Source organism: Diospyros lotus, chromosome 14, assembly GCF_014633365.1.
Source record: "Diospyros lotus cultivar Yz01 chromosome 14, ASM1463336v1, whole genome shotgun sequence".
In the NCBI taxonomy this organism is placed as follows: domain Eukaryota; kingdom Viridiplantae; phylum Streptophyta; class Magnoliopsida; order Ericales; family Ebenaceae; genus Diospyros; species Diospyros lotus.
In genome coordinates, this window is record NC_068351.1 from 2,831,668 (window position 1) to 2,902,278 (window position 70,611).

General features: G+C 35.8%; 8 protein-coding genes across 18 annotated transcripts in view; 3 read left to right on the forward strand and 5 right to left on the reverse strand.

The window, feature by feature from the left end:
- LOC127791151 (uncharacterized) overlaps positions 1-965 on the forward strand; it is a 1,859-nt gene extending 894 nt beyond the window's left edge. Inside the window, exons 2-4 of the mRNA XM_052320961.1 lie at positions 321-399; positions 480-567; positions 680-965. Of these exons, the coding sequence (XP_052176921.1) occupies positions 321-399; positions 480-567; positions 680-773 (261 nt within the window). The 3' untranslated portion in view covers positions 774-965. The remainder of the gene's footprint in view (positions 1-320; positions 400-479; positions 568-679) is intronic.
- A 287-nt stretch (positions 966-1,252) lies between these two features.
- Positions 1,253-5,167, reverse strand: LOC127791150 (uncharacterized). The gene is made up of 4 exons (XM_052320960.1): positions 4,845-5,167; positions 2,887-3,062; positions 2,096-2,294; positions 1,253-1,739 (listed from the first exon to the last, which is right to left on the reverse strand). The coding sequence occupies exons 1-4, from the start codon at positions 4,921-4,923 to the stop codon at positions 1,507-1,509; spliced, it is 687 nt and encodes a 228-aa protein (XP_052176920.1). The 5' UTR covers positions 4,924-5,167; the 3' UTR covers positions 1,253-1,506.
- Positions 5,168-7,800: 2,633 nt separating this feature from the next.
- LOC127789673 (protein ALUMINUM SENSITIVE 3) lies at positions 7,801-10,568 on the reverse strand. Of its 2 annotated transcripts, XM_052318618.1 has the most exons (4): positions 10,096-10,566; positions 9,404-9,649; positions 8,461-8,776; positions 7,801-8,088 (listed from the first exon to the last, which is right to left on the reverse strand). In XM_052318618.1, the coding sequence occupies exons 1-3, from the start codon at positions 10,327-10,329 to the stop codon at positions 8,462-8,464; spliced, it is 795 nt and encodes a 264-aa protein (XP_052174578.1). In that variant the 5' UTR covers positions 10,330-10,566; the 3' UTR covers positions 7,801-8,088; position 8,461. The 2 variants fall into 2 exon arrangements, with proteins under 2 accessions (XP_052174578.1, XP_052174579.1); XM_052318619.1 differs by having other exon boundaries at positions 7,801-8,776; positions 10,096-10,568.
- Positions 10,569-11,924: 1,356 nt separating this feature from the next.
- LOC127789568 (uncharacterized) lies at positions 11,925-15,798 on the forward strand. 2 transcript variants are annotated; one of them, XM_052318490.1, is made up of 6 exons: positions 11,925-12,180; positions 13,612-13,747; positions 14,087-14,171; positions 14,255-14,302; positions 15,163-15,293; positions 15,371-15,798. In XM_052318490.1, the coding sequence occupies exons 1-6, from the start codon at positions 12,012-12,014 to the stop codon at positions 15,501-15,503; spliced, it is 702 nt and encodes a 233-aa protein (XP_052174450.1). In that variant the 5' UTR covers positions 11,925-12,011; the 3' UTR covers positions 15,504-15,798. The 2 variants fall into 2 exon arrangements, with proteins under 2 accessions (XP_052174450.1, XP_052174451.1); XM_052318491.1 differs by having other exon boundaries at positions 11,927-12,180; positions 15,163-15,263.
- Positions 15,799-16,737: 939 nt separating this feature from the next.
- On the forward strand, positions 16,738-19,695 carry LOC127789545 (pentatricopeptide repeat-containing protein At2g37310). Its single transcript, XM_052318451.1, is given in 2 exon segments — positions 16,738-18,647; positions 18,649-19,695. Coding segments are annotated over 2 exon segments (1,980 nt in total). The 5' UTR covers positions 16,738-16,740; the 3' UTR covers positions 18,722-19,695.
- Positions 19,696-25,917: 6,222 nt separating this feature from the next.
- Positions 25,918-32,438, reverse strand: LOC127789976 (probable serine/threonine-protein kinase PBL7). Its single transcript, XM_052319132.1, has 5 exons — positions 32,179-32,438; positions 30,172-30,359; positions 29,756-29,945; positions 28,858-29,249; positions 25,918-26,722 (listed from the first exon to the last, which is right to left on the reverse strand). Exons 1-5 carry the CDS (start codon positions 32,273-32,275, stop codon positions 26,399-26,401), a joined length of 1,191 nt encoding a protein of 396 aa, XP_052175092.1. The 5' UTR covers positions 32,276-32,438; the 3' UTR covers positions 25,918-26,398.
- Positions 32,439-35,216: 2,778 nt separating this feature from the next.
- LOC127789974 (WRKY transcription factor 44) lies at positions 35,217-39,625 on the reverse strand. Of its 8 annotated transcripts, none has more exons than XM_052319130.1 (7): positions 39,235-39,625; positions 39,073-39,136; positions 37,714-37,992; positions 37,477-37,617; positions 36,555-37,294; positions 36,089-36,238; positions 35,217-35,672 (listed from the first exon to the last, which is right to left on the reverse strand). In XM_052319130.1, exons 3-7 carry the CDS (start codon positions 37,942-37,944, stop codon positions 35,489-35,491), a joined length of 1,446 nt encoding a protein of 481 aa, XP_052175090.1. In that variant the 5' UTR covers positions 37,945-37,992; positions 39,073-39,136; positions 39,235-39,625; the 3' UTR covers positions 35,217-35,488. The 8 variants fall into 8 exon arrangements, with proteins under 8 accessions (XP_052175090.1, XP_052175083.1, XP_052175086.1 ...); XM_052319123.1 differs by having other exon boundaries at positions 37,714-38,032; XM_052319126.1 differs by having other exon boundaries at positions 37,714-38,036.
- Positions 39,626-46,479: 6,854 nt separating this feature from the next.
- Positions 46,480-70,611, reverse strand: part of LOC127789908 (two-component response regulator-like APRR3) — a 31,289-nt gene continuing 7,157 nt past the window's right edge. For both annotated transcript variants that reach the window (XM_052318997.1, XM_052318998.1), the window contains exons 4-10: positions 51,285-51,446; positions 51,022-51,155; positions 50,455-50,616; positions 50,097-50,280; positions 49,398-49,806; positions 48,499-49,285; positions 46,480-47,076 (exon numbers count right to left, since the gene is read on the reverse strand). In XM_052318997.1, the coding sequence (XP_052174957.1) occupies positions 46,969-47,076; positions 48,499-49,285; positions 49,398-49,806; positions 50,097-50,280; positions 50,455-50,616; positions 51,022-51,155; positions 51,285-51,446 (1,946 nt within the window). In that variant the 3' untranslated portion in view covers positions 46,480-46,968. The remainder of the gene's footprint in view (positions 47,077-48,498; positions 49,286-49,397; positions 49,807-50,096; positions 50,281-50,454; positions 50,617-51,021; positions 51,156-51,284; positions 51,447-70,611) is intronic.

Here is a 70,611-nt window from a genome sequence, read left to right on the forward strand (position 1 = left end):
CAGTTGTAGCCCAATTGGCCCAGGCCTTAAAGGGTAAGGACAGGCTCATGTTTTTAAGGCCAAACAGAGATCAGATCTTGTAGCTTAGTTCTTGACATGGTGAGACGATTAACAAACTTTGAAATGTGTTTTCAGCTTGGATTACCATTACCTACACATGGATATGGTCTCTAATGAGTTGTTGCACAAGAACACATGATTTCATTTCATGTCAAGTGATCTATTTCATTTATGGTTAGGTGATCACCATAGTATCTCTTGCCAAATAGGCCCAGAAAGTAAAGGAAATACATATTATTTGTGTGGTATTACAATTTCAGCTATACAGAAGCCTGATAGGTCCGGATGGATGGTGTATTCACTACGATAAAACTTCGCGAACATGCTCCATTTACTCTGGTGAGCATTTTGCTCTATTATGAAGCTAATGTTCATTCCCACCCTTGAACAACTGATAGATCGTGGGATGTTTGTGTTAGATCGTCCATATTTTTGTCGTGTGGAGCCAGAGATATTCCAGAGATTGTATGGAATTGACAAGAAACGGTTCAACAAGGAAGCCTGCAGGTGCTGCACTATATTCTCATCTCCCATTCTCTTGTTGTCACTTGGGTAGTTGTTTTTGAGTTAAAGAGGCATTAGCTCTGAACTGTGGTTTGTTATCTTCTATTCTTTCCAGTTGCTGCAGGGATATGATCAAATCGGTATATGGTTCACGATCAGAAGAGCTGGAGAGCTTTGACCGTGCGATAAAGAGTGCAAGTTCTAGTTGATTATCTGGGTTACCTCTGCCATGGATGCTGTAAGTGTCCTTCCCCCAGTGAAGCAAGTTTTTAAGCAGAGAATTGTAAGATTTGTGTATTGTTCTAGAACACTTTTGTAGAGATGTTGCTGGAGTGGTTTCTAAAATTTGTATATAGAATGGATTTTCTCTCTTTTGGCATGGAGGATGGTATCTTTCCTTATTTTCCTTGTTCCTGTTCCCAGGGAGTTTGGTTTTTGTTAAGATCATAGAGGGTGAGGTTGGTAGCAACATAAAGCTGCCAGTCACAGGCTTGAGTTATGGAAATGGCCTCCTTGCAAAAAGGTGGACAAAAGTCTGCCTACAAATATGACCATCTCCAACCCAGGCAAAAGCGAAAGACTTGTGCACTAAGAACACCCTTTATAAATATAAATAGCAGCCAAAGGCACAACACAATAAACCAACTTCTCTTAGCAAGAGTTCAGTCCATGCGTCTAAAGAGTAGTCTTATTTGCAATCATCCCACTATTTACACATGCAATCAATTTCTGTACAATCAACTAGTTATTTTCCCTGGTTCCGAGAGATCCATTCATCTACATGAACTAGGACTGGATAAATCTCAGAAACAAGAAGAAGCCTGTGTCAACTTAAGGTGTAATCCTTCATATTTGTAAACGCTGAAGCTGTTTGCTATTTCTCTATTCTGCAACCTACTTAGTTATACTACAAAAAGATTTTGGGTACTGAGATTCTATTCGTCAAATTACACCGCTGAGAGGCCCAAGACCTAACTCATCCTCCATTTCATCGCCTTCTTCAAAGAGTTTTAGGAACTGTGCATGCTCTTGTTCCCTCTTCCTCTTCTGCCAATACTTGTAGGCAACCAACAGTCCAATTATAAAGAGACTTGAAATCACGGCACTGATTGTTATCACTAGAGCCACATGCATTCCCTTCTCTCCATTGTGTGAAACAGTGGTGTGATTAGAAACTACAAAAACAAGAACCGAACAAATATTAATAACTAAGCAAGTCCTCGAATCCATGCAAGTTGGCTAGTAGATGACACATAAAACAACGTATCAAGCCTTTATCCCTCCATATAGAGTTCTACATGCTAGCTTGCTAGCCATTTCGATCTATGACCTTATTCTGCATGAGACCTAACATGCGAGCACATACAAATACAAAATGCAAGATTAAGTAAAATAATTCTTAACGATGGGGTTGGATTTATAGTTTTGAATGGAACCCCATACCATGCAGTCTTCACTAACTATATAAAAATGACAGAAGAAATGAGGGAGTTAAGATAATTATAATAAGAATAACAATAGAAACCCTCACCATCACTTCCAAGAGGCACACAGTCGGGGCACAAAAATGTGACATTGAGTTCCTTATCTTTGAAATGCTTATATCTTCCATCAGGGTCACTAAAATCGGAAGGGCAAAACTCCCACTCATCAAATTCATCTGATTTTATGATGTCTTCCTCATAAAATCCACATCGCTTGCATTTCTTATTTGAGAATTCTGTCAAAGGCTAAAACATACAATTAAAATTTCACCATTAGCCTCTTCAGAGGAATTCTCTGTACTGAACTTCTAAGGCAAGAGATTACACAAAGGCAACCCTAATCCAACAAAACTGAAACAGCAGAGACAAGGTTTAAGCAATTAGCAAGCAATATAGATGCATGAAAAGATGAGTAGACTTCAACCAGACACTGAACGTAGACAAGTACACATACTTGTCTATTTTCATTTCCAAATTAGAAGCGTAAATAAATCATATCCATCTGCTGATGAAGCCTGTGGGTGCATAATTGGAATGCTTCATGCTACCAACACTGCTTATTTTATTTCTAGACAAGCAATTTGTAATCCAGACCGTATAGCAAACCCAGCTTCCTCTCTCTAACAATGCAGGCATATTAAAATTTATAAAATTTTGACACCATCTCACATCTATCTTGGCTGTGAGCATCCATTAGAACCCAAAGAATGCATAGACGGCCAGTAGCACAAACACAAACAAGAATTGATAAACAGATGTTATATTTGCAATATGAGGCAATTAAAAAATAGAAAGAAAAGAAGAATAGCATAAATCTAAACATGCACTCATCACAAACCTGCCAAGATTCTTCACCCTTAAAAGCATAAGAGACGTGAGTTTCCTTCACGTCTGGCAAAGAAGTCTTGTTCTCTCCTTTACACTGAAAGTAAACTGTTGGTTTGGATGGAAGCCAGTCGTGTGTTTTAAAAATCTCAATGGAATCAAGAGTAACAACTGCAGATAGTATGGATCCTACAAAAAAGTAAAAATAAGTAAGCACATATAAAAGTGAAAACATGTTTGACACCAACCAGTCTTGTAATTTATACCACAAAACCCGCGGCTGTGTCATGGAACTACTGAAAACTCTGTCTAAAATTATCTCAAAGAACACTGATGCACAAATAAGGTTAAAAATGTTTAACACAGTGAATTATATTGAGTTAAATGTTCACCCTTGTATGTAGTAATTATGGTAGTGTCCACCAGATACAAGGGTAGGCATGCAGAATATGTGTCCAACCACCATAGTTGGCAAAGGTGCATCTAGGTTCAAAGCTCAGTTGAGCGTGCCTCACAATGTGGCGTGCACCTAGACGCTAAGGCGCGCCCCACCTTGAGGTGCAAGGAGCACAACTTTTGCTCCTATGTAATTTTCTTTTTGTTTTTTGATGAACTTATTAAAATCTAACCAGCAATAACCAGAAAAAATTAAAAGAAATTTACAATAAAACACCCCATTATTTAGTTAAACTAGTGTTGGTTATTTGTTATATATGATTTTATAAGTTTACATTTACCTCTTTATAGGCATACAACAATGAGAACTTGAGACTTATTTGGCTGTGGTGTGTGTGCTTTCATTTTATTTGTTGTTCTTTTCTGAACCTAAAACTCAGGAAGCACCTTTGGCCCTAGCTTTCATATAGTTTTTATTTTCATGAACTAATGATCTTTGAAACTTGTGAAAATATCTTTTTATTGTTTCTTAAAATTAACTCTGCCTGTGAATTGAACAATTCCTTCAATATTTCTAGTGTCGAAAGTGTCCCTCCTACTCACAGCCGGTTTCAAACCTGAAAAAAGAAAGAGGTTTCTTAGAAAGCCAATAGTCAACATAAAAATCGTCGGATCTCATATCCTGAATTTAGACCAAAATAAGCACATGGCCATGGATAGAGATGGCTAGCTATAGAACCCATGTAACTTCCCCCACCGGATAAGATTAAAATTTATGATTGTTGATATTGTTTCTTAAAATTTTGGTATTTTGATATCAATTCTCCTAAAATAATTTTTCTAACAAGTTCACAAAATGCTTTCCAAGAAGCATAAGATAATTTTGGAACCATGATAAACTGAACCCTCAATGCCAAGGAGGGGAACTCATTTTTTCGCCATGGACTCTACATCTTCACCAACGAGTATGAAAACATATGGAAAGTAAAAATAACAAAAAATTGATTCCTTCCTTATGCAAATGTTAGCATCATTTTTTTTCTTTTTCTTTTTCTTTTTCTTTTTTTATAGATACTAATTGCATCATTGATCCTGATAATTTTGGTTTCACCACGCTTCAATTCATGTCATCTTTTGCCAATCGAATGCAACCAACTACATTCCGACAGCCAAGAAATGTGAACCACCAGTCTCAACCCAATCCAGTCCTTCCACCACTGGATTAGGCCCCTCTTTAGCAACTAGACTATCCAAATAATTTTCTTTTTTTTTTTCTTGGTTGAAAGTTGATCCAAATAATTTTCAAAGTGGAGAAAAATTATCAAAAAGAATATCGTTAAAGACATCATAATAATATTCAATTTAGAAATTAAGAACCTAGAGATCGATCCAATTGATCCGATAATCTTATATTCCGTATCTCCGCACAAAGCATAATTAGCAACAAGCTATATCTGGATCCTTATATACTGGAAAACGTGCAAGCTAGTAGAAAAATTGAATCAATATGCACGGTTGACCAACAAACTTTCCTAACAATCAAGAAAACAACTGCAGCTTTGGAATAAAAACTACCTGGAAACCAGCTCAGAAGGACTGAACACAGCGTAAACATACGAAAAGCCCTAGAACGTTGCCGAGGCGGCAATGACATAGCGATTTAATGGCCTTTCTTCCCAATCAATCGGTCGTGCGATTCTCCTTGAAGGCGACGGCCGTGTTACGGCTGAGACCTTGAGTCTGCGAGAAGAAAGGAACAGAGAGAGAGAGAGAGAGAGTCGTCTCGCAGAAACAGAGAAAGTCGTTGATCGGTTCGCGCGCTCTTCCAACGGTGATGGCGTCTATCGTACGCACGATGCGTAGTTCGCACACAGGAGGATGCGATATAGGTTATACCCATTGACTGCGTAACCGATGATTTCTTAAGAACTGTTTGGGGGCAATATTACTGTTATCTAGAAAAAGAAAGACATTATGATCGAATTTTTTTAAATAATAAAAAAAATATTTTTATTAAATAAATTTTGGATTAGACTTTGTTATTGTTTGAACACAATAATAAATTTATTTATTAAAAATATCATCATAAAGTTATTTAAATTTTATAAGAAAGAGAACGATCAGAGAATACAATATAAACTTCATAGAAATACTTTGACGCTTAAGCTAGACACTATTTTCACCGAAGATTTAAATGTAATATTAAAATTAGATGAGTACCCTTTTTTGAATGAGAGCTCATTTATTTATAGAAGAGCATAAGCATAAATATTATAACAAGTATCTTAGCATTTTGAGATTCACTAAAATTATGATTTTTATATGTAATATTTACCTTTTTTCGCAAAACTTTTAAAGGGATTTTTAGATATTGGAGTTGTATTGTTTGCACTTTCCTTGAGATCCCCCAATCAAGAGAGAATTTACAAAACAAACATTATAGTTTCTCGAAACTTGTTAGAGTCTCCAAGAGACTGTAAGAGCCTCTCGAAACGGTTTTTGGGAGACTTGGCCATCACCTAGTTGTTTAAATCATGTCTCTCGGAGACATTTTGGTTGTCTCCTAGAGACCGTTTTGATTATTATTTTTAATTTAAAAAGTTATTTTAAATTTTTGAAAGTTTTTTATATTTTTAATAAATTTTTGCTTATGACAGATTATAGTTAGCAATTACTTTTATATATGGTAATATTATGGAAAAATAAATTGGTTTTGTTCTATCTTTCGTGGACCATGTTTGGTTACCTACAAAATGAAAATTCTTTTGCGGGAGGCATGATTGCACAGTCAATATAGAGTTAATTTATTTCATTAATCAAGGGACTAAATTGTAAATTTAACTTCTCTAGTGATAAAATTGGTTGATTTTTCTTGTGAAAAAGGCTACTTGTATAAATAAGTGGGTTATCAAGAGAATGACCGAAAATGTCAAATCATAAAAATGCCTTCACCCAATTTATTGATTCACCATCATTGTTCTTAGTTGTCTTCTCTCTTCTCAACCATGGTTGCCTCACCTCGCCTCATCGCTGCTTCGTGTCGTCTCACGACACGCCTTGCCACCTTCACGTCACCTCGCGACGTGCCTCGTCGCCTTTACCTCGCCCCGCGTTGCCTCACGACGCGCCTCACCGATCGTCGGTGCATCCTGTCATCACCCCGTTGCAGCGCCTTACGCGATCATCGCTGCATAGAATTATTTTTATAAATATAATTTTTAATATAAAAAATTATAAAAAATAATTATTTAATCTAAAAATAATATAAATTTTATAATACATTCAAACAAATTTTGAAAAAATTAAAAATTTTAAGTTAGAGATAGAAAAAAATTCCGTCTCTAATCTAACTTCTTTGTGAACTGAAACACTTCTAAATTGAAAACGTATTTTTAATATTACAAAATAGTTATAAAATATTTTTAAAATTATAAAAAATGTCCAAAGACATTTATTTGTTATTTCATGACGCTTTGATATAAGAAACATTTTGAACATGTCAAAATGACATCCTTAAAAGTGTTTGCGTGCATCATAGGTTGCTATACTATACATCTCATCATTGATTAAGAAGAAAAATCATTATATTATTAATAATATAAGAAGGCAGCTACTATAATATTTGAAGTTGTCATTAATTAAAAGCAAGAGTTTATGTATTATTATTTTTTTTTTATACAAAATACTCTTTGAGTTATATAAAATACTTTTAAAATACCAACGATCTTAAATATTATAATATTTTTCACATTTGAGTTAAGGGTAATAGAACGAGAAATGCTATACTCATATATAAGTTTGACAAATAACTCTTGTAAATTAACGTGGCGCATGCAAATTCATAATAATTTTACTAAAATTCATAATAATTCTACTCAAAATTAGCAATAGTTCATAGTAATAAGTAAATTTATTACTAATTTAAAAACAATTATTATAAATATATATATTGCTTTAATTTATAAAAAAATATTTATTAGATTTATCTAAAATATAACATTTTTCTAATGAAATATACTTGGCCAAATTTATATTTTTTTCCCTTATACTTTAACTTCTTTTTTTTTTTTTGTGTGTGTAACCCCTAAAATTTTTTGTTATTTCGATTATACTTCTATATATGTATTTTCAAGTCAATTTAACTGTTGTACTTTGATATTTTTTTTCATGTGGCAATATGAATTTTTTGTCGTTTTAATTATACCGCTGCAGGTATATTTTTAAATTAATTTAATTTTTATATTTTGATGTGAAAAAAATAGATTAAATTGACTCATTTTATTTTATTTTTTTCAATATCAAAATATAAAAATTAAACTGATTCGGAAATACAAATATAAATATATAATTAAAATAAAAAATTAAATTACCACTATTAAAGTATAAATATTAAATTAATTCAAAAACATAAATCTAAACATATAATTAAAATAACAAAAAATTGAAATATGCCAGTATACTTTTGTGCCATGTGCTAATGCGCCATGCCTATTGGCATTTTATTTATTTTATACAACCGTGCTGCCAGGGATTGTGTCGGCGTTTAAAATATAACTATAATAATAATAATTTGCTGTCAATATTCCAAACGTTACCATGTACAAAGATCGTGATTCACGACCCAATTACAATCATCTTAGCCGACATTAAGAAATCGCAAATTCCTATGTAACTGTAAAGTTATATCACGAGCGAACACAGATCTAAAAACCCAACATACAGAAGAAACCCCTTTTATTGGTTTTTCCAGAGCGTGGTTGAAGAGATAATCTTGACCCATTTTGTCTTGTGTTGAAGATGTGTCTTGAAGTCTACTTTCCTGGAAAACAAGAGAAAATTTTGGATTCGAAAGCTTCTCATTGTCTCAGCAATATATGCATTGTAAATGATGGGATGTTTGCAAGTCCTCTCCCAAGGGAAAGCAAAGTGGAAGAACAGATGAAGCTCTAAGGATTCCAGGAAGAAAAAAGGTTCCATAATCTGTAATAATCTTGCAGTTTTAGCTGCCTAATTCTTGATGGTCAAGTACATCAGTGCTTCATCATGAAGTATTAGATAATTCTTCGAATTCAAAATCTGATAGAGATTGAGGATTTGTAGTTCTCATCTTAATGGTGATCCGATATTCTTAGCAAGTAGTATCAGCATTGTTGATGGATGAGCAGTGGGGAGTATATATAACTAAACCAACCTCAGTCTGAAGCGAAGACCTTGGTTTCCAACTGGTAGGCCTTGGTGAAGAAGGAAGGCCAGCAGAGGTACGTCGACATAATGCTGCTAACAGTCGATGCGCCGACCAGCATGTTCATGACAACAATCTGCAGCTGAATGGCCTCCAGAGGAGAAGCTCCGCCCATTATGAGGCCAGTCATTGCGCCGGGAAGTGATATCAGACCAACCGTTTTGGCATTGTCCAAGACCGGCGATAGGGCAATGACCAGAGCCCTTTTGACCTGCTGGTATGTCGCCTGCCGGGGAGTAGCCCCCAGAGCCAATGCCGTTTCCACCTGAAAATGGAACTCACACTTCAGCCATTGATGATGATCAAAATGGTTGCAGTCTGTCAACGTTTCAAATATGGCAACTCTTCTTGTGCTTCCAGTTTCAAAAATTCTAGAGCAGTTTAAGGGTGTGGGAGCAAACAACGGGTTTAGGGTTTAGGGTCCCTCTCGGGTTTATATGTCCTAAAAGCGGGGTCATGTTGAGGGAGTGTTGTGTTTGTAAAAGAAGCATCTGTCCAAAGAGCTTTAGTTCAAGTAGCCATCTAATTAAATAACCCCCCAAGTGATAAAATTGTTAGATATGGAACAATAGAGGACATTGAAGTGGGAATGAAGAAGCTTGAGAGGACAAACACTGTGCAGATTGACCTAAATAACATTTCAGAGCAATCAGGGGAGATTCCTCTGATGATTGAGCATCTCAATTGGATTATAAACCCCAAACTGTCCAATTCCTCGTTATTGGTCTGCTGCTCGTCGAAAAACTATTTGAGGAAATAAAGTTTTCTTTCCTTAACTATGAAATGAAGTAACTCTGCCCCGTGAATAAGGGAGGAAGGTTGCGTAGAAGCATAAAACCCGTCAGATCAAACAAGAGCCATGAAATGAAGTCGTTGTAGTAAGGGGGCATACCAGATTCATCTGAACCTTGATATCATCCCGGAGCCTTTTCATGGTGACCCCGGTGACTGTCATTGCATTGCCAACCATCATTCCGGCCACTGGGATGATGTACCGAGGAGTGAAAGGGAAAACTTTCAGCAGAACCAGCAGCAACATCGTCACTGCAGTGCCGGCAAGAATGGAGGCTCCGGCCACATACTTGCCGCGAGGGACGTGCTTGGCTCGTTGACCTGCTGTATAAGCAGCTACACAGACCTGCAGGAGCAAACAGAGAAAGGCCAATTGAAACATAAAAACACCAAATATGCCAGCAATCTATTACTTCTTCCCCGGAAAATACTAAATGCTAGAGAAAATAACACTAGTGTGCTAAGTATAATACAATTAGGATTAGAACATGAACTCTGTTCAGTTGCGCCCCCCCCCCCCCCCCCCAAAAAAAAAAAAAATTTCTCGAATTCTTAGAACTCTAAAGCATGACCCAGTCCAACAAAAACCAACAATACTAAGAAGATAAAGTGGGAACAAATCCTTCCCCTCAAATTTTTCCAGCCAACCAAGTCCAATCCAAACAGGAAGCAGCCCAATTGCAGGATAACAACATAAAAACAAACAAAAGATTCATGACTAATCCTTCCCAATTTCTGTTCAAAACCATCATTTTTCTCGGCCACCAAAAACGAGAGAAGAGGGCCACATACCATGAAAAGATAAGCGAGGACAATCCAGCCGGCGTTCTCCCTACTGAAGATGAACTGCAGCACGAATCCGATGACGGAGAGCTGGAGAAACGCCCGGGAAATCGAGTAGAGCATGTCGCCCTCCAGGCCGAGCTTCTGCAAGTAGGACAAGATGATGGCCATGAGCACCACGGCCAAGGCCAAGGCCGGCTTCACCATGCCCTTGAGGAAATCCAGAAGCCATCCCGAGCCCATCGAAGATCACCAACCAATCCAATAGCAGCGAGGGACTGCGATTTCTGGGAAGTGGAAGAAAGCGGTTTCTTGGTGAGATGACGGATTCTTGAAAATGGATGAATAAAGAGACTGGAAATGGGGGCTCGCGACAGAGCAAATGGGGCGTACGTACGACAGCACCACACCACTACCGAATGCAACAAACAATTAGGGACAATTAACGATTGTTTGCTTATGGGAAAGGAGATCAGTCTGGACCGGCGGTACTTGGGACGGTACGATGGGGTTTTAGTCATTAGCATTTTGACCGCTTGCTTGTCAACGCATGTCATCATTTCACAGGTATTGGCACCATTTTTTAGGATTTAGAATTTAAAATTTATAAAATAAAAATCCATGTGTGATAAAGATGAATGATACATGATAAGAGTGTCACGTAGTTATTTTCATTATACAATATATTAGGATAATAATTTGTGTGCCGGTCTAATTAATTAATTGAACCAATCGAGCACTTTTAGTCATCCAAATTAGTAACGAGAGATGGGTACTATTATGTTCAATAAAGTGGGTTCTAATCTAAAAAATAAAATAAATTAATAAAAATAAGTCGCAGGTATAAAAAGTCATCGAATGACATGATAGCCGAGTGACTAAGACTGAATGAGTGAGACTAAAAGACAACCAAGTGACCTTACCCGAGAGCTTCTCTTAAGGCCTTCGAGCAATCTTCTTAGGAATGCACACGTTAGTTGTCACTATTATTTAAGAGACTCTCATGAGCCATTTAGACCTAAAAGCCTTTCTCCCAATTGCATGAAAGACCTTTCTTAAAAATTGCAAACCCCAAGAGACTTTATCTTTAGACATAACTCACACGAGACCATAAATAACAATCAATCCTATATCCACTATCCTTGCCTACAAATTTGAAAAATAGACCGAAATGTCTTTGTAAGAATTGTGGCTCTCTCTTCACCTGTTAGTCTTTTTCCCCTATAAATAGAAAACTCTTCATTTACCAAAAGTAGACTTACAACTCTATTTAGATTATAACTTTACTTCTTTCTACATTCTACATTTCAAATATGAGACTAATTTAAGTATACGAGAGTTCATGCGAGAGATTCACTTGCACCCTTAACTAACTTTTTTTTAGTAGATTTTTTGAAAATTATATCTAAAACATCCTCTCACTCTAAATAAATTTATTATTATATATTTACCATAACATATACATTAAAGAGTACTTAAGATTTTGACTTTTGTGATTAGAGACACAATATATTATATTGTACTTTAATATTAAGATATTTGAAATTATAAGGTGTTGGAAATGACAATATTACCTCTATAGATTATAAATCGAATAATCACTTAAATAATCTTAAACAATGCTATTACTATTAATGGGTGTTTATTTGGAGCTATGATGATATATTAAAATATTTATTTATTACTATTTTTCGTAACATAGTTTTTCAAATAATTCTGAAATTTGTAAAGGAAGATATTTAGAAAGTTAAGAGTAACAGATTATTTGAAAAAAATAATTTCCAGGTGTCAGGCATTGCCAAAACGACGCCGCATCGTGTGACTGACTCTTAGGACGTCGGGTGTTGTCTAGCCGAAGAAAGAAACTTGGAGAAACCCTTGCTGCTCTTCTCTCCATTTTCGATCGGACCTGCAACTTTGGGAAGATGAATTTGATCAGGATTGCGACCAAATCCCACCGTCCGATTCGATTTGGTCATCAAAGTCAAGGCCTCTCGTGGGTCCTTCGTGGCTCGCCGAAACTTTTCTCGACAGAGGCTGAACAGTCGACTGGAGACGCTTCCGCTGATCCATTTCTTGCAACTCCAAGCACAGGTCCTTACAAAGACTTAATTCTTTCTATCGCGAATGCGTCTTTTTTTTCTTTTTTTTTTTTTCTATTTTGTGTAATTTATCGAATGTTGAGAATTAGGGTTTAGGGTTTTTTATGTGGCTGTTGATTTTTTCCTATATTTTAGGGTTTTTTATGGTTTTCTTAAATTTTAGAGTTTTTTTTAATGATTATGGTTTAGGTTAATGAAATGTAGAAACTAAATTTTGAGCTTCTGAGTTTCTTTATCAATCTTTTACGGTTTTTTCTTCTTTTCCCCCCTCTTTTATTTGTGATTTTTGGTTTTCTGATTTTACATAACGGTGATTTAAATGTATTCCCATGTAGCATTGATTGATTGTGAGAAAATGTGAGAGCGGAAGGAAATGCCTGGTCATGTTCCCTTAGAAATTTGATCCATGACTTGAATTCTACTTTTCTTATTTATTTCTCTGCTTTATTGTGGGTTGGACTCCTAAAGACGTGTATCTTTTCTGAAATTTGTTCTCTGTCTTAAGTGAACCATTCTCATTTGCCCTTTCTTCCCGTGTGTTAGTGGGGGATCTATTCTATTTTTTTCACAGTTTTTGAATGATCTTGCTTTATAAGAAGTATCTTTTGTAAAGGTTTCACCCTCTCAATGAGGTTGTTTTGTATATATTACCTTTCAGCAAAAATAAATAATAAAATATATCATTTCTCTTTTACTTTACTTGCATTGAGCCTTGCAATCATCATCAACTGCACATTATCCTGACCAAGTTAGGGTTGGCAGCATGACATTTGTAATGTCAAATTGATTTTTAAAAGTCACATTGACAATGCAAATCCAAGCAAAAGAACAATGTGGCAAAATTTTACACCAGATGCCCTTTTTGACATGACCCTCTAACAAGGAAATGATTGAGGTAAAGTTCCAAACTATCTTGGTAAGAAAAAGACGCATGAGATGGCAGTGAATACAGACAAAATGCCCTTTGCCTAGTCTATTAACCCTAGTGCTAGAATTTGGGCTGTTGTAGTTGACATGTGTAGTTTGCAAAGCAAATGAAACATGAAACTAGAAATTTAATTTTATTTCTTTTGCATTTGCTTTGCATCTTGCAGAGGGTTATTTCTTTCTTAATTAAGTGGAACAGGGGGACGTTGATTTATCAGTCTTTTTTATTTCATTTTTGTTGCTAGCTATCAAATTTAGGTTATCAAGTTCTCTTTTCTTGGACTTCAGAAACTGCTGGAAGAATGCACCTGCTATTCGTGTATTTAGGGACAAGTTCATAATATAGTTACAAATTTTTGCAAATGAATCTGAGGCATCATATCAAACTCAATGATTTATCTTGAAGAAGAGGAATCAGGATTTAAATGTTGGGTAAATGTGATATAAAATAATTTACTTTCTAACAATTGTTTGTTCTCTCTTTGTGAAATGTCAGGTCTGGTTTTTGGGAAATTGTTTGGCATTTCGAAGTATACAACAAAAAAGGATATCCTCAATTTGCTAGAAGGATGTAACTTGAGTTTGGATGACCTTAAAGTCGATTACAATAGAAGCTATACTCCGACTGGGATGTAATTGTTCTTACCATTTGGTTGACCATTTCTAAATTATCGTAATACATGAATTTCCATTTATTGCATTTCGAAGTATACAACAAAAAGGGATATCCTCAATTTGCTAGAAGGGTGTAACTTGAGTTTGGATGACCTTAAAGTCGATTACAATAGAAACTATACTCCGACTGGGATGTAATTGTTCTTACCATTTGGTTGACCATTTCTAAATTATCGTAATACATGAATTTCCATTTATTGCTTTTATTTGAATTGTAATTTTACTTTTTGTCTGCATATAGCCAGACTGATGTGAGTCATGATGACTTCATAATTTTATTTGGTTGCTTTGAGCAGGTTGATTCAATTCCCTTCTCGGTTTGCCTATGATTTTGCAATTAGAGCAATTGCTCGGAAGGGTCGCCTGTATCGACTGGACAAGGTAATGTCATTGTAAATCTTAATGTTAATCTTGTAGCCCACAAGAGTTCCATGTGTTGGTAACCGTGGTTTCTTTGATATCAGGCTGATCAGTCCCGTTGGGATCTTGTCACACCCTATAATGGAAAAGCTGTAAGTAGAAGTTCTGGATTGAGTGCTCTTGTTATCTTTGTTTATTCTTGTTCTTCACTTTTAATTCAATGATTGTCAACTTGAATTACTTGAACAAAATAAATCACTTGCATTGAAATGAATCTCCCATCTCTTGGACCAGGCCACGGAATAAGGTAGTTGGTGGAATGACACAACCCGTAACTTGTGTAAACCATATTTTTGAGAAATGATCTATGGACTGTGCTCAATGTGGTGTTTGTTCAAAGTCAGAATTAGCTTTATTCATATTCTTGCTAGTATATCTTCTTTTTTTGTAATTTTGTCAGATGTTTATACCACATTGCTTGTACTACTGTATTTAGCTAAAACCCCTTCGCATCTCACATGGTGACATCCTTTCATATGCATAATTTAGAAGGGCCTTTGGGGCCATGGTGTCTTCTTCCCAATTTCTGCAATTGCCCCTCCAGGGGGCGCCAAAACATTTTCTCTTGATTCCATTTAATTTGGATATATTGTTTTTCTTTTCTTTTTCTGTTTCTCTTTCCCAAGGAAATGAAGAACCGATGAGGTTGTGATCCTATCTCTAGTGAACTGTCACTGCATATGAGGATGCTTCAGTTCAGATAAGATTAACCTCATGTACAGAGAGTATTTGCTTCTGGTGATTTAAGTAGACGGACGAGTGTTTATATCTGGTTCACTGGACTGTCACTGCATATGAGTGTCAACCTCATATGAACTGTCACTGCATATGAGTGTTTTTAACTTTATTCTGGCAATTGAGCTTACGAAGTGCTAGCCTGTTAGCTTCGCTAATTTTGCACAAATAATTTGTTATAACATACAACTTGATAATATCAAGGCCCTGTTGACAGGTGCTGCTGCAAGGAATCCCGCGCGATGCTAGTCAAGACGATGTAGAGCGCTTCCTTTCAGGGTGTGCATATGACGCGTCGACAATTCAGATCTTTTTAAAGTCAGTGATGAATTGTTTGTGTCTTAAAAAGTAAATTGCTGGATGGCTGCTGTGCCTTTGTTTTCCCATAAGATGAATCCATTCTCATTTCACTCTCTGCATTTCAGGCAGGCATTCCCAGACCCCGCAAAAATGGCAATTGTGCGCTTCCCCTCGCCGACACAAGCGATGCATGCATTCATTACAAAGAACAGAGGATTCTGTCTCAACAATCAAATCTTGGTTCGAGTTCTCCACTAATCCATATTCTTTCGCCCAAAATTTTGTTGGTAGATCATGTTTGTGACCGTTGAGCGTTCAGGAATTATGGTAGTTGTAGTCTGTGTGCTTAAGCCTCATTTGCTTCGAATGTTCCTCTCTGTCGCGATACATTTTAAGGATTTCAACGTTCATTTATATGTTATTAGGCTTCTTGTTTTGCTTGGAGTACTGAAAGCAATGAAAACAACTGCTTCCATGGACCTTAATTAACCATTCATTGATGGTAATTGGCCTAAGAGAGTTAGGGAACTGACTCAGCAGCCCTTTTGGGTTATATTCTTTGCGGTAATTTGCCCATCTCTTTATTATCTTACCAATATTTTTATATAAATAAATATTCATAACATAAGAAAGCACAACCATGCATGTTGAGCCAATTATTTACTATTTATGTAAATAATATATTAGATAGTAATTTTCATTATTAAAATATATACAACATACTATGAACTTAATATAAGAGCGATACTAAAGGTAATATGGTATCATAGATTGTTAAGAATTTGTTAAATGTAGTTTAAAATATAATTTATTTTCATTGACTGTGTCATGATCTCAAGAATATAATAGTAAATATAATAGTAGTTGTAATTAATATATTATTATATTGTATCTTAGGTTGTTGATTTGTATTGTACTTTTCAATTACAACTAAAATTGAAAGGTAAAAGAACTATAAATATAAATAGGTTATCAATTATTGAATGATTTTCAGTCATCTCTCTCTACAATTTCCTCATTGATTTCTTCCTAATTTTTTGTCTTCCTCTATTCTTTCTGAATTCTCTACCCCTCTCTGCTCCCTCTCTATTTCTTCTAATTTTCTCTTAATATCCTAGATTAAACCTAGATTCCTAATAAATTATTACTGTCTTTAGATCACAGATGCATGGTCAACTCAATAGTGCAATATTATCATTAAGTTGAAGTTAAATCCAACGTTATCGAGTTATAAAGTGTTTTTATTTAATTTTAAAAATAAAAATTAATTATATTAAAATTTTAAATTCATAATTTTTAAATAATAATTATTTTTTAAAAAAAATTACGACTATATCAATTGGTTTAAGAAATTAATACATAAATTATAGTTATTAAAAATGACGTAATAAATTTTTATTTAAATTTTTTATTGGGCATGCCTAGGGCAGCACCTCTGTGGGATAATATAAGTAGAGGAGTGGTAATATTGATTGGCCCAGCAATTTCCAGATGCATGAAGATTACAAAAGCCCTACAATCCCAAATATCAGCCATCACCAACGGCTTCTTGCACCTCCAATCCGGCGGACTCAACTACGCCGCCTATGGCCGCCTCATCCAACAATGCACCGACCGCGGCCTCCTCCGCCAAGGCAGGCAGCTTCACGCCAGCCTCGTCCTCTCCGCCGTCGTTCTCGACAACTTCCTCGCGTCAAAGCTCATCGCTTTCTACTCCAAATCAAGCCACCTCTGGGAAGCCCACCACGTGTTCGCCGGAATTCCTCACCGAAATACTTTCTGTTGGAACGCCATGCTTATTGGGTATTCCTCCAACAACATGTTTGTCGAAACGCTCGGGTTGTTCTCGAGATGGTTGTCTTGTATGTCGGCGTCTGCAAAACCGGATAATTTTACGGTAACCTCGGTTTTGAAGGCGTTGGCGTCGTTGTTTCCGGAGTTACATTTGGCTAAAATGATTCATTGTTTTGTTATCCAAAATGGTTTTGATTCGGACATCTTTGTTTTGAATCCTTTGATCACATATTACTCGAGGTGTGACGATATCGCTTCGGCGAGGACTTTGTTTGATAGCGGGCCTGAGAGAGATCTTGTAACGTGGAATTCAATGATTGCTGGGTATTCTCAAGCAGGTTATTATGAAGATTGCAAGAATTTGTACAGGGAAATGGTTGGTTTGGAGGGTTTAAGACCAAATGGGATCACAGCAGTCAGTGTGTTGCAGGCATGTGCACAATCAAATGATCTTGTGTTTGGAATGGATGTTCATCAGTTTGTCATTGCAAATGACATTGAAATGGACCTTTCGCTTTGTAATTCAATTATTGCATTATATGCCAAATGTGGTAGCTTGGATTATGCAAGAGAACTTTTTGAGGACATGAGTGAGAAGGACGAAATTACTTATGGTGCACTTATTACTGGGTACATGGTTCATGGATTTGCAGACCAAGCTTTGGATCTTTTCCAAGAAATGACAAGCCCGGGATTGAGCGTATGGAATTCTGTGATATCAGGTTTGGTCCAGAACAACCAGCACCAAGGAGTTATTGAATTATTTCGTGAGATGCAGTCGTTCAATCTTAGACCAAACTCAGTGACACTTTCAAGCATTCTGCCTTCTATTTCACAATCTACATATCTAAGAGGTGGGAAAGAGATACATGCATATGCAATTAGAAAGGATTGTGATAGAAATGTCTACGTGAAAACTGCCATTATTGATACCTATGCAAAATTGGGGTTTCTGGACAAGGCACAAAGAGTGTTTGATCAGTCAGAAGACAGGAGCGTAATTGTTTGGACAGCAATAATCTCAGCTTATGCATCACATGGAGATGGTAAGGCAGCAACTTATCTATTTGAAAAGATGCTGAATGATGGGATTAGGCCAGATCACGTGACATTCACGGCAATATTGACTGCTTATGCCCATTCTGGAGTTGTAAGTGAAGCTTGGAAGAATTTTGATGCCATGCTTGCAAAATACTGCATTCAGCCCTCTGTTGAACACTATGCTTGTATGGTAGGAGTTCTAAGTCGGGCTGGTAAGCTCTCTGAAGCACTGGAATTCATTTTGGAAATGCCAATTGAGCCAAGTGCCAAGGTTTGGGGTGCATTGCTCAATGGTGCTTCAGTTTCTGGTGATGTTGAACTTGGGAAGTTTGTTTGTGATCGCTTGTTTGAGATGGAGCCAGAAAATACAGGGAATTATATTATTATGGCAAATATATTTTCACGAGCTGGAAGATGGGAAGAAGCTGAGAAGGTAAGGGAAAAGATGAAGAATCTCAGGTTGAAGAAGATCCCTGGCAGTAGCTGGATTGAAACAAGTGGTGTTCCAAAGTATTACTGCCAAAGATGTATCAAATGAAAAACTAAAGAAATTTATGACGTTTTAGACAGTGCTTGTGGTGATGAGGGAAGAAGGTTATGTTTTGTTGGATGAGTTTGATGAGGAAAGTTTTTGGGACTGAGCAGCAAGTCTAAAGTTAAATAGAGTTCTTGCAAATATGAAATGTTTTCAGGAATCTTAAGATACACAGAGCAAATACAAGCCTCTATTACTGATGTTGAGTTGTGATGTTCATAAGAATTTTGTGGATCTTGCACATATGGATAGAGCAGCAGATGGGAAGCATAATTGGACTACTACAATTACATCAGAGCACTTAAAACAAGCATTAGTGCTAGAGAAAGACATTGTCTTTAAGGGTTCCCGGTCTCATTGTTATTAAAGGTCCAGCGCAAGGGCTAGCTGAGTGAACTTCAACATTCAGAGTGTTGATCGTCCTTAGTCAATCTGGGACAGTGAGACACTTGGTTGGGATTGTACAACTTTGCCAAATTGCTAATTTGCATACAATACTATGGTTGTTTGGATATGAGATTGTACATTAATTTGATGGATTCTGGCACGTGGAGAATCATGCTTTGAGTCATGCTCACAAACAGCCCTGGAGCTACCCAGCTCCATCATATCCAGGAGCTAGACATCCACATCTATGGTCATCTGGAGTGCAGAAATTCTATGCAATGGTGGTGGATAGTTTGGATATACCACTATTGATCATTCAATGCCAAGTGAGTTCTACTTCCTGTAGATTACTCACACAGAGTTGGCTGTATGTGTTCTGCATCTTTGGATTCTCATTCCGCTTCAAGTCATGAAAGGTTCGAAGGCATTGTCAAGCTAATAATTTTTTGTTTGAGCCATTACAGTTTGTTTGCAAGGGAAGATGCAATGAAGCAAGCTGTTCAAAGCTTCATTTTACTTTCCCTTTAATATAGAAAAAGTTCTGAGAATCCTCATATTCTTTTCTTTCTCTGAGAAGTATTTACTATTTACCGAAGGTTAGTTCAGGGCTTTGTAACTAGTCTGAAGTAGAGCTTCTAGTATGAAACTAGGCCGAGTTTAAATGTTGGAAGCAATCTTGTTAAAATTTCTTTAGATTTCCAGTTTTGTCATCCTTGTCAGTTGTTACCCGAGACTAAAACTTCTGAATGAGATTGTTTGGGGGGATAGATTTACATTAAAAAATGTTGGGAGATTCTGCCTACATATGTATGTATGTAGATGTACGGATGAGCTAAAATAATCAATGTGACGAAACTAAAATTTTCAAGAAGTTGGGATAAAAGGGAGATGGATGCATCTGGCATTTTTGAGAGATGAAGATTTAAGCTTCAAATGCAATTACAAATTGTTTCTAGGAAAATTTGTAATGACCAGATTTCCAATTTTAGTGATAATTTAGCTGACAAGATTTCTATCACTTAAGGGTTTGGTCAGGATCAATCACAAGATAATTTATTTCTGACTTTCAATCCAATATCAGTATACCTTTAGATTGTTGGAGAGTAGTTTTTGTCCATTATGGACTGAACTGGAGCTTGAGGGCGTGGGAAGGCATTGCAGACAAATCACATGCCAAAGTTTGAATACCCTCTTTGCCTAAAATTGAAATTTATAGCTTATGTGCAAAATTGAAGGTAATAGTTAAAAAGGCTTTCCACTTTCCTCTTGCAGGGTGGAATTTCAAACTCTTTTTCTTTTTGCTTGATGAATTTCAAACTAATTTGGATAGCTAACAATAGACAATTTCTTGTACATTAGGCTTGAATTGGCAATGGTATGTCTCCCGTGCATCCAAAAAAGAAAAAACTAAAAATTATAATAATGGGTCGCAACCAAAGATTTGAACCTCTCAACCTGTCAAAAAACAGAAACCATTCGGAATCTTTTTTCTTTCTTTTCTTTTCTTTTCTTTTTTTTTTTGTGTATAGACTGCAGAGATATAGTATGCTGTAAGGTTGCAATGGAATCGAGCCGAGCCGAGCCGAGCTTTGTTGAGCTCAGGCTCAGCTCGGTGAGTAAGGGTATGGGCTCGAGCTCGGCTCGTCAGGAAGCTCGGCAAGGCTCAGAGAAAGGTTGCAGGCCGTCGCAAGCGGCGAATGGTTGGTTGTTGCTGGCGTCATTTCGGTCGGAGAAGGCGAATGGTCACAGCCTCAGGCGGTCGTCTTCACCGGAGAAGGTGGACAGTCGCCAAGCACGGAGTCGCATGCCGTCATCGGAGAAGATGGACAGTCGCAACAACCGTCCCCCACTAAATCTGACTCATCCCGTCATCGTCCCTGCCAGTGCCAAAAGGAGAAGAAGAGGAGAAGCAAGTGAGGAGGAACAAGCAAAGGCGAAGGCCCCCGATGAGTGACGGCTCTGCTGGAGGAGAAGAGGAACAGGCTGCGAGAAGGCGCGAGATGTGAGAGGCGTAGAGGGAGAGAGGAAAACACAGGGATATCAGGTTTGTTTCTTGGGTGTCTCCCCCGCCCCCACTAAATTCTAAATCTTAATATTGATAGGTTTATAAAATATATATTTAATATATATTATTTAATTATAAAATAATATATTTATAAAATTATAAATAAATTTATAAACAAATTTGATCACGAACTTCTATTTGAGAATGTTCGCGAGCCTTTATTCGAGTCAACTCTTAAACTGAGATTTATTGAGTTTAAACTCAAAACTCGATTAGTTTATAAATCAAGTTTTAAAATCTTTATATATAAAAGTAAAATAGTTTGAGAAATTTTTTTTTCTAAAATTTACATTAATAATTTAAAATTTTCAATTATTTTGAAATAATAAGTACGTAAAATTAATAATAAATTTTAAATACATTAATTTTTCAATACTAATAATGAGTTTTTCAATACATTATTATGTAAATATTAAATATTTAATTAATCTATCAATCAATCAAAAATAAATACTATTTATGAGGAATATGAATAGACACTTAAATTATTAATTAAGTCACATAAAATTATCCATTAAATAAAATCTTATCTTTATATAATATAATAATATATAATATATTATATTAAAGTAAAATAATTTGCAATTTTTTTCCCCTCCAAAAATCTGTCAAGCTGTTTTTGACCTCTAAAATTTGTATTAAATTTACATAGATTTTCTAAGAAATATTAATAGACAACTTGAACTATTAATTAAGTCATAAAAAATTATTCATTTATTTAAATACAAATATTTATATCTTTATTATATATATATAATATTAAAACAAGATAGTCACACAAAGTATTTTGTCAAGTGTCAATTAATAGTGAATTTTTTTCCCTAAAAAACTTGCATTAAATCAAATGGAGTAATTAATTAATTATTAATTTTACTTTAATAATTATATTATAGTCTTGAAAATGTGATATCTTAACAAATTCATTAAAAATTATTTAAGATTGTCAAATGCTTTGGTTTTTCAATACTAATTAATATTTAAGGTATCACATTTTTAAGACTATGGAAGAAATCAAAATTCATATTTTTAAAATTTTATTATTATTGAAAAACTTATTCTTACTCACATTTAAGAGTTTTAATTTATATTTATAATATAATAAATAAAAAATAACAAACGTCTTTGAGTTGATATATTATAAATTTTATAATATTTATTTATAAATAAATATAATATAATAAATAAAAAAATGTATAAGTATTTTACCAAGTGACCTACTTAATATGTTAATTATTTTTTAGCACATTGAATTGTGGTATATTGAATTAAGAGTGTTATCCATTAATATATTGAATAGCTAATAATTAATTAAACTTAAATTTTGATAAAAAAATTAAATATTAAAAGAAAAAAAACTATAATTATCAATTATGTTAGAATTATTTAAAATAACAAGTTTAATCTTTTATTTTTAAATTAAACTCTTCCGTGTATCGCACGGGTTTAAATTAAACTAATTATCAAATGAGTTTTTATTGAATCGAACACCAAGTTATTTACAAATGACTTAACTCATTTGTGACCCTGGTACACTATAACTTGTGGAATATTCAGATTATACAAAGGTGCCATAATCTGAATAAATAGCACTGAAACTCAACAAATAAACAACACTTGAAGCCGAATAAATAGCACTGAAACTCAACAAATAAGCAAGCAACACTTGAAGCCAATTATTGTGCCTATGTTTAAGCCTCTGATTTGATAGATTAGTACCCAAATAAAAAGGGATTTTATTTTGTTGTTTTCGTTGGATTATGTTGCCCGATGCGAATAAAATAAGAAGGGGGTGTGGACTCACCCCTGCAAGTCTGTTGGGAAACATAACAGGGCTGACAAAAATGTGGGTTATTTAGGTTTCTAAAGGGACTTAACTGAACTTTGGTGATGAGAAAAAGAGTCCCACCCCCTACAAGTCTGTTGGGCAACATAACAGGGCGAAAAGGTGGGTTCTTTAGGTTTCTAAAGGGACTTAACTGAACTTTGGTGATGAGAAAAAGATCAGCTAGCTAGTGGCAGAGAGAAATTGATAGAGTTGGTTTACCATGATTTGCGTTCCACATGTTTGATATGGGTTCTCAAGAAAATGAAAGAAGATGATGGTTTGAGAATAGTGGAGTTTTTGAGAGGAAGACTGCTTTCGGATAGAGTGGCTTCAAGGGTTGCCAAGAAAGATGCAGACCAAATGGAAATAGGATAATGCCATTTATACATATAGGGTTTTACAGGTAGCTTAAATGGCTATTTTGCCCCTTCCCCCTCCAGCAATCTCTCCTCTCTTCTTTCTCTCGTCGTTGCTGCATTCTCGTTGCTGCAACCAACCATCCACCGCTGACCCTTTCGCTGCCATTCTTCGCCTCCACCACCTCGCCTCCTCACCGCTACATCCTCCAACAATCAACTCGCCTCTTGATGTAGCAGCAAAAGGCGAACCGATTGCTGGATGATGCAACAGTGAGAAGGTGAGGCGACAAAGACGGCGAGGTTGTAGTGACAAGAGGAGGCGAGGCGGCAAGGTGGCAGAAGGGAGGCAGCGAGAGATGGCAAGGCAATAAGGTTGCAGCGGCAAGAGAAGGTGAGGCAGCAACAAGAGCAGGCGAGGCAGCTAAGGTGAAGAACGACAGCGGCGGGTGGTCAATTGCAACAATGAGGGAATGGGAGAGAGAGAGAAGGGAGTAAACAAAAATTGCGATATATCACCCTATAAAACATTTTGTAAATTATTTTCTGTACAAATAGCACAATTCATGGAAACAAAGGTGTCTCTCTTTTTCTCTATCGATTGATTTTCACGTATATCGTTTCTTTTTTCTGAGTTACCAATAACAAATCTCTTTCTCTCCCCCTCCCCCACCCCTCAGTTTACAGAGCTAGAGAATCAGTTGAGGGCAAAAACCAAGTCAAGAAACAGAGTGGAGAAGAGGCTGAAACTCCTAGTGAAGAAGCTGGAGCTCTTGAATATACAATTTGTGTCAGAGGACTCGGAGCATTCAAGCTTGTTATGGAAGAATGATATCTCCTATGTATCATCCACACCTTTTCTAATACCAAAGAACCAGAAGATAAAGAGCCCAAACCCCAAATGAAAAAACCCTGCAAAATGGGAAATTCAAGAAACTCTGCAAAAGAGAAACTGCCAAATAGTCTCGCTAGATCCGCGAGACAATGGTTCACACACTGCTACATCCAATCAAGGCCATGGCAATCCAGTTGATGAGTCTCTGAGATGAAGCCAGTTCTGAAGAAAATGTTTGGATTGAGTAGAAACTACAAGAATACAAAGAGAGATGATCTAAGGTATCAAGCACAATTTCCATGGTTCTTTGAACTTGAAACAGTATTTTAATTAGCAGATACTCATGTTCACATAAATAGTGTACCCAATGAGCTAGGCTCCTAATTTTGTGAGGTTGGGGGGAGGATTATATAAACACATAGTCGTTTCCTTGTTCTTTTGCAAAGAACTATTTTCACAACTTAAATTTATGACATTCCGACCATAAAGGAGTAACTTTACAGTCGCTAGAATGGCTCATCCTCAAATACATATATACACATGTATAAACAAATATGTAGTTCATATTTTATGTTCTCTGTCTATGAAGCTAATTGGGACTCAATTTTGTCATTATTATCAGATATTATGTTTAAGGTCTCCCATGGAGAAGGTGGGTGCCAATGGAGGATCAAGTTTAGGATGATGATGCCGACAAATCACTGGCATTGGTACCAATTGATTTGCAAAGGCCCACTCAAGTCACCTATTGTTAATGCAAGTCTTAAAGGTGTTCTCGATGCTCTTAATTAAGCATGCTAGAGAAAAGGCGCAGTCTTCCATGGGAAGAAGACATATGATTGAAGTAAGCTCCATATAAAATGTTACCATTTTATAAGTATACGAGGAGTAGTAGTTCTACTGTTGAGATGACTGATCTGATAATGCATTGTTATAGGCCTTTTCGCTTGCTAATTATAAGCATGGATGTGCACCATTGCTGATTATAATCTGTTAACTTTCAAGCAATTGAACAAGTTTCAGTTGGCAATGTTCCTGCAAACCTGTCTAGTTTAGACTTGCACCAAGTATGGCATTTTCTTTTCAGAATCAGGTTACAAAAGAGGATTAGAAAGTAAGTTGTTTTCCAGAACTGCAGAAAGAAGTATGCAATAAATGAGAAACTTGATGCCGATGCTACAATGTCAATTAAAAGTGGTTGCTACAATAAGATCAAATAGTCATGATTTTTTGGGTGCCAATTAATATGTGGTCAACAAATAAAATTATGCAAAAATTATTTTGGAAGGTTGATTAGTTAAGAGTTCATTATTTTGTCTCTTAGTTGTTCTTTAGTAACTAATGTCTTGTATCACCAAGAGTAGACTATTCTATTCTCTTAGTTTGAACATGTGTAGTTATTATCTGGTATTACCAATGTGAGGTAGATTAATTAGACCCATCTCCAGAACCATCTAAAGGACTGTATAAATAGGTGTCTGATGAAACTTAAAAAGTAAGCAATTCACAAACCAACGTCTTCTTGGTTCCTTCTCTCTGTGATTGTTAATCTTCGTTTGGTTGGTTGTCGGTGTTGGGCTAGTGCTCTCAGTGTGCACTACTGTTCCTTTTTTAGTATCAGGGTCTAACTGAGATGATATAATGACACCATAACTGATTAGAGAAGGAAGACAGAAGCTTACGCATAAATATGAACATGAGAAGAAATGGAGGAGAAAGCAGCACTCCATATTCTGTCAAAAATGTGTAAAGGCAGTGTCATTAACATCTTGAGCTAATGCAAAAATGGAACACAGATATGAAAGCACCACTCTATCTTCAAACCAGAGGGAAGTTGAAGACAATAAGCCCATGGCATTGCCCCAAAAGAAGCTGTCGATATAATCTCTATATGTATTTCGAAGATGTGGTGCAATACCATCATTGTTTGAGACATCGACTGTTACAGAACTCACATAATGGAATATGTACCATAACTATACAGATAACGCAGCACAAGGGAAGGTAACCTCGACATGAAAATGGAATTATTACAGATGAGAGAAAACTTCAAGTTTGAAGATTAGAGATATTATGCCAACCTGGGAAGATGGACTTTTTCTCCATTAACAAACATGAAGGTGCTTCAATCTAATATAAAGATCAGCTGACAGCAAATAAATTCAGCCAAACTGAACTTGCCCACTGATTCTCTCTTACCAAAGTTTATAGTGCTCTCTGAGGATGTGATAAGTAATAAAACCAAAACTGATACATTCCAAAACAGTTTCCTCAGATTCAGAAGTAATCTCTACAATTTGACACCAAGGAAGCAACTAATTTGATCTTCTGGATGAGTCTCTCTCGGATCCATTGTCACTGTCAAGTCTTATACCAATATTTCTCCTCGACCTAGGAGGAGTACAAGGAGTCCAATGGGAGCTTTGACTTGGCTGATTTTCGTGGTCATACTTCTTTGAAGCGAGGAAACTTAAAGCTGTTACTACGTCAGCAATGACAGGACGCATTGTAGGTTGCTCTTGAACACACATCGCTGCAACTGCAAGAGCTTGATACAAGCCCCTTTCAGGGTACTGACCCTGGAGATTTGGATCAGCCAACTGTGAGTACTTTCTTCGATCATTGAATAAGGGTCTTGCCTGCATTAGACCAACATATAACCCAAGATTGGTGAGAATCATCAGATGATAAGCATGGAATGGAAGTACATGTTCTTTTTTTTTTTGCCAAGTTAACTTCAAAGTACACGTTTTTTGTCAAATAATAACCCCCTCACCCCAACTAGAACTTTCACTTGCGAATGCATTAATCAAACCTTACACATAAACTTGGAAAACTTAGGTTATGGATAATCACAATTAAGGATGGCAAGGGGTCCCATTTACCCATTTAAAATTAAAATGATTATGAAAAATTCATATTTTGAGTTATAGAGATAAAATCTATTTTAACATTTACTAAAATACGGCCCTAATTACCCATTTAAAATTAAAATAAGAGTGAAAAATTCATATTTGAAGGACATAAACACAAGACATATTTTAAACATTTATTATATGGGTATGCAAATGGGTAAATGGGCAATCCATTGCCATCCATAATCACAATTGAATCTACCCCAAGTGGAAGTTCAGCTAATTTGAGTTTCTCTAGAAATAAATAATTTAAGTTCTCCAATTGGGTCCAAAGAAATCTAAGGAAATATTTCAATCCTGCACAACGAGAAGTGGATTTTTTCATGAGTCTAAGGGTGCAGTTGACAAGATGTTACCCATGAATTTCATCCTTACCAACAGCCACGATATAACTCAATTCTTGTGATATTGGACAAGTCAATTTTTAAGGTCTTTTAATTTTTGTAGAATGACACTATAGTCTTTATTGCAGATCTCATGTTCACTTTGCACAAATACATCAAGTAAAACTATCATTTCATTTTCAAGGCTTTTAGTTCACTGCTTCAGAAAATAAATCAAGTTTTTTTCTTCTTTGAACTACCTGCTCTATCCAAGCTGTTAAATTAAGAGGCAATTCTGGTTCAACTCAAAACCAAATGGAAGCAAACAAAATCCCTCGGGGAAGAAAATTTTAGGTCAATATTGAGGTTTCTCTAATGTTAATTATAGCAATTGCAAACCCTAACCTATAACAAAGTTATGCTAAGTAGGGATCGGTGATCAAGATAGAACAGCCAGCTCACAAATGGTAGGGCACCTCTTTGACTATTGGTACCATTCCCATCTAACATGGTTATTAGCGAGTTCAGTATGGTAGTGGCCAGGTCTCATCTAACAAGGTTCTGCATTTGAAATCACATCTTGCTTGCTTCTAGTGGGTAAGAGACAAACCAAAGTTTTTATGAGATGCATTTACCTGGACAAATAAAACTCTGAGCTTGATAAAACTTGAAGACAGACCAAAACTGCACCTAGTAGCTGGAAGCTAAAAGGCAGGAGAGAGAGAGAGAGAGAGAGAGAGTTATGTAAATTATCAGGGTTTTCTTTGCAGGAATAAGAAAGAGAACCACATGTAAATACCACGGGATAAGGTCTGTGAACTATCTGGGTTAAGCACATCACCTATCTGTTGGTTGGACAGACTTTATCCCTCTTCAGGTCAACTATATATCGAGTCAAGTACAAAAACATTTCTCTGGAAATTGGACGCAGTTACTAATTCACGACCTCACATGCAGCATTCAACCTTTGGTAATAAAGATATATACTTGGTCCTATTCTATCTCTTCAACAGGTTTACAATTCACATAACGGCCTTGTTGCTGTAATGGAGAGCAGAACCATTTTATTACCTTCTCAGGACAATGCATTTCCCTTGTTTGAGTGGAGGATAGAGTAACATACCAACATTACCTGGATTTCTCAGACTAAGGTCGGGACAATGTGTTTGAAATTAGAAGATGTTTAACTTTTAAGTAGATCAATTGACTTGGCTGCTATCAGAAAAAAAAAAAAAAAAACACTGGCATTTTAAGCGTGTAAACTCTCAGGTGAGTGTAGTGCAAAGAAGAGCTAAATAAATATTATATCTACAGGAGATGATCAACTCATGTTTTTGATCAGCAACACTAAAAACAACACATCTATGGAATTGAGCTACAATCAGAATTGCAGCCACCGTTTAAATAGCATTATTCACTGACTAAAGACTCCATTCTACAACGGATGCTGTTTGAATAGTATAGCATATGAGATGCATAGATGTAGGATCACTACATGTTTCGAGGGAAGCAATAAGGTAGGTGCAGCTGACTTACCCATGCTACCAAATTTTGCTCTCCTGCTGTTTTTGAATTCTCAACTGCTTTCCTGCCTGTGATGATCTCCAAAAGAACAACCCCAAAGCTATAAACATCTGATTTCAGAGTCAGCTGACCAGTCATTGCATACTCAGGGGCACAGTAGCCATAAGTACCCATAACCCTTGTTGATACATGTGATTTATCACCTACAGGCCCAACTTTGGCCAACCCAAAATCAGAAAGCTTGGGATTATAATCCTCATCCAGCAAAATATTGGAGGATTTTAAATCACGGTATATTACAGGGGGGCTGGCTTTGTCATGCAAATACTCCAATCCTTTTGCTGCCCCAGCAGCTATTTTCATTCTTGTATTCCAATCAAGTTGTTTCTTGCCCACAGGAAGGCCTGCATGATAAGAAGACCAAGTATTTTTTGAGGCACAAAATTCAAAAAATGAAAAACTAGATTTGGGGGCTGCTTAATTGTGGAAAATGTTTTCCAGTTTTCTCCCTCCAATTTTCTATAAAATGTCTAGTTTTCATTTTCCATAGAAAATTTGAAAAATGCGTTCAAATGTTAGAAGTATAAAAAGCTAATTTTCAATCTAAAAAATTGGAACATATGTTCAAAAGAGAGGCAAATAAAGGTTTTTCTTATGTCTAGCTTGTGTTAGAGAAGGAGATGAAGATGATTTGGAAAAAAAATTATGGAAAACCATGTTTCCGAAATCTCCTAGATTAAGGAAAACTTGGAAAACTCATTTTAGGAGTTTTTCAAGTTCAATTCAATTTTGGAGAATAGAATTTTCTAAATCCCAATTTTCTATTTAGAAAATTTTGCATTCAAACAAAGTTTCAAATTTTCCATTTTCTGTAAAACTGTAAGCTGTTTTCCACAGTGAACATACATACCATGAAGATGGTCCTCTAAAGATCCGAGTGGCATATATTCATAAACCAAAAGCCTCTGATCACCATCAGCACAATAACCAATCAGATTAACAAGGTTAGAATGGTGAAGCAAACTCAACATCAGCACTTCAACAAGGAATTCCCTGTTCCCTTGCAATCCATTACGATTAAGTTGCTTGATGGCCACAACCTACATCAAACACAGAAAAGATTCTCAATTTCACCATACACCATTATTGAAAAGAACAACCAGGGATGGGAAGACCAAGACAATCACAAGTCTAGCGCCTTCTTACAATATTGGCTTAAGTTGGCATTAGCCATTAGTCACAGCAGTAAAGAGCAAATATCTTCTCCAACTGCTCTTCTTATCTCTCTATTTCATAAATTGTTTCAGTAAGATAAACTTGCTTAACCTGATTAGAACTTTCCAGTCGCCCTTTATATACTCTGCCAAAGCCTCCCTCTCCAAGAAGACAATCACCTCTGAAATTTCTGGCAGCATTAGCTAGTTCACGGAATGTGAAAGTCTGAGCTGCAATATTGGACCCTTCATCTTTTGATGACTCCTTTAGCTTCAAAGAGGGATTTGTCTTCAATTTATCTGGAAAAATTAGAAGAACAAAAAAAGAGTGGAAAAATATCAAATTTTAATTAAAAAATTCAAAAGAAAAGGGTTCGCAAATTAAAAAAGAAGAAAAATTAACCAAACTAAGTTAAGATTAACACAGTGAGGCCTTTATGGAAGTTGAGAAGTGATTTATCTTCTAAATTCAAAGAGCAAGCTGCACTAGCATACAACCAGTGCCAAGAACACTCAGAACGAGCCATATTTCTTCCTAATCAGATCAATTAGAACAAAAATCAACAATTGTAATCCAATTGAGATAACAAGTGTCCTTTCCACAGTGTTCATGATGGATAGTATGCATAAATCCGTTCATAAAGAAAATTGAAAAAACATTCTATAAAACTCAAGGATGCAGTAGTAAAGAACAACTTTCTATCTTTGACTTATGCAATGAAGCAAAATGAACAGGGGAGTAATGATTCAATGCATTATTCTAAAAAATACAAGAACTTTCTATACCAACAAACACACTCAAAATGCAAACTAGCACTCATATTCATAGTTTAGGTCCGTGTTCAATACAAACAATAAGCAACCAGGAATTCAAGAACCCAGGTTGATTTGCATGTCATGCCATATATAAATTAACATCAAACAAAAGAAAATAAAGTTTTACTAAAAGATCAGGCCTAATATTTTTATACTTATTATGAATAGGTTTAAATTTGAAAAGAGTTTATCATCTCGTGACCCACCCTTTACAACTCTATTTTGAAGCCAATGAACAACAGTCTAACAAGAAGCAAGAATTTCAAATGGATGACAAAATTTCAAACTGAAAAATTCAATTCCAAGTTTAAGTCATGGCATAGAACCTCTCTCTGTACATATATTTGTGTATAAATGTGTGGTATATAGATACCTACAGAAAGCACCCCAGGGTTTGATTGCTTCCTGATAAACAAAGGAATAAAATCATTTGAGAAAGCACCCCAGGGTTTTATTGCTTCCTGATAAACAAAGGAATAAAATCATTTCTAGGAGTTACTTTTTCAGCTATTATGCTTTGAAGCAACTGAACAGCTCAAAAGATTTAGCCAAACAGCTGTTTAAAGCATAGCTAAAATGATTCTGTAGTTCTTGGGGCACTAACACCAAACATATTTAGGTTCCAACCTTGCCTTCAAATTGCAAAGATCCAGATGCTGTGTGATTAACTCATCAAACAAAAAGATGAAACCCTAAAACCCAAAATTTTCTCTTAAAACCCAAAAACCCCCAGAACGGGCATATTTCACGAGCCTGCAATCATTTAAACTACCCAATTCTCTCAAATCTAAGACAATCCCAACTACAGGAAATAACAGATTAGGTTTCCAACTGACTCGAAGATGGCGGTTTGTGTAATTAGCTCAGCAAACAAAAAGATTCACTCTGAAACCCAAAATTCTCTTTTAAAACCCACATAAAACCCCAGAATGGACATACTTTATATGCCTGCAATCATCTAAACTACCCAATTCTCTTAAATGTAAAGCAATCCCAACTACAGGAAATAACAGATTAGGTTTCCAAGTGACTTGATGGCGTTTTGTGTAATTAACTCAAGAAAACAAAAAGATGAACTCTGAAACCCAAAATTCTCTTTTAAGAACCGCATAACACCCCAGAATGGGCAAACTTTATATGCCTGCAATCATCTAACTACCCAATTCTCTTAAATCTAAAACAATGCCAACTACAAGAAACCGCAGATTGACCTCCAAAGTGAGTTGAAGATGGAGAAGGAGGCTTAACTTCTGGGCATCAAAACGCACAAATCATCCAAGATTTCCATCCAAAAATCCGTTACCTGAAGTAGGTTTAATTGGGTCTTGAGTCTGTTTCTTCCTCCTCCTCCTCTTCATTGCCGCCTGGCTCGATTGTCCAGAGCAAGGAAACCAACCCATTTGCCTCAGCTCACTGATGATTACAGAGAAGCAGGAGGCAAATGGCACCAAAGGCCCAAAAGATTCAGACCCAACACTTGAGATTGATTGACACACGAGAAGGTCACTGTTGGAGACAAATCATTGAACAACTCCCTTCAAAATTGAAACATGCAGGCCACGGATGAAAAAGTACTGGCATCTCCCCAAGATCTGGTCAAAGTCCCAGGTACGGTTAACTACACAAAGACCCCACCCAATATGATTTATCTCACATATCCCCCCCCCCAAATACAAATTGGATGGTTTAACCCCTTCTAATTTGATTTATTTTCTAATAATTGACCCTTTTATAATTGTATTAAATTGTTACAGAAACCATCACGTGACTTAACATCACCTGGCACCCCCATTTGGGTGATGTTAGTTCATACCGATTACCAGTTTTATTATAATTAATAACACAATTAATAATATTTTAGTATAATAAAAGATTTGATTAAGTGTTTTGACTGATAAATAATTACTATTTTTAATTTTTACCACCAAAGTTACTAAATTTTAATTTTTGTTACAATTCAGTCTTTTTTAAATTTTTTTTTATCAAATTCTGTTAATTTATAAATTAACATAGTATAGATTAATATAAACCTCAAAATCTCTTAAATAAGAGGTTTGTGTTAATTCTATTATTAATTTATTTTTGAGTTTATCTTAATACATATTATGTTAGTTTCTGTTAAGGGAACTTGATTAAAAATTGAATTATAACAAAAAATTAAAATCTAATAATTGTGGAAATAAAAATTAAAGTATAATAACTAATTAAGTGCAAAATTTAAAAATGACCCATCACTCAAAGATCATAAATTTATATGTAAACACATCTTGAAAAGACATTAAAAATGACCCATCACTCAAAGGTCATTCCCCCCAACCAAAGCTTTAATCTTCTAAGCATATGCTATCAGACCTTAAAAGATGGTCCCTAAAGTCATTCTCACCAAAGCTTTAATCTTCTAATTAAGCATATGCGATAAGACCTTAAAAGATGATCCCTTTGTCACCCTAAGAGTGGATAACAGTAATGCAATTTTGTTTTCATCTCCCACAGCCACATGATTCATGAAATGTCACATTAACTAAATATAATATAAAATAAAATAAAAGGTATGAACTAATAATGACAAAAGGGTTTTCAACATTTTGTTTGATTAATTAAATTTCTTTTAGAAGCCAAGTGATCTTCAGAGCCCTTGGCTTATTTTATTTGCAGATTAGCCCTCCTTTTAAGTGTGTTTATTCAATTAAAATATGACCCCAAGCATTGTCAATTAAGAAAAGAATATGCATGGTAATATAGTAATTGATGATAGTTTTAGGGTCAATCACTGCGCAAATCTTGATTTTGGAATTTGTATCTCTTAATCAACATTTCAAAAATTATATTTACAAGAAAATGAGACGGGTTAGATCTTTAAGTGTCTCATATTCAAATTAATAATGACATTCAAAAAAAGTAATAATGAATTTTTAATTCAATGATTTTACTTCTAAAACACTTCTCTTTATATAAATTAAAAGAGGCATAATATTTGAAATTATTCTCGAAATTGTTAAGATTCTCAAAATTTTGTTTGAAATTCTAGAGTTTAATTGATTTTCAAGATCAACTATCGTCAAATAATGAAATTTCTTATTTGAATTTAATTTAAAATAAATTTATTAAATTTAACTTGAATTCTTTAAATTAAGATCTAGAATTAGATTCGGATTAATTTATTACCTAAAAAAGATTGGCATGTCATCCATTCTAGTAATTTCTTAGCATCACGTCAAAAATAAAAAATAATTTTATTTTTATAATAAGTAACCAATTTTTAAATATATAATATTGCAATTATTTATTTATAAAACATTAAAGATAATATCCTATTACACCTAAACAGTCTAAACAATATCACACCTGTCATAATATAATTAATTGATAATACCACAAATGTGTGCGAGAAAATAACAATTTTACCCCTTGAATTCATGACCCAATTGGCCTTCTTTCAGCCCATTGTTCCAGGAACTACACTATACTATTTCTATACTTTTTTACAAGAATATTGTTAAAATAATGTGACAATAGAATTTTGATAATCATAAATTACTTTAATAGGTAATTTTTAAATATATGATCATCTAAAGGAAGATTGAATTCCAGATTCCTTGAAATTAAAAACCATGGACAGACTGGGCAAGAAAGATAGATAGGCTATAATAAGGTTATATTATTAGGTCAATTAGAGTGGGGACCATGAAATTGTCTCTTTTTTCCTATAGTATCTAAGCATCATATCAGCGGCCCTCTGTCAATGTCTGAGTGGATGGGCTTCCTAATAAAGCATTCAAAGTTCACAGGACAGATGGCAAGTTTTCAATTATTTAAGGTGTTTTGACTTTTGATGTGCATCTTGCTAAAATAAAGTTAATTGTAGCTCATTAAACTTTATAAGTTAAAAACTTCATTTAAAATTCTTAATTTTATCAAGTGGGGTCGATTACTTAATTTTAAATTTTTAATAATTTGTATTCCCAATTTTATTTTTGTTCTTCTTTAATCTCTTTGTTATAAATTTCTTATATTTTCACTCACTTACCTTACAAGTGTGTTTATTTTTACATTTTAATCGTGAGTCTCACAATTTATCGTAAATCTTCTTATTTCAACTGTACTCATATTTTACACATATTAACACTTAACTAGTCCAAATAGTCTTATGACTAAACTCAGCTCAGTTTAACCATGATGCCCTCCTCATGCACATAAGGTGGCTTGAAGAGGAGAAGAGAAGAGTCCCTGGAAGCAGTGTGGTTTGTGAATAGCTAGCAGAGGGCGTCAATGCCGTAATATGAACTCCATGGTGAATGGTATCTGCTTTGAGAATCATTCATGGAGAAAGAACTAAGAAGATGCATAGATATGATTCTTCACTCTATCAAAAGATCAAATGATTCCAATTAGGCAGTAGACAGTAAAGACAACAAAAATACCCATCAAATGATTCCAATTACCCTCCTTTTTTCTTTTCTTTTTTTTGTTTGGTCTTTACAAGGAAACCTTTGTTATTAGAGTGTCAAAACTACTCAAATCCTTGTCTTAGATGGGATCTAGAACTCTTTCTAAATACCCTTTGTCCAGAATAGTTCTTCGGTTGGGATCGTTTTCTTCTGCAGCACCAATCGTCATTTGTCCTCTGAAGTTGCAGCCTGTGAATCCGGTTCAGATGCAGGTGGATTCATGTTCTTGGTGGGAACATCATGGTTGTGTTTCCCCTCATATGTGGTGATAAACGTAGTTGGATCGTCTGATGCTCTTTCGACATGCTTGCGCACATTGCACTTGAGACTGGTGCATCTATAGTAACTTCTGCATTACAAAATTAAGCCTTGGTGAGAAGTTGCATTAACTAGAGGTACACTAGTCCTAGAGAAGAATAAGAAAACATTGATCTGGTGTCAGTAAATGAATACTAGAAAGAGACACTTGTTCTTATTTTAGTAAAAAGAACAGGAAGATGACAACAACAACAATATCAACAATCACAAGCCTTAAATGTTGCACCAACTTAGTTAACAATTTTCTTGCAAATATCGAAGCAAATTAGTCATCCAATGTCACTATCTGATGAAAGGTCGAGTGGCTTGTTTATAATCTCAAAACTTTGTAGGAATATATTCATGTTGGTACTCCCCCCAATGTTCACAAGGATGGAATTAGATCGGACAAAACCTAAAGATTGGCAGTGGGATGATGAAAGAAAGGCTAGGTAAGGAAGAACCAACCTGGGATATGGACTTCCCTTGACAACTTTCTGCCCATATTTCCTCCAACGAAAGCCATCACTTACTGTCTCGGGATCTGTTGCACTCTGAACGGCATCAGGTGGCTCTTGCACTCCTTCCCCTGATGTGCCCGGTTCATTCGCAATTTTCCTGTGCAAAGATAGCAAAATCAGTACAGCCAATGGACATTGATGTGAAGAACAGGCAATGCATAATGGAAAGATGGCAACATAGGAACAGAAAATTCTCACGGCGACCAGGCTATAGAGAGACTCTATTGTTGCTTGAATTATATGAAATAAGGTGAACTAAAACAATAACAACACACCAAGCATTATCCTACTTGGTGATGTTTAGCTACATGAATTCTAGCTCAACAATCATTTCTATCCATGGAGATATCTTCAGCTACATGAAAGATGTTGAACTGCACTTGCTTTATTTGGAGTTTAGTATAATCTCTCACCTTCTTTTACTTAGAGTTTCTTTGTCTTCTGCTTCCGACCCCTGGTTTCTTTCTTGCTCACAAGCCCTTCTAAGACCACTAGAATTCTGGCGAGTTCTCAAACCAGTATTGCCTGCCCCAGCAGTAGCAGGATCATAAGACAACGGGGCTTTGCCTGAATAAGTTGAGAAGCCGGGCAATCCAACTTCATCCTGGTTTTCCGTTCTACCTTCAAAATCATCATTCTTCTCATTGAGTAGGTTACTCCATGATCGGTTGTTTGTCTCTTGTACGGTCCCATCAGATACAAATCCTTGCTCTTGTCCATCTGATGCATTGCGCTTAGGAGGCTGAGGCTTCAAATGGTTGTGCTCCCCTTTGTAGACAATTTCTGCTATCTGGCCATCCAACGACCTCTCAACCTTCTTTTTCACGGGGCAATTCGGGTGCGTGCACTTGTAATAACTTCTTGGGTACTCACTTCCTTTAACCTGCTTTTGCCCGTACTTCCTCCAGTTATACCCATCATAAGAGGGTCGATCCCCATTACTAGTGGGCCGCAAAAACCTTTGATCGTCTTCCATACTCTGTGATGCTATCTGGGATGACTCAGTCATCTTCTCCCTTTCTGTTTGCAATGGAATATTCTGATGAAGATTTGAATCAAGGGCAGATCCAAAATGATATTCATATTTGGTTGGCGGTTGAACACAGACTTCCACCTGACCTGGAGCTTGTTGATGACTAATGTTGGAGTTCCCCTGGATAGAACAAACTATTAACCGCATGATTTCATATTCAGACAAAACAATTTTGATAGGTATTTAGTAAATTCAAGTTGCAGAGGTTTGTTGGTTGGAACATGTTAAAATCTAGAGATGAATTGCTAGGAAGATAACAGCACCACTTTTCATCGAACTCCATGCTCGAGACAGATACTAACCTGATTCGCCAACAGAGAAAACATCGTCCTCGATGCAACCTTTGCTAAGGGCTTGTATACTACAGTAGATTTGTTGTCTGAATTCGAGGCCCTATCCACCTTATCAGATGAACAACAAGCGGCAGCCCCCGGCATATTGGCCTAAGATGTTGGACAGAGGACACATCAGAAAGATCATTCAGATGAAAATTCCGTGAACCATGAAACTACAAGACATGAAATCAAGCAAAGAAGTACCTGGGAAGAAACCAGCCCAAATGGAGCATGATTCCCTGTTGGCTTGAATCTCACAGTTTTTGGTCTAATGGCAGTAATTGCAGTTTGAGAACATACATTAGAGGGAGGGGGAGAGGGAGAGGAATTTATGGCACCAGCAAGGAGCTCCGAGAATGATTTGAAGGTGGAACAAGTAGGCCTTGAAGGAACTGGTTTGGCAATAACTATCCGCTCTGCCTCTTTAACCTCCATTATCGATTATTGCAAGAAATACTAGTCAAGTCTTTTGGTTCATCAAAGCTGCATATTGACCATCTTGAATCAATCCGCGTCCAAATTTCTGTCTCCAAATAGCAATTAAGGAGTGGAAAGACATTTAGACATGAGGTGAATAAACAGAATAACAATCGTCTCCTCACTATGTGTTGGAATTAGCTCTCAGCTACTGAAAATCAACTACTTTAAACCCATACAATATTTCTATACTGAAAACTTTGGACAATACAACAACAAAGTTGGAAGAAGGGAATAGGGTATTATCTTTCATGAAAAAGAAAAACATCATCATCATTAGCAGCCGAAGAAATAGTTGTTTGGATATTAATTTTACAGTCCCTAAGTTTCTTTTTAAACATCAATGGTGCTATCCATGAAAATCTTCTATGTATTCTAAACATGTAATAAAGTTAGCAGTTACAGTTGATATTGTAATATGATTTTGCAATCTTTGCCCCTTCTTTCATGTAATCACAATTTATCGAGCAACTCGAGTTCATTATAAACCCTAAGATCCTGTTCTGGTAATGGCTCATATTGGTTATCATTTCTCCCAAGAATAGGCCATTCAATGTCTCAACCTCAATCTATACTATCGTACTTCTTTTCTGCGTCAAACAAGTACCAAAATAAAAGTTCCCACCTATTCTTTTTGACATTAAGCATCATGATTCTAAGATAATCAGATATCGATTAGTTCGGAGGAACTGCCCCTCACCCACAAAGAAAGGAGCAAAACAAATTGATTAATTTGGGTCTTGAATAATCAAGTAAACAATGGAGACCAAAAAAATAGTGGACTAAGAACACCAACAATAATGGACAAACAATGAGAATTTTTAATTTCCATGGCAGCAATTTTAGTCAATTTCTCGAGGAAAAAATGTCAGGAAGACAACATAGATCCTGTTTGATGCAAGCAACAAAGGATAACTCCATAGAACATGAAAATTTGAAGCTTTAAAAGACATAAAAGGAAACCTTAACCTTAGCAGTTAGTAAAGCAGATGATAGGAACAAGTACAACAGAGCAAACCCAGAAGCATTCACAGTAAGATAGACACAAAGAGAGACAGGGAGGAAGATGAAGAAGCCGGAACTTACCCCAAAGGTAATGAATCTCATCGACCATCCATTTTATAGCATTAAACTGTACCTACACCGAGATCTGGAACCCAGAATCTTAAATAAAGTTAAAAAGTAAACAACTCTTCTTGTTTGCTTTTCAAAAAGAATTAAAAAAGAATAAAATACTCATGCATATACATGTCGTGATATGGAGGAACAAAACTCTTGGCACTGAGAAAGAGGAAAGCTTTAAGTGGCATCAACAATATGGGCTTTGTCTCTTCTGATTCACAGAGAGAGAAAACAGCATCATCGGAATTTCCAACTTCTGAGTTCTTGAGCTTTTGAAAATAGTGGTTTCTCGGGAGAGAGAGAGAGGCGGGGGGGGGGGGGGGAGAGAGAAGATTTTCTCAACCCACTACACGAAATTTTGAGCAGTTTCTCTTCTTCTTTCCTCTCTTTCTTCTCCAAAATGTGTGTTTGGTAGTTCACAATCCACGCATTTGAAAGGTCAAGGGGTAAAATTTTTCCCTTATCAAGAAAACGGAAGAAAATTTTCAGAAACCCAATTGAATTTAATGCTGTTTCTTCTTTTCCAATATGGTGTGAAAATGGGCAAACTCTCGAATCTTATAACAAGAAATTCAAACAGAATTCTTTCATTGGAAAACTCAAAATTCAAACAAAATTGATGGTATTTCTGGTATAACAATTTTGTAAGAATATCATTTTTAATCTCTATAAATACAGAATAAGATTTTTTTTATTGTTGAAAAGATGTTATTGTCACTATTCTTTAAACATATACCGAGACAAATTCAATATCTCACAAGTCTCGTATAAATAATTTATTTTTATTTTAAATGAACACTTATGTATAATAATAAGTCTATACTACATTTATAAATAGATATCATATTCATGTCTTAAATTTAAATATACTTCGAGAGTCATGAGATCCAAACACGAATGCTCTAAATTCTTTAATGGTATCTATTCAAGTAGACCATCACCCAATGGGGAGTGGATATCAATAATGTGAAATCTGTTATTGGTGGGCTGATGGCTTAACTGTACGGCCAACTACCTGTCTCGGCTCCCAGCCCCAATGTATTGACGCTTGGCTGGATCTCATTCTTCAGCCCCCTCAACCAACCCACCAATGGATACACAACACACGCCCTCTTGCCCACTTAAAAACAAATAAAAAAAAAAAAGAATTGGCCCACCTCATGTAAATGCTATCTGGATTAAGCAGTGCCTTGTCAATATTACATGCAATGACAAGGGATTGGTCTGTTCTGTATTGAAGTCGAGTGGTCCTCTTTTGGGACTTCCCATCAGATATAAACAAGATGTTCAAAAGTAACATTTTCTTTTTGTACAAAAATACTGTCAAACTAAAATTCCCATCTATATTCCATTTACCCACAAAATATTTTTCAAGGGATTTTGATTTCCGTAGAGGGTCCCTTTGGGAAGTGACCTTTTTATGACAGGTTGGGTCACGGTCTAAGCTCTAAAACACTTAATTGTGATATTTTTAATAATATTTATATATTAATATAATATAAAATATAATATATTAAAATACGAATATTGTCAAAACATCACAACTTAATGTATAAATAATATTTTTCAAGATCTTGAAAATGGATAATATTTTGAGGTTATAACACTTCTTAAGTATATTTTTAAAAGGTGTTAGATTATGACAGTTTCAATCCATTAGAGTTATCAACAAAAATATATATATATAATCTGGATTAATTATAAAAATTAACATGACTATAAGAATAAGAAATTATTTAAAATTAAGTATAATACATTTTTATACTTTTAAAGAGATAAGGTAAGATGGAATGAAAATATGAAGACAGGAAAAATACATTTTTAAGGCACTAAATTATTTTGTATGGCTTATGATAATAGTATTATAATATTATATTTTATATATATATATATAAAAGGGATTAGTTGGGGTTTTGAAAGTTAGTTGGGAAGGCATGGGCACGTGCGGAGATTTACTCCCACTTCCAGAATCCAAACAGCAATTCCAAGTTCCAACAACAATGAAGACTGGTAGTTGGTGGTGATGTTCTTCCCACGGGCCACCGTCTATAAAATATCCAATTTTTTTTTTTTTTATCTTTATCTTATGTATGTATACTAGTTCATCCCCATGCGATACACGAAAGTTCATATGTATTGAATTTATTTAAAATTGATAATCTCATAACCATAAATTTTATCTATAGATTTCAAGAACTACAAATTTTTCATAAACTAATAATTAATTTAACATATGATAAATATAAATAGATTATATAAAATAATAAATAATATGACAATATATAATTTATATAAATTAGCAACATAAATAATAAAATATAAAAATTTTCAAAAGAAATATGACAACATATGATAAATATAAATAGCCTATACAAAATATTAATTTTATCAAAATAACTTAAATGATTTATTTAAAATAATTCAATTTTACCTAAATAACTAATTTAACATAACCTACAAACTAATTATTTTTCAAAATTAAGTAATAACATAAACATATATAAGATTTGTACTTTTTTTGCATGAAACTAATTAAGGGTTTTAGAGTTTTGAGTGGTGGCTTTATTGAGAGAGAATGAGAGGTAAATTATGGAAAATAAAATAAAAAATTAAATTTATTTTTCAAAAAAATATACTTGGCAGTCGGTATTTGGCGATATTACTTAATGTCTCAAGATTTCTCCCGATTTAAAAAAGTCTATTTTTTCTGTAATTTATTTTAATTAAAATTTTATGTTAATATTTAAAAATTAATAATATAGATTAGATCTTATCTCTTCATATACCAGCATGCTTACACATTCTCCAAACATTATTCAACCATGAATAAAACCATTTACAGGTTCCAAGAACTACACATTTTTCACAAATCAAGACTTAATTAATGACCTATAAAAATTTCATTTCAGGTAAGCAAAAAAATAAATAAAATATAATAAAATATCGAAATAGAAAGTGAAAATGGGTGGAAAAAAAATTTGACGACTGTTTTATTATAATATATATATAGATTGTTGTTAATATGTTGTGTATATAATTATACAAAAATGTTGCTTAAAAGATTGAAGAGTAACATTTTTAGTATGGTATTTTTATATTGATGTATCTTATAATTGTATTAATTATAGACATGATATAATATATTGATATTGATATAATATATTAATATAAAAATATTACACTAAATATTTTTAATAATTATATATGTCATTATAAATATATAATTATCTCTGTGGTATCATATTTTAAAAAGAATGAAGTCATTACTAACCCTTCAAAGTAATTTAGATGGCCAATTACACACGTAGATTTTAAGATTAAATTTATCTCTCGTCAATGATTTACTTTTATTTAAGATATAAGACTTCAAATTTCGATTCACAATTCATTTGTTTGTTTTTAGAATTACCACCTTTGTGCGGTCTCTCGTCGCTCGTGTTCTCAATTTTAGCAAAGGAGATAAATCGCAGATAAAAACTTTGTCTCACTAAACAGGATAAGAAATCGAACTCACTAGCTATTGATACGAATCTTAACTTATCATGATCTAATTACTTTATATGTGTCTTTGAAGACAATTCACTTATTTATTTAATCAAGCTAAGGGTGTGTTAGAATATGAGTTTTAAAAAAGGTAAGATAATCTCAACTAAAAATTGTATATTAATCGAAGGATCTTGCTATTTGGATAGAATATATCTAAATAGAATTGTCTTTTTTTGTCATTTCAATTATTGACGTTAGGATAATTATGTCATTTAACATTTTATTTACCAATAATACCCTCTCTAGTTACAATTCAAAATTTCATTCTCTCTCTTTCTTGTTAAATTTAAATTTTAGTCTCTCACTTGATTTAATGAATTTTTAGAATCCTAAGAGTCACAATGACTTTAAATACGGATTATTCTACTTTGTTCGAATTGGTTGACACACGAGACCACTAAAAACATCAAATAACAAAAATATTAGTAATGAAACCCGCTCAGTAATTCAAGTAAGCCCCAATTTTTTACGGACTGCATCTAAATACAGTCCGCCAGATGCAGTGCTGGCGGACTCCATCTTAGATGCAGTCCGCCCAGTGTGGGCGGACTTCAACACAAATGAAGTCCGCCCGTTCAATTCGAGACAAGACGACAATTTCAAAATGAGGATATTTTTATCATTTGATGTCTTTAGTCATACTGTGCGTCAATTAATTCGGACAAAGTAAAATAATCCGTGAATGAAATAAAATAAAAGAAGAATGTAAAGAGAATACATTGATTACAGCCAATGGTGTGCTGCCACCTAAGTGTTATGATTGTCATTATTCATTTTCATAACTAATTTTTTTGCTTTAAAAATGTGCAGTTTTAATATGTTAAGCAGTAATTTTAGGCGAGAGTTTTAGGAATGGAAGCATACGAGTGAAGAGTTAGAATTTTTATAAAGTTAAAATTGTCTTTGTTTTATTTAATATAATTAAAATATTATAAAATAATATAAAATAAATATTAAATGTCTTTTAATCTGAATAAATTCTATCTAAATAGATTTATCGTAAATTGAAATGCTCTAAAATAAATTTTTAGTCTCTTTAAAATTTTCATAATTACCCTGTCAGACATTATCTTAATGGACAATTCCCAAGATGCCCTAAATAAATGTGACTCTGCCTTCATTGTAGCTTAATGGGTGTGTTGTGTTAGGCGCCGTCAAGTGTGGTTGGTTTTGACTTTCTTAGAGTAAAAAAGTCCGCATTTTTTATTTTGTGAAAATTTAGAAAATTATAAATATGCATAACTTTTTCTTTGCGTTTCTGAAAAATTAAGTTATTTTCATAATTCAATTATGTGACTTCTAATTATAATTGATATCCAAATTTGTCTTCTTTGACCTCAATTTAAATGAAAAAAATTAAATTCTATTGTAATTTGATACGTCTCTATCCATTTTAAGTACAACTAATTATATTAAAAGTTTTAAAATCGTAGTTTAAATTGTAAATATAATATTTTTATAAAATAAAAATATAATTACATATAAAAATGACTATCTTTAGATTTTTATAAAATAAAAAGTTTCGTACACTAAAATCAACACGTAAAGTCGTTGACATTAAGAAATAATAAAAAAATTTAAATTCTTTAGTGAATTAATATCACCTCTACTCAATTTAAGGACGACTAATTATATTATAAACTATAAAATTATGAATTTAAATTATAAATACAATCTCTTTATAAAATATTAATATAATTACATATAAAAATAACTCTGACTAGCCCCTTGTAAAAACAAAGAGGCTGATATACTAAAATTAAAATTAACATGTGAAGTCTCACATTGAGAATCTAACTAAAAACAAATTAGAATATGAAATTCATACACAAATTTCGTGTAGAAAATTCTTAAAAATTATGTTACACTGAGACCACTGTTGGACCTTAGTTTTTGTAGCCCTGATGTGAAAATGGCCCCTAATTGTATAGTACATTCAAAATTTATTTTTTTATAATAAAATATAAAAAATAAATAAATATTTATACCATAAGAATAATTTTTTTTTTAAATTATCAATTAAAAACTACCATAAACGAAATAAAATAAAGATACTACCATAAACGAAACAAAATGAAGAACAACTAACTGCTGAAAGTTGAAGCAGATCTAAAAGACTGAATTTGATGACCCAATCGACAATCGAGAGGCAAGAAGCCACCAGCCACAACCCACAAGGGCAAGCGACGGAGGGCGATGGCGAGCCAGCGACCGAGCAAAGCAGTGAGAGGAGATGCTTGATGGGCGAGCGCTCGAGCAATGAGCCACCGGTCACGAGGGCGAGGCAAGTCAGTGAGGACGAGCGATCATCAATCGAGCAAAGAGAGGCGAGAAAGCGAGGGCAAAGGGCGAGGAGCAGCAAGAAGAGAGAGGCAGTGAGCTACCGACGATAGAGCAACAACGAGAAGCGAGAGTAAGAGTGAGGGCAAGGCGTGTCGGAACCAAAAAGATAGGACTAGGGCAGCGAGCGAAAGAAAGGGAATGAGAAAGGTCACAAGAAGAGGGTGGGCTGGCAAAAAATGCATGAGGTCTTAAGTTGTGAAATTTGCATGAGCCATTTTCAATTTATTGGCCCCTAAGTTGTGAAGTTTCCATAGGCCCTGAGACAGTCACCTCATGAAAGCTTCGGCCATGATTGACGCTTACGCATGAATAATCACATTCCAATCAAGCCTTCTACATATCAAATGGATCAACTTAAAACACAGCCTCACCATTGGCAACACACACCTGAAAACATGCAAGCACAACATAAACGTTTCAGAAGAAATACAAATTATGTTAAACCTATATTTTCATTTCTATAATTTTATATTTTTTTATAATTACTCAAACTTTTTATTATTTTAATTACATCTCTAAAACTATATTTTTAAATAAATTTAACCTCTATATTCTTTTCTTCTTCTTTTTTTTGTGTATAACAACCAAATTTTTTATTATTTTAATTACGCCCTTAGACATACATTTTTTAAGTCAAATTAATCAATATATTTTGACATAAACAAAATATAACGTATATTTTATCACCTTATTTTATTATTTTTTTTATACATAAAAGTCCAAGAATTAAATTGACTCAAAAATGCATATTTAAGGGTATAATCAAAATAATAAAAAATTTAAGTTGCTGCAGAAAAAAAAAATTACAGAGATTAAATTAATTTAAAAATCAGATTTAGAAGTGTATCCAAATGATGAAAAGCTTGTTTGCCCACATAAAAAAAAAAATGTAACAATATAAATATAAATTTAGCCTACAAATTGTAGTCTATTGTTTGTTGATGCAAATAAAACATGTTCTTGTATAATGTTTCATGGTAAGAGAATATGCAGCCTCAACTTCAGTTGCTGCATGCCAAATCTTCCTCACTATTTTTCTAGCTTAAGTTACATTTGTGAGATGAAGTCCTTTCAACCTGACGACTACAAGTAATCACATGAAACTTTAAAGAAGTCATAGCCGCATAAATAAGCAGTTCTGAAAGAGAAAGGGTACCCTCACTACCACGTTAAAGTTAATAATACTACACAGTAGTCTATTTAAGGATCTACTCCAACAAACCAGTCAACTGCTGATGTCTCCAGTAGGGATCATTTTTGGTCAGCATCTGGATCAAAGTATGAATTCATGTCAAACAAAACAAGGCATCACTATCCCCTAAGGACAAATTACTTTTATTCCTATTTTAGGTATTCATGTGGCAATCATCTTGAGTTTTGTTTCAATAATGCCATTTTTTTTATCCATCTGATCCAGGGTCATTCATGTGAATCTAAGTGGGAATTTCTCCAGTCAAATAAGCAAAAGCTACCAAGTGAGAGAATACCAAAATGAGGTGGCTCCCATAAAATTCAAAAGAATATTTGTTTATTTGTGAAGTTATTATGTACCTTCACATGTTATCTGAAACACAAAAGGCCATAAAATTCCCATGACATATATGGAGGAGAACATGAGATATTCAAGAAAACAATAGTAATTTCAACATTAGGTTCTCAACAAGAGTTTTAAAAATTACGGAGAGAAGAAATCATAAGTCTGTCTGGTCACTGTATCAACTAACCAAGTAACTGGAAAGAACACCATACCAGACGGCAAAATATTTCCACTGCAGAAGGCTCTTTTTACAGACAATGCCTTCCTCTGTTGGGGAGCTATTATAAGCCACGCAGACGGAACATGGTTGAAGTTGACAATTTGGAGTTCCCAAACAGCCAGACTCCTATAACTTCAGTATGAAAGGAAAATACCCTCTCAATATCATGAATCTTGAATATGCAAGTTCCGTCCAGTATTGAAAGAGTTAACTATCAGCTATCTGCAGCACTACAAGAATTTTCAGGGTCAGACTTCCGCACAAATTGTCCTCTAACACGGGGTCGCTGTTCTGCTAGTCTCTTCCTGCTTTGGTACCAGACCTGAAAAAGGAGAAGGAACAATGAGAAATCAATGGCCGATCAAAGGCCAGGGCTGGAGGCCCTACTGAAAGAGAAAAGTCAAATTTCATTCTTGAAGGGGGAGTGACCAGATGGCTTGTTGGAAGACCTTACAGGGGCGCAATTCCATATATTCTTTCCTAGTAATGCACTCACACTCTTCAGTCCCCCAGGTAATCACTCCCAAGATGCAAATAATTCAAGTCGAAGGGCATCCCAAATGCATAAGGCTCCCTGCTTCACGAGGATCAGGAGAGGATCATATTTGTACGCAGCACCTTCCCCTTGCTTTTTACAGAGAGGCTGTTTCCACAACTCAAACCCATGGACTTTCCAGTCACAAAGGAGTAACCTTACTACTGCTACCAAGAGAAGTTTTGACAAATGCCAGAATGGATTGCCCATTATAGTTTCCTCAGTTTTATTCTCTTTTGCTTACGTTGAAAGGATTGAAATGTTTTGGCCAATGCTATAATGTTTGAATATCATTAACCATGAGAATGCAAGAATGGGTTGCCCATTCTAGTTTCCTCATTTTCACTCGCTTGTTTGGTACGCCAAAAGCATGTACAAAAGCCCGTTTGATTAAGTTGACCATTCCCACAAGAGCTGGAATGAGCAATTCTCATCCCATTTCATTTCATAATAGAATAAAAAAAAAAAAAAAAAAACTTCTGACGACTACTTATTCTTGTGGTATGCATTATTGAGCTTTTCAAACTTTATTGCCTCTTATTAGCTGTACTTTATCTGATTATCTTCTTTTTTTAAAAAAAAAAGCTGTACTTTATCTTACTCTTATTGTCTGCATCATCAAACTTTTTCTTCAATCAAATTATTCCTAAATCAAAATCTCCTAATCAACTGATAATCGAACACCTAACCAAAAACATTGCATAATGAAAACTTTTTAATTAGTCCAACCATTATTATAACAACACATCAAGCATTAATCTAACTGAAGTCAAAACATTATTGAATTGATAAAAGAAGATCATCTATAATAAAAAAACGAAAGAGGGAACAACACAAAGTAATTAAAAGTTTAAAATGTAGGGCTAAGAACAATTATAATTCCCAAAAGCACAAAAGCAGAGTATGAAACAAACACCTAGGCCAAAATATTCATGCACCATTCATTAACACCATCTTAACTGACCTAATTAAACAAACTCCAACCCATCCGAAAGGTGTCTTTTAAGATGACAAAAGCCATCAGAAAGTGGGATTCTTAATTGGTTAATGTCCTACTTAGGGAGTTGTGCCCTGGCCGACGTCATTATGCTGAAAAGTATTTTGCATAATCAAATGTACATTAGTTTCAATCAAGAAGTAAAAACAGCACATTAGTTTCATAGGATCAGCTACTCCAAGTATTGGCACAGTTATAGCAATCAAATGTACCTTTTTCTGGAAGCACCGCTCCTTCCTCTTCTGACAAAACTTTGTCAAGGCAGCTTCTCGTGCAAGCTTGTTTTGATTTATGTTATCTCCACTTCCACTTCCACTTCCACTAGCATCACCACTTCTACTGTTCCCAGCAACGACATTAACATTTTCAATGTTCATTCCTAAAGCATTTGCAGCCATGCTGCTTCCGTTCTGGCCATTGCTACTGTGGTTGCTGCCTGAGGCGCTCTTGTTCAAACTGCAATTGCCAGTATTGCCTTCAACAAGCCCACTTAGTATATTTGAGGACCCACAACATGGAGCATCTGCAGCCAATTTGTTAAATGATAATTCATCATGATTACATGGTGGCTGCTGTTGCTCCTTACTAAAATGATTGAAACAGTGATGGAGGTGCTGTATTGGGAGCTCCTGGTGAGAGTGCCCCCTTGGACTCAGCACTGCTTTAGTGGCAGCCCTGTCATCAGCCTTAGCTAAGATCACTTGCTGAGTGGTGGATACAAGGTTAGTTTTCAAATGTTTCAAAGCAGGTGACATGTGGAAACCGTTAGCTGTTGACATTGCCTCTGACTTATCTTTGAAAACTACAGGGTTGACAAAATCTTTGTTAGCAGTGCAGCCCATATGTATATTGTCACTGCTAATTCCAATCGAGCATCGGTATGGGGGTTCAGTACTGCACGCTTGCTCCTTGTTCATAACCTCAATGCTATAATCAAGTGGGTAACTAGTTCCTGTGTTCTCATTTGGTGCTTTAAAAGCCTTTGAGGCTGTATTGTACCTGCACAGCAGAACCTGTTCAATATACTATTGAACAAGCAAGGCCAACATTGTAAAAGACATTAACAAATTATAAGATATTTGGTTCCAGTTCCTTTTAATGTTCTTCATACCTTGAGAATGCCGAATGCTCGGAATGCCTCAAAACGTTGCAGTCATCTTGAACTGTCTTTCCAGTGCCTCTAACTTCTCCAAGCCTCTTCAAATTAAGCTCAATATCCATTGCTTTATCCTTGAATAACAAAGTCTTGGACTGATCTTTTGGAGCTTTGCATTCTCTGCTATCTGTCTGAGGATCAGATATGTTGGTAACATCAATTTTATATTTGGTTAACGGACTATCACTATTGGGGTCCAGGTCGCCTTTCTCTATTTGTTTACTGACCATATGGGAGTCAAAATCAAACAGATCTTTTTGTCTTCTGCCTAAGAGTTTGACAGGAACCTCAGTTGGATGTTCAGTGCAAAAATCTCGTTCGCTATTTCTGCCAATCACCAATTCTTTGCCACTTGCAACGTTATCTGATTAAAAACAATGAAACAAAATAATAATAATAACAAAAAGAATAATGAAACAAAATTTTCACCTTCCAAAATAAATCATGGAATTTGAGAAACAAATTTAGAAAGAACACATAGATGTAAATAACAAAATCGTTCAAGCACAAATTTCGGGATCCATTATTTCCAGAGCTCCTCTCCTCTTCCACAGCCATTCCTCTCACAAGTTGGGAGCCCAACCATTGGCAAGAAGGGCTGTGGAACAGTTGAAACAGGCTGTGGAAGCAGCAATTTCTTATATTTATACATACCAAAGTTTTCTCCTGGTTTTTGACACTCCCTTGTTCCAGTTACAGGCAGACATTTGGTACCAGAAGCTTTCGCATTAGGGCGGATAACTTGGGCACAAGTGCTGTCAGGGCACTCTGCTATTTGATCCTCCACAGACACTGCTTGGGAGCTGTCAACCTCCCCAGCTTGTTTTGTCCATGAGCTCTGCAAATATAAGAGCTTGCTGTACTATAGTTTATATGTAATCAGAAGTGCAAGACTCTGAGAACATGCTTTTGCAACTTCATTAGAAATTGTCAACAAGCACTAGAAGCACTCGAAACTAAATTTATTCAATACAAAAGATCTGATGTTATCTTTCACAAAGGCTTCTAATACCTGTGTGCCACTCCCACTGTCACTTCCATCTCCAACAACATTCAGACCAATGCTCCCATTGTCATCCCCATCATTGCTGCCACTGTTGACAGATTTTTCACTACTATTTGACTTCACAGACTTTTGAGTTTGTGTACCACTTTCACTCCCACTACTGCTAGACTGAAAGGAGGGCAAGCGGTCAATAACATAAATGGATGAAATATAAGTTCCAGCATGAATTCAATGAAATTTTGCTAGATGATAAGATAAAGCTGAAAATAAAAGCATTTTAAAAGTTATCATGATCCTCAACAAAATTAATGTAAGATCACATCTCTCAAGCTTTTCAAAGAAAAAGCAACACAAGAAAAGCATGCTCACTAAAATATCTAGGCCAAGAACCTAAAATTAAGAACGAGCAATGCATAAATCACCAGACCAGATAACATTATATCAAAGTAGATAGATGACAATTCATGTGCTCTCAAACACCTCTATCCGTTAGAAAGAATAGAAAGGCACATGAAGCCAACTGGTTCGCAACACGAGGAACTTATTACTTAGGAAAAGATTGTAGGAACTCACACTATGGCATCTCCTCCAAACATGCTGCCAGAGATTTTTAAGCTCATTCTTTCGAGTGGGCTTCACTAGAAAGTCAACTGCACCTTTAGATAAACACTTAAAGACTAAACCCATCGAGTCATGAGATGACATCACTGCAAACAATCTCATAAGGTTCAATGGTTAAAAGTATTATCTTTGCAAGATGTCATACCTAAGAAGCCATACTTTTTGAGTCTTCAATGCTAGAACCATAGATGTGAGAGCAAAAGGAAAATACTTACTAATCACAGGTATGTTCTTGCGTGTTTTGTGGCTCATAATCTTGCTTAGAAGACCAATTCCTGATAAAACGGGCATAACTACCTCAGTTAAAACAAGATCAATGTGATTCGTTAAGTCTTCCAGTATTTTCCATGCTTGTAATCCATTAGCTGCTTCCATGACTGCCAATAAACAATTGAATTTTGGGATCATAAAAAATCTGAAATAATCAACCAGTTGCTCATATTTTAAATTTTTAATATATCAATGATGGAGTGAGACACAAACAATAGCTTCATGCAAGAAACAAAACAGAGTAAAGAAGAACCCCATATTCAGCTGTTAAAACTGATAGTATATATGGAAATAATCAACAGGGATATAGAAGAGAAACAGAAGTACATTTTACACAGCAGCAAAATGGTGGTGTGGCACCAAAAGATACACAACTACAGAAACTGTTAACACTTAAATTTCCAACTGTTTAAACATTAGCTATCAATGGTTTGGGGGTATAATGAAGTTAAGTTTGAGTAATAGAATACAGCAATACAACAGATCTGCATTCCTCAACCAGGTCCATAATTCTAGGCAGACAAAATAAATACTTCTTTTTCTTATTAGGAGCACAGAGCACCTCAACTAGCTTGCCCACATATTTTATGCCTCTCTTTTACAATTACATTGTTAATGGTACAACTCCTTAAGAAGCCATCTTATTAGAGGGACATAAGGATGAATTGTACATCAGCCACAGGAATAGAAAATTTTGCTTATAAAAAAGGTTAATCAACTATCCAAACAAACTATTTTCTTACAAGACAAGAGGGCCACTTATGTTGTAAGTATTGTGAAGTTATACCAGGAGAATGCCTAACCACTCAACATAGGCTTTTATGGTCCTGGATTCCATATTAAAAAAATGAATAATGAGAAACCAACTCCAAGAATCAAATGGTGGAATTTTAAAGTGAAGAACAAATTATTTTCAAGGAAAAAGTAAGTGGTAGAAAAGATTGGATTGTAGGATGTTAACCTCAATGGGACAATCGCCAATTTTTTTTTTTTTTTTTTATAATGACAAAATTAGGGAAAGATGCCATACTCCAAAATTCTAACATTTTCAAAATTTCTTGAAGCACTTTGAGAAATTGAAACAACCAAATTTCACAAATCCTTTTGTTTTAATCCATTTAAATGCTTCTTAAGTGAACCCTAGATTAGTTATACAATTTCACAAAGTGTGGTCAAACCAAAGACAAGTTTGGTCAACCAAAGATGTCTAGTACCTGTCTTTCAATGAAGGAAATAGATTCGGTCGACCACATTAAAAACATCAATTAACCCAAGGGTCACAGACTAGGAGAATAGTCTCTTGATCCTATTTTAGTCGACCAAAGCTATAGAAATGCTCAACCAAAGATAGGCAATGTGCCTTGTTTTTCTTGTCTCATTAGTGTAGTCAACCAGATGTGATATGATTATTGACTAAATTTGGACAGTATGTTTTTGATTTCTCCGTATTCTAGTATAGTCGACCAATGTGGGTTAATTGGTCGATCGAAGTCATCCAAAATTGATCCTGAGAAACCAGGTTGGTCAACCAAATTCTGTCAAAAATGAACTTTTACTTACAGAAAGTATGTTATCTGCTAGTTCTCATAATCTCATGTCTCATACCTCATCCTAAACACCTTTAAACTATCTTTACTTGAATTTTTCTCCATGCTTTCCTCATTTGACCTGCAAGACAAACCTTTGAGTTTTCACTAAAGCATTAATGCCTTTCACTAAAGTGGCCACAACCAGTCTGAAATGCTGTTTTGACCTCACATGTTCTTTTTCTTTTCATTTTTGCAAGTCATAATCTACTACAGAGATGTACCCTTCCCATACTTACAAAAGTTAATAACGGCTTCAATTTCATATATATTTTCTGCACATCAAATGTTTAAAAGCATTTCTGATTTTCTGAGAAGGCTCTGCAGACCACCAAGATGGTCTTTCTCTTTTTGTGTGTGTCATTAATTATGGATGGACTGATGCTATTTGACTCACTCTATATCAAGCTAAGAAGCTCCTGCATAATCTCTTTTCCCTTGCAAAGCTGTTTAGTACAGAAATTTTGAATGTTTCAAATTTTTAAAGCAGGTCATCTGTTTTTACCTCCAACAGCTAGAACCAAGGCTTTAAAGGCAGCTCACCAACATTTCAACTCACTTATTGCTCTCTGCTGGTACATTCAAAGCTGAAGGATTTCAAGAGATTTAAGCTAATTCTTGTTGTACCTTTGATCATTCATCCTTCATCTTTGTGTATTACGGGTTGTAAGTCAGTATAGTTTATTTATTTACTCACTTGTGTGTGAGGTGAGTTCACTGTAATCTGTGAGGGTGTTAAGCTTGCTTCAAGAATCGTTCTTGATTGCAAGAGATTTGTAATTTGGGGTCTAAGCTCCTGTACAAAAGCTAGGGTTCGTATCTTCTTAGTTGAACTTTCAAGCTTTGGCTATAAGAGAGAGGACATAGGCTTTTAAAGCCAAACCTCTATAAAAATATTGTGTTGCGTGATTGTGCTCGATTTGTTCTCTACTTGCTTAATCACTCAATCAAACTCATTAAAAAGCTAAAGTTCTTTTTGTTCAAAAAAACTTGAACTTTTATAACACCTGATTCAACCCTCCCCCCGCCTGCCCCCACGGGTTATTTTTCTAGGCAACTATTAAAAAAAATGAAGAATTATAAGAAACCAACTCCAACAATCAAATGGTGGGATTTTAAAGTGGAAAACAAACTATTTGCAAGGAAAAAGTATGTGGTAGAAGAGATTGGACTGTTGGAGACCAACCAAATGTTGATTGAGATGGCTACTGACATTCAAATATGGAAAAAGCAGTTCTAGGGTCGAATGGGAAAGCTCTAAATCAAAATGAATGTTGTTAGTAGAATGAAGAGGTACCAAAAAAAAATCAAAACAAGCAAGCTTGTTACAAGACTTTATGCACATGCCAGAAAAAAGAAAACTTTAAAGGAAAATTTTGGAAAAAAAAAAAAGCACTGAGACAATTACTGAAGCAAGTCAAAAGCTTACAAAAATTTATACCAACGACTTGACACAAAAAGATGCAAAAAGAAATATACATACACTACCTAAGTCAAGTCGGAAAAAGAAGAATTTGAGTAAAGTAAAATGCATAAAAGTTGAAAACCAAAGTTAATAGTAAATGCAGGGACAGTCAAAGAGAGATGAAGGAGTATTTCTTGAAGGTGGGGTAATAGGGGTGAATGTTATTCAGGTAAAGCCAGATTTTTTAACCGAACTGATTAATTTCAGCTAATTCGGTTCAGTTTTTCTTTTTAGAAAAATTTGATTATGTTAGAAAAATAGGTTTCCAGTATCCAATTTGGTTTTAGCACTAGGTTTTCAATTTTTAACCAAATAAAATGAATTGACCTAAATATATGATTACTTTTACAAAAAATACCACTAAATTTTAGGTTATTTATGAAATTGCCACTACTATAAGCTGTAGATTTCTATCACAATAATTGCACTTAATAAAATATCTAAATTCCTACTAAACTTTCTTAACATTAGTTATTTTGAATGAAATTTGGCTCTTCTAATTAATTTCGGTCATTTCAATTATTTCAAATAAATTAGTCTGTTAAGATTTTGGTTCAGCTCTATTCTATTATTTATTAGCTTGATTAATTCAGTTCGGATTCCAAACTGTCGGCAACTATGATTTCCCTTGGTAACAGGTGATGGCAGCTAGGGTTTGGTTCCTAACTTGGGAAAGACGGCAGCTGGTATTGATGGAAGGTTTCAATCAGTGTTAATTAATTGATGATTGTTTGATTGTATATACTTTCTAAAAGTAGAATTGTATCTTCTAGATTGGAATATGTTTCCTAATTTGGTTGTATCCTAAAATTGCATAGTTCCTAATCTAGATTTAGAATTCTTTCCTAAGCTAATTTTAGTAACTTTCTAATCTTGTAAAGAGTCTTGTCTAAATCAAGCTCTACCCATGAGTAAGAAATAAGACAGAAGGATTATTTTTCCTAATTCTTGACACAAACCACTTTATTGTCATGTCCCTAGGGTTCATGACTGGTTTAAGATGTAATTAGAAGGAATTCGGAAGTTAGATCGGAAGAGATGGGAGGAAGTTAGGGAGAACAAAACAGTGAGGGAAGAAAAGGGAAAGAAAGAGAGAGATTAGAGAGAAATTGGAGGGAGATTGAGAGAATGTAAGAGAGGGAAATAAGATATTTCAATTCATCAATTCAAGCCTCCAATAAACTCCTAACAGCAGCCTTATATAGGCATCATTGACTTCTAACAGCCTTATGACTTGCTAACAATATATCCTAACAGTTATTATAAACCTATTACAAGATTACCCCCCTTTTATTATATTCCTATTACAACATTGACCCTCCTATACTCCTAGGTACATGACAATTCCCTCCGCCTTAAAATGTTTCTTGTCCCCAAAAAACTTATTATCGTTGAGTTGCTATTTCTTCATCCAATTCCAACCTTTTCTATTTGCTTCATTCGTCTTTCCTTCTTTCTCCTCTTAGGCCTCTTCTTCTTTGTTCTTAAGTTTGCAAGATCCATCCCAAACAGAATTTGGCTTAGAGCTGCAATAGAAGCAACCTGATTGGCCTCAATGAGTTCAAGTTCAAATCTGTGAGTGCTTGATGAAATAGGAGATGGAAGCTTAGAGTCCTCAACATTGTTGTCTATGTTTCTTATGAATAGAGTTCGAGATGGTTGTTCCCCATGAGGACGTTCTCCATAAATCAAACTAATAGATCCTCCAAAATGACAATAAGGAAAGATATCCTTTCTCAAGTCCAATTCTCCAACACTGCCAAAGAAATCCAAATCTTTAGTATCATCTCCAGCCTTGGGTTGGGGCACATAATCAACCCCATCAATCACCCCCGACAGTAAGTCATCGCCATTAGGGAAAGGTTTTCCAATAGTCTGTGCCTCAATTCCCTCAAGGAATTTAAAAGGTTCATCTTCCTCATAGTGAGAAGTTGCATCACCAATAGGATGGCTACCTGGATCAGAAAGTTGAAAGAACTTCACTATCTGGGATTCCACTGACCTCGATTTCTCTAGGGCCGATGAAGCAACTGAATTTCTGTCTTCTGTTCCTATTCTTCCATCCATTTGCACACCAGCTTCTGACCAGATAAGGAAAGAAGTTCAACAGAGTCATGATAATTAGGCTTTGATGCCTCAATGTTGTAATTCCTGTCATTGTATTGAGGTTCCCCAACCATTAAACCGGCTGTTCCTGGCAGTAATTCTGCCACATCTTCGTCTCGTTCCTTGGAATTTTTCTGAAGCTCACTCTCAACATTTTTCTCCTCCACATCAACAGCCCCTCCTTCCTTGTGTTTGCTGGAATTTCCCTCTAAATGAACTTCTCTTTCAACCATTTCAGATTGTTCCTTTGCCTTTGCTGCCCTATTAATCTCTTCATCACAGATTCTCTTTGGATAATGCCATTCACCACCAATATCATCACCAATGTTGCATTCCTCCTTGATAATTCTGCTGGAACCTGTACACTTCTTCCACTCCACCTTGGAAATAGGTAGTGAATCCGCTCCTCGACTTCTTGCTTTCTCCTTCGGTTGCTCCATTTTAAGGAAATCCTCTTTGTTAAAACTCCCATGATAATCCTCAAAGTATTCGGCGGAAAACTGTAATGATACTCCTTAGATAGTATCATTGCAAACTCTTGCAACTTTTCACGTATCATTTGACCGAATTCTTTGCTCGATTCATGTACCACACTTCTTGTTCCTTTGTCCAATTGGCTGCCAGCCAAAAATGCAGTCTTCTTTGGCTGCCATTGAAGCCCCATTTCAACTGAACAGGAAGCACTCTTCTGCTGCAATTGAGGCTCCGATTGTCTCATGTGCGCACTGCTTCCCAAGGCTTCATGAGCAGGCCATCCCATTGAAAAAGCAGCATCCTTCGGCTGCAATTGAGATTCTCTTGGCTTCATCTTGATGTCATCCTCCATCAGAATTCAAATAGCTGATTTAGGCAGAGAATCATTTGCACGTTTCAGCAACTTGATTAGCCTTCCAGAGTCGCCTAGGACTTTCAATTCTCTTGATCCACTTGCTGCAATAATTCCCTATACTTGCTAGAATCCCTGTCAGACTCGCCTGGCCTGCACACCTTCAACATCGGCTAAAATTTCTGGCCAACTGCTCTGTTACAGTCACTGCAAGTCGCCTCCCTACAAGTCGCCCTATGGAATGGCTTCACTGATCAATCGAAAAATCTTCATTGGGAGTGAACAATAGAGGAGTATCCTTCCACGGTCGGAATTCTGCAAGATCATCGGAATTCACCAATGGAATTGCCTATATCTCCTGTGGAATTAGCTTCGCTTCACTGCGGCTATGAATCGCCCATCCGCTTCAACTGCGCTACTTCGATATGCCTTCAATTTTAGAATCACAACTGCAGTGACTCAGACAAATAACAGCGAATCGACCTGCTACTCCGGAATCAGCTCTGCTCGCAATTGCTGTAGATTCAACAATCGCTTCCCCCGACTCCTCCTTCTCGCCCAATCACCGACCACGGTCCGCAACCACTGGCTCGGTTTCGTAATTTACCGGAATTGCTTCACCTAATCGCCAACGTCAATCACCGTTGGAGATCGATAGCAAAGTCAGATCCTCGCTCCGTCAACTCTCTATTATTTCTGGAATCGCCTCCTAGAAGTTCAATTAATTTCGTTGCCGCTAAGAATTGCCTAACACCCGATTGATTTCGACTGCCTACGGTTCGGAAATCAACGCGCAAAGTAGTGGTCGGAAATCAACGCGCAAAGGAGTGGGAGAAATCTGCTTCTCACAATGGACTCAACCTACAAGTTCGAGACAAGATCCGCTTGCGACCTCTCGATTTCGCTCACTCCTTGTTCCCTTCTGTCTCAGATCTAGAACGCGAGCAACGAGTTGCTCGCTCACTTAATTGCAGATTGCCTCCGCACAATTAGTTCCCGATGTTCAACACTGACTGTCGCTTGAACTCACCTGCTAATACCGATCGTAAGTCTCTTCACATTCCGATAATCAAGTATAGCGGCCGTCAATCACCTCCATGCAGCGGAATCTATTTCTAAGCATCAATGGCCGAAAATTAATCCTTAGTTGAGAGACTCACCCAATCTCGCTTAAGTTCTTGAACTTGCTAAGTCCGTTGAATCACCAGACCATGGACTATAATGACTGAAATTGATTGCACTAGCCTTCAAATCGAATCAACCACAGCCAAGGATTGACTGCTTTGATACCAATTGTCATGTCCCTAGGGTTCATGACTGGTTTAAGATGTAATTAGAAGGAATTCAGAAGTTAGATCAGAAGAGATGGGAGGAAGTTAGGGAGAACAAAATAGTGAGGGAAAGAAAAGGGAAAGAAAGAGAGAGATTAGAGAGAAATTGGAGGGAGATTGAGAGAATGTAAGAGAGGGAAATAAGAGATTTCAATTCATCAATTCAAGCCTCCAATAAACTCCTAACAGCAGCCTTATATAGACATCATTGACTTCTAACAGCCTAACCACTTGCTAACAATATATCCTAACAGTTATTATAAACCTATTACAAGATTACCCCCCTTTTATTATATTCCTATTACAACATTGACCCTCCTATACTCCTAGGTACATGACATTTATGAAGGACCAAAATAACCAACTGCTCACCTGTCACCTCCATTCAAAGCTATTCAATGAAGAAAGAGAAATAGGTGCTACATTGAGGCAACTTAGTAACTCCAACGAATATGGCAATTACATGTTCTATAGATGTATTTGTTCAAATGAACTAAAACAAGCATTGAAAAAAAATGAAGAATGGTAAATAAATTAAACCATTTAATATTTCAACAGAGGCATGAAAATGCATTAGAAAAGGGGGCCTTTTTTGGTTAACAAAATTATTTAATGTGATCCTTAAATAAAATGGATGTCAAATGAATGGAGAAAAAGCACTTTAGTGCTTATTTATAAGAATAAAGAAAACATTCAAAGTTGAAAAAATTATAAATGGATCAGGCTAATGAGCCTCATTATGAAACTTCAAGTGAGGGTAATTGAATGAAGGTTAAAGAGAGAAACTAAGGTTTTTTTAAACCAATTTGGTTTTGTTCCTGGTTGGTGAACGGTGGAAAATATCTACTTACTAAGACACCTAATGGAAAGGTCTAGAGATAAACAAAGAAGTTTGCACAATATTTATGGACCTGGAAAAGCCTAAGGAAAAGTCCCCAAAGAAGTCTTATAAAAGATATTAGAGAATAAAGGAGTTCAACTTCCTTATATTCAGGTTACCAAGGACGTGTACCATCAAGCAAAAACGTCTCTTAGGAGTTTCAAAGGAGACATTGAAGCTTTTCCAATTGTTAGATATTTATGACGCAACGTATAGCGTGTGTGTGAAAAAAACACACCAAAATAAATTTTTAAAAGAACAAATTTCAATGGCTGAAACTTGGCTTTCAAGAAGACGCAAAAACAAAACTGTTTTACTAAGAAAACCCAAATAGGTTGCCAAAATTTGTATTGAGAAAAACTGATTACAAACTCTAGATTCTAGGCATATTTATAGTATTTGGCTAATTCAAATCCATCCAATATTTGTAAACAAAATCCAACTAGAATCCTAATAAAAATAAAACCCTAATCAAACATGAAATTGAATTAAAATCATAAAACATATGAAGTAGAATAGAAGTAAAAATCCTAAAAAGTCTAAAATCCTTAAAACTTATGGAGTTATACTGTAGCGCTACTGTTCCGACAATATTGTAGCGTACTATAGCATTACTATTCCGGTTTGGGCTAGGTCGGCCTTGGATCAGGTCTTGAATATTAGTGACCCGATCATTCACCTCCACTTGAAAAAAAAATTGACCTCAAATTTTGATCCAGGTAGGACAACTCCACGTCCGACAAGTTCAAAGAGTGATTGGCCACATTGAATGTTTGGAAATACCCAAACCCTGACTCATTATAAGGATCAAAGGCTGCGTAGTATCGTGGCCACAACATGAACAACTGGAATAGTCCCTGGTTTAGAACTCTTGAACATTTTTGCTGAGGGAACATGAGCAAAGACATTCCTCCCCCTCTTAGCCCTATCTTCATTGGCATAGGTCCAACCATCGCCATGTTTGTTACCCTCTACCTCCACTGTATTATTACTGTTAGATTGAGGACATAGAACATTCTATCTTGAACGCTTCTCTAATCTGGTAGATCTTATCACAGGTCCTACTGCTCTCATCAACTTTCTTGATTTTGACTCCTCAACAGCTTCCGAATTCATCCGTAGATTTTCCTTGCCTGGAGAAGCATTCTTTTGTAACTATTTCGAATATAGGCTTATTCCATGACTACCAGCAGTCTCTCCATCACTTAAAATATTGACGTTTGAATCCTCTTTTGGTCCAAGCACTTGATCAGCTATAGCAACAACTGCTACAGCATTCTTAGTTTCGGAATCTAATTTCAGATTAATACCGAAAACAATTGCACTACCTGAGTTAACTAGCTTGGGAGATCCAACACCCCTATCCACAAAGAGACCCTTGTGACCATCTTGCTTTTGCAATCGCAAAGGTGAATATGTTCCTATTGCTTTCGATTCAACCATGCCAGAGCTTGAATAAACTGTAGAAGGATCTGCTACCATGGCCTCCATCTCCTTTATAGTCGCAAGCCGATCAAAAGAAACACCACCATCCTTGGATTGCGAAGTAATGCCTGAGCCCTCGGGACTAAAAAATACCCTAGTACGAGTCAACAACTTTGGAGTTTCTATCATGCTAGCAGCATAAACCAAACCTGAGTTTGCAAACGTTGAGGTTGCTGCGACAACATAATGTTCAAGATCAAGCTCCAAACTCACTGAAAAGCCATTCTTTAGTTTATATTCATTGTTTCCCAAATGGTTGTGTTGTTGCGCATTCCTCCTAACCCCTCTACCACTAGGGTTGGCTATCATACGAGCAAGATCATCCTCATCGTCACTATCATCCATCATTGGTCTTCTAGGATTAACGAAAACATGATTAATGGCTTATCTTCCCGGTTTAACGTAGCCGGCTTGATTCATGCCATTAGTCCAGTTCCGGTTATCATTAACTCGTTGTAAAACGCCCAATTGGTTGTTGATTTGCTCCAATTATTGTTGCATTGTACAAGTTATTTTTCATTGTTCTTCGATTGCTCTCCAAACTGCGGGCAACCCCCGATCACCGTCACGAGGCTGGTTGCTACCGTTACTTTCAAGATTGGTCATCTGATTGATTGGTTAACCGCTCTGATACCACCTAATGCAACGTGTAGCGCGTGTGAAAAAACACATCAAAATAAACCCTTGAAATAACAAACTTCAATGATCGAAACTTGGCTTTCAAGAAGACGCAAAAGCAAGACTGTTTGGCTAAGAAAACCCAAATAGGTTGTCGAAGTTTGTATTGAGAAAAATTGATTACAAACTCTAGATTCTAGGCATATTTATAGTGTTTGGCTAATCCAAATCTATCTAATATTTGTAAACAAAATCCAACTAGAATCCTAATAAAAAATAAAACCCTAATCAAATATGAAATATAATTAAAATCCTAAAACATATGAAGTAGAATAGAAATAAAAATCCTAAAAAATCTAAAATCCTTAAAACTTATGGAGTTCTACTATAGCGCTACTGTAGTGTACTATAGCATTACTGTTCTGGCCGATTATTGTTCCAGTTTGGGTTGGGTTGGCCTTAGACCGGGTCTTGAATATTAGTGACCGCATCAATTTATCTCTACTTGAAAATTTAATTGTTGATGTTGTTGTATTTGTAAATTTAATTGTTCATCAAGTAAAAGGGTGAGTAGAATTTTTACTTTGTGGATAAAAGTTTGAATTGGTCTCTTTTGTTAATTCCACCAACAACTAGTGCCTAAAAAGTAGCAACAATTCCTGATTTTTAATTCAATATTTATCCATTTTGTTTGAAAATAACCTACAAATTTGGCTCCACCACGAAAATAAAGTGAGCTACAATTACAATCTCTTGCTTTGCATTCCAGCAACAACTTCCTCTCTGTCTCTATCTCTTCTACTTTCTCTTCCATTCTTTCTTGTGATTTTTTTCAGAAAACAAAGAAAAATATTATTTCTTAGTTCTATTACTATTCTATATCAGTTTGAGCATTGGGAAATTGTTGGTTCAGGGATCTTCTTAGTGCACACAAGAAGTCCGACGGATTGTTGTATCTTGGAAGAACTGGAGGGGGGGGGGGGGGGGGGGGGCATGAAACTAAAAACCAGGTGTAGAAGGGGTGTTTCCTCTCTAAGGATAGTGCTTTGAGGCGGGGGGGGGGGGGGCGCGTGAAACTAAAAACCCGGTGTAGAAGGGGTGTTTCCTCTCTAAGGATAGTGCTTTAGCGTGCCTCAATCCACAGGCTATTCTAAACCTCTTTTTGTACAATTTTATCTTTGTTTGCTTTATCATTATTATTGGATGTTTCATTTGAATAAATAGAAATATAGATACCAATAGTCTTTTTTCTGTTCAAACCGCCTGTTAGGAATTTTGAAGGAGATATTGAAGCTTTCCAAATTGAGTAATTGGAATGTATGTCCAGAAAACATTTACAACTGGATGATATTATTGCAAACCTTGGAGATTAATTAGTAGAGATCCTCGAGTGGATGAAGATGCCTTTTGGGATTGGGGTGCTAATAACTTTGAAAAGATAACAGATGCAGTTACAAAGCAACCTGCAGATTCAACCATATACTGTTTTTAAGTCCAACCTAATCCTACATGGATGGATCATGTCCTAGTCAAGTCATCTTTAACTAGAATGTTGGAATGACCCACCTAATTCATCCCCTAAGCTTCATCATTGTCAAAGAAGGCAGTTATATGCCTCTTACTAAACCTGTTAAGCTCAAGGGTAAGTAAATAAAATTTTGATTATAACTAAAATATTTGTTATATAAATGTATTTCATTAACCTCTTGTGATGAAAAAGATATGTTTTTCGTGTTTGTGTATCTTAAGTCTATTGATGTTTTAGCCTAAGTCGATTGAAGTGAAGCAGAATGTTTAAACCTCGTCATATACCATTTAGGTCGACGAAATTCTTCTTCGATCAACCAAAGTTGGCCAGGGCCTCATATCTTAGGTCGACCTAGCTTTCGACCGAAATTGTGTTTTTGGTTACTAGACAACTTCGATTGATCGAAGTTGAATCGTCAACGATGATTATCCTAGTTTTTTAGATCTCTTGTTGTTGCACGCCAAGGGTATATTTCTTTATATATGTTTTATCATTGTCCTCAAAATCAGTCTGATTTTCTCTTGAAATTTTGTCTTTATAAAATGTTGTGCCCTTCAAGATTGCACGAAAATGGCTCGGAACCATTTCCCCGTTTCCGAAACATTTCCTGTTCCCATTTCAGACCTTATTTATGCCTATTTTTTTTAGAAGAATGTTCGTTTACGCGTTTCCGTTTCGTATCAAAACATTTCCCATTTTGGTTTCCGTGTAACCTAGGTCCCCTTAGCATTCACCTTTGACTTTTTATGCAAATGATTCTTTGTTGTGTTTAAGATTTCAACAAATGCTAGTTGGAGCCGGAAAAGAATGAAGAATTTTTTTAATTTCAGAAGATTGTTTACCCCTTTATTTGTAACAGCTAATTCTCTAAAAATGTGTATAAATACAAGGTGAGTATGAAGGCCAAAAACATATAGCAAAACAAACTTGAAAAAGCATTCAAACAAGAGTGAGAAATTCAAGTGCTGGAAGTGTGTTGGCTGATAGAATCCTCAACCATTGATGACTTGTTTGATATTGTCTATGGTTGTAAGTTTGTTATTTTTACTCACTTGTTGTATGAAATGATTGTAGTTGCTAGCAGTGTGCTAATGGTTCTTGTTTAGGCAGGAAATTGTTTGTTGGTTCTAGCCCCAATTAAAAATTAGTATTTATTCTCCCTAGTAGAACCTCAAACTAAGTCTTGAAAGAGAGGAGTAGGCTCTTGAGAGCTGAACCTCTATAAAAATTATTTTATTCCTTGTGGTTGTTTGATTTTATTTTTCTTATTGTTGGAGAACTTAGAAAAGTGATAAGAAGAATCGGGAGATCATCTAGATGTAGTTCCAGTTTAAAAATAGATAATTCTAGAGTTTAAATGTTGCATTTTAAATTGTAGATATTGTTGTATAAGTTTAAATTTATTTCCTAAGTTTTAGGAGATAAATTTTCCTAGTTTCTAGGAAATAGATAGTTTATATCTTCTCCTAAATTGTAGGAGAATTATTAGCAGCAAAGGTGTATATATTTTCATTCATACCTCTAGAATTATTCATTCAAGCTTTTCAGCTATCTCAAAGCTTATTTCATGATATCAAAGCCTGCTCTTCGATCCTAAAGCAGCCTCTATTCGATTCTTCCGTCCATGTCTTGTAGCTCTATTTGTTTCTTCCGTCCACACCTTGTTTCATCAATGGCTAATAACCAACCTAATCCTACTCTAACTGAGGCTTTTGCCACAAGTTCTCCAATCAATCCACCCTCAAGTTTTGCATCAAATCTTTCCAGCAACTCAATTGATCATCTTCCTATACAGATTACTCACCATAAGTTGAATGGGAGTAACTTTAGGGAATTGTTTCAATCAGTTATGTTGGTGATCAAGGGAAAAAGCAAGGTGGTTACTTAACCGGCTCTACTCCTCCTCCACTGAGCATAGTAGCCACATATGCTACCTGGGAAGCCGAGAATTCCACCATAATGGCCTGGCTGATCAATTCGATAGAACCTAAAGTAGGAAGAACTTACCTATTCTATAAAACCGCAAAGGAAATATGGGATTCAGTCCAAGACATGTACTCAAATTTGGAGAACTCATCCCAATGCTTTGAGATCAGATCTGGGATTAGAACCACACGATAAGATAACCTAAATGTTACTGATTACTTTAATGTTTTGGTTGAACTTTAACATGAGATGGATCTATTCTACACCATTAATTGAGAATGTTCTGCGTATAGTACAAAATATAGTAAGATGATTGAGAAGGATCGTGTGTTTGTTTTTCTACATGGTCTTAACCATGATTTGGATGAAAAGAGGCAAAATCTTAGGTACAAAGCCTCTGCCTTCACTTCAAGAAGTCGTTGCTGAGGAACGAAGGGAGGAAAGCCGAAGAAAGGTAATGCTAAATCAGCAAAGTGAGTCACCTTTAACTCACTAAAATTCGACTTTAGCTAGTTTTAAACAAGAAGAGAGTCAACCAAGAAACCTAGGACGGGAGAAGCAGTTGTGTGACCACTGTAAAAGGCCATATCACACCAAAGAAACATATTGGAAAATTCATGGGAAACCAGCTAACTGGAAGCCAAGAGGAAAGAAGGAGATTGGAAGGACTGCTTACATAGCTGATGCACCTAAGGAAGCAGGAAATAGTACCAGCCTTAACTTATCGGAGGAGCAGACTCATACCTTGTATAAGCTGCTAAGTCAAGGTATATCCTCTCCAAGTCCTCCTATGGCAGTTACTGCTTTACAAGGTAATTCCCATTACTCTCTAAATTCCAGCAAACTCTCTAAGAATACATGGATAACGGATACGGATGCTTCCGACCATATGGCCTGTTCAACCCGCTCAATGACAGAATACACCCCGTGTGGCAATCCTATAGACATTTCAATGGTTGATGGTACCACTTCTCTAGCCAAAGGATATGGAATAGTTTGTATTTTTGGTTTAAAACTTAAATCAGTCTTGCATTTACCCAGTTTAAGATGCAATTTATTGTCAGTCCATAAGATTACTCAAGATACGAATTGTTGTGTGACCTTCTTTCCTTCATCATGTTTATTTCAGGACCAAGTATCAGGGAGGACGATTGGCAATGCTAAAGCTAAGGATGGGCTTTATTATTTAACAAATGATAGGATTTTTTCTTCTACAAATAAGGTTGTTTTGACAACCACAACCATTGCCAAGGTTTTGTTGTGGCATAATCGTTTAGCTCACCCAAGTTTTCCTTATCTTAAATTCTTGTATCCACATTTTTCATCAATAAAAAACAAACTTTATCATGTGAACAGTGTACCATTGCCGAACAGTCTCATTCTTCTCATCCAATTCAATCTTATAAGCCATCTAAACCATTCCATTTAGTTCATGGTGATATTTGGGGACCATCTAAAACCCCTAATATTTCTAGTTTTAAATGGTTTATAACCTTTATTGATGATTGTTGACTTATCAGAACGTTAAGAGATCTGCTTAGATTAGAAAAGATTTCTAATTACCATTTAGGAGTCTTTATTGATTATGTCCATATGTATCTTAGTGTATATTTCCTTCCTTGTGTTTTAATTTGTTTCCTTAGAGATGGTTTCCTTTTTGATAGTTTCTATTTTTTGATGTAATCTCTCCCTCTATAAGAGGACTGCTGTATCCATCAGATTATTATTATGAAAGCATAATCCTGAATTCCTACATGGTATCAAAGCCTTTCCCCTCCCTTCCAATATTTTCGAAACCCTAATAGTGCCTTCATTGCACTTCTTTGTACCGAACTCCTCTAGGGTTTCAGCCCAGCCTTAATTGTTGTTTTGCTCTGTTCTGTTGTTCAGCAATTCTATTCCAACTGCACTTCTAGTTTCCCTTTCCAAACTCAATCTTCTTAAGACATGTCAGAGATATTAGAGGCGACTCCAGTCATTACCACTGTTGAATCCTATCCTAGTGATCAGCAACCAATGGGAGGGCGTGATCTGCCTGGGATGCATCCTTCCTATCGACTTGATGGGCGAAACTTCTTGCAATGGTCTCAGCTTGTGAGCACATTCCTCAAAGGCCGAGGAAAGCTAAGCCATCTGACCGGAACTCCTCCAAAAGATTCGGACCCATCCTTCACAGCAAGGGAAATTGAAGATTCATCAATCATGTCATGGCTTTGGAGTGCCATGCAGCCGGAGATAAGTAAAAACTTTATGTTTTTAATGTCAGTTAGGGACATTTGGGAGACTGTGAGGCAAACCTATTCTAAAGTTCAAGATGCCTTGTATCCACATTTTTTCATCAATAAAAAACAAACTTTATCATGTGAACAATGTACCATTGCTGAACAGTCTCATTCTTCTCATCCAATTCAATCTTATAAGCCATCTAAACCATTCCATTTAGTTCATAGTGATATTTGGGGACCATCTAAAACCCCTAATATTTCTAGTTTTAAATGGTTTATAACCTTTATTGATGATTGTTGACTTATCAGAACGTTAAGAGATCTGCTTAGATTAGGAAAGATTTCTAATTATCATTTAGGAGTCTTTATTGATTATGTCCATATGTATCTTAGTGTATATTTCCTTCTTTGTGTTTTAATTTGTTTCCTTAGAGATAGTTTCCTTTTTGATAGTTTCTATTTTTTGATGTAATCTCTCCCTCTATAAGAGGACTGCTGTATCCATCAGATTATTATTATGAAAGCATAATCCTGAATTCCTACATGGTATCAGAGCCTTTCCCTTCCCTTTCAATATTTTCGAAACCCTAATAGTGCCTTCATTGCACTTCTTTGTACCGAACTCCTCTAGGGTTTCAGCCCAGCCTTAATTGTTGTTTTGCTCTGTTCTGTTGTTCAGCAATTCTGTTCCAGCTGCACTTCTAGTTTCCCTTTCCAAACTCAATCTTCTTAAGACATGCCCGAGATATTAGAGGCGACTCCAGTCATTACCACTGTTGAATCCTATCCTAGTGATCAGCAACCAATGGGAGGGCGTGATATGCCTGGGATGCATCCTTCCTACCGAATTGATGGGTGAAACTTCTTGCGATGGTCTCAGCTTGTGAGCACATTCCTCAAAGGCAGAGGAAAGCTAAGCCATCTGATCGGAACTCCTCCAAAAGATTCGGACCCATCCTTCACAGCAAGGGAAATTGAAGATTCATCAATCATGTCATGGCTTTGGAGTGCCATGCAGCCGGAGATAAGTAAAAACTTTATGTTTTTAACGTCAGCTAGGGACATTTGGGAGACTGTGAGGCAAACCTATTCTAAAGTTCAAGATGTCTCGATGATTTTTGAGGTTAAGACTAAGATTAGTAAGACAAGGCAATGGGCATCCACTATAACAGAATATTATAATAAAATGAAGGGGATGTGGCTAGAACTAGATCATTATCAAGGTATCAAGATGGAGTGTAGCAATGATGCTGTCAAACTTAAACAAATTCAAGAACAGGACAGGATTGTAGAGTTTCTAGCAGGGATTAATTCGGAATATGATCAAGTGAAGATCCTAGTGCTTCGTAGGGAAAAATTACCTTCTCTTAATGAGGTTTTTTCCATTGTTCGAAGTGAGGAAAACAAAAGGATGGCTATGCTAGGAGATCACAGTGTTGAAGGCTTAGCCATGGTGTCAAGCCATAGAGATGGATCTCGGTTTAAAGCAGGACAGGCAAAAAATTCGTGAAAAAATTCAGGACGAGAAGGTTTGTGGTGCAGTTATTGCAAAAAACCTAGGCATACTAAGAATAATTGCTTCAAACTCCATGGCAAAGAAGTTGTGCTAAGCAGGATAGGCAGATTTAAGAGTCGTCAAGCCTATTTTTACAACACAGATCAAGGGGAAGCTAAATCAGCAGGTAAACCTGAATCTATTGGTGCTAATATTTCACAATTGAATGCAGAAGAGATGAACAAACTCAAGAATTTCCTCAAAACTCTTCAAGATGGAGCCTCTTCACTTGCACAATAAGGTAAACTCACCAATTCTGAGTGTTTTCTGCCTTTAAAACTACTGGGAATACCAATTGGGTCCTTGATTTAGGAGCTACTGATCACATGACCCCTCACATAAATTCCTTTGACACTTACCAACCTCTTGTTAGCCCTAAACATATTGTTATTACTAATGGAACCATTGTTCCTATTGCTGGCCAAGGTACAGTTAAATTCAGCCCTTTGCTAACAACCAAACAAATTCTTCATGTCCCACAGTTAGCTACCAATCTTATATCTGTTCACCAACTAACCAAAGAATTAAATTGTCGTGTTATCTTCTATCCTCATATGTGTGAATTTCAGGACATGATCGCGGGGAAGATGATTGGTGTGGCTGAGGAGCGCAATGGGTTGTATACCTTACACAAGGCAGGCCATTCTACAGAGAAGCAGCAACCTACCATTGCTTGTTCATCTCATTCTGTTTCAGCATCCAACACCATTTGGCTTCAACATTATAGATTAGGTCATCCACCCTTTCCTTTATTAAAAGCTATGTTTCCTCATTTGTTTAAATCTTTAGATCCTAGGATGTTTCCATGTAATGTGTGTGTGTTGTCCAAACACCATAGGGTGTCTTATCCTATGAGTAACAAATTATCTTCTAAACCTTTTTCCCTAGTTCATTCAAATGTTTGGGGACCATCCAAAATATCCAACTATTCTAGGGCTCGGTAGTGTGTTTCCTTTATTGATGACTGTACTCGCATGTGTTGGATATTTCTCTTGAAAAAAAAGGCTGAAATTGGCACCATCTTACCTTATTTTTGCAAAATGGTATCCACACAATTTGGTACTCCTATCCAAAAATTCAGAACAGATAATGCTAAATATTATTTTAATAATCAATTGAATTCTTTCTTTCAACATGAGGGTATTGTTCATGAGTCTTCCTACGTAGACACTCCACAACAAAATGGAGTCGCAGAGCGAAAGATGAGACATCTCCTTAATGTGGCTCGCACACTCTTTCATCACACTCGTGTACCTAAAACCTATTGGCGTAAAGCCGTTTTAACCGCGGCCTATGTCATCAACCACGTTCCCTCCAAAGTCCTAAATCACCGTAGCCCACTCCAGTGCCTATCCTCTTTTTTTTCCCGATTACTATTTGCATACTCCTCTCCCTCTCCGTGTGTTTGGTTGCGTGCGCTTTGTTCATATCCCCAAAATACATCGGGATAAGCTTGATCCTCGTGCCCTTCAGTGTATCTTCCTAGGGTATTCCCAACCCAACAAGGTTACAAGTGCTATCACCCTCCAACTCGGAAGTTCTTTGTATCCAAAGATGTCTTTTTCCTTGAATCTCAGCCCTTCTTTGGCTCTCCAGACCTTGGTCCTCAAGGGAAAACTCGAGGAATTGAAGACCAAGACTAATTTGAAATTTTTCCTATCCTAGCACCAACTCCTGTTTTGTCTAGTTCTAATCCTTCTTCCTCTACTGTTCTAGCCCAATCTCCTAACCCTTTTCCTCT

Coding starts and splice junctions, on each gene's coding strand:
- LOC127791150 (XM_052320960.1), bottom strand. CDS start 4,923: ATGTCATTGCCGCCTCGGCAACGTTCTAGGGCTTTTCGTATGTTTACG. Junction 2,295..2,886: donor AGGGTGAAGAATCTTGGCAG/GTTTGTGATGAG, acceptor TGTATGTTTTAG/CCTTTGACAGAATTCTCAAA. Junction 1,740..2,095: donor TGTGCCTCTTGGAAGTGATG/GTGAGGGTTTCT, acceptor TTGTTTTTGTAG/TTTCTAATCACACCACTGTT.
- LOC127789568 (XM_052318490.1), top strand. CDS start 12,012: ATGAATTTGATCAGGATTGCGACCAAATCCCACCGTCCGATTCGATTT. Junction 14,172..14,254: donor GCCTGTATCGACTGGACAAG/GTAATGTCATTG, acceptor CTTTGATATCAG/GCTGATCAGTCCCGTTGGGA. Junction 14,303..15,162: donor CACCCTATAATGGAAAAGCT/GTAAGTAGAAGT, acceptor CCCTGTTGACAG/GTGCTGCTGCAAGGAATCCC.
- LOC127789976 (XM_052319132.1), bottom strand. CDS start 32,275: ATGGGTTGGTTTCCTTGCTCTGGACAATCGAGCCAGGCGGCAATGAAG. Junction 29,946..30,171: donor GACTGGAAAGTTCTAATCAG/GTTAAGCAAGTT, acceptor TGTTTGATGTAG/GTTGTGGCCATCAAGCAACT. Junction 26,723..28,857: donor AGCAAAATTTGGTAGCATGG/GTAAGTCAGCTG, acceptor GGTCTAATGCAG/GCAAGACCCTTATTCAATGA.
- LOC127789974 (XM_052319130.1), bottom strand. CDS start 37,944: ATGGAGGTTAAAGAGGCAGAGCGGATAGTTATTGCCAAACCAGTTCCT. Junction 37,618..37,713: donor TTGGGCTGGTTTCTTCCCAG/GTACTTCTTTGC, acceptor CCAACATCTTAG/GCCAATATGCCGGGGGCTGC. Junction 35,673..36,088: donor AAGGGAAGTCCATATCCCAG/GTTGGTTCTTCC, acceptor TTTGTAATGCAG/AAGTTACTATAGATGCACCA.
- LOC127789673 (XM_052318619.1), bottom strand. CDS start 10,329: ATGGGCTCGGGATGGCTTCTGGATTTCCTCAAGGGCATGGTGAAGCCG. Junction 9,650..10,095: donor TCCTCGCTTATCTTTTCATG/GTATGTGGCCCT, acceptor TTGCTCCTGCAG/GTCTGTGTAGCTGCTTATAC. Junction 8,777..9,403: donor TCAAGGTTCAGATGAATCTG/GTATGCCCCCTT, acceptor TTCCATTTTCAG/GTGGAAACGGCATTGGCTCT.